At 43.7% G+C, this 60,199-nt stretch overlaps 2 protein-coding genes across 6 annotated transcripts; one reads left to right on the top strand and one right to left on the bottom strand.

Annotated features, from left to right (window-relative positions):
• Positions 1-8,481: 8,481 nt before the first annotated feature.
• TMEM205 (transmembrane protein 205) lies at positions 8,482-18,986 on the bottom strand. 2 transcript variants are annotated; one of them, XM_063449568.1, is made up of 4 exons: positions 18,913-18,986; positions 10,292-10,392; positions 9,123-9,286; positions 8,482-8,826 (listed from the first exon to the last, which is right to left on the bottom strand). In XM_063449568.1, the coding sequence occupies exons 2-4, from the start codon at positions 10,389-10,391 to the stop codon at positions 8,524-8,526; spliced, it is 567 nt and encodes a 188-aa protein (XP_063305638.1). In that variant the 5' UTR covers position 10,392; positions 18,913-18,986; the 3' UTR covers positions 8,482-8,523. The 2 variants fall into 2 exon arrangements, with proteins under 2 accessions (XP_063305638.1, XP_063305637.1); XM_063449567.1 differs by lacking the exon at positions 18,913-18,986 and adding an exon at positions 13,141-13,162.
• Positions 18,987-37,716: 18,730 nt separating this feature from the next.
• PLPPR2 (phospholipid phosphatase related 2) lies at positions 37,717-56,517 on the top strand. 4 transcript variants are annotated; one of them, XM_063449564.1, is made up of 9 exons: positions 37,718-37,909; positions 38,402-38,509; positions 47,136-47,230; positions 51,248-51,436; positions 53,474-53,597; positions 54,060-54,310; positions 54,588-54,764; positions 55,686-55,807; positions 56,301-56,517. In XM_063449564.1, exons 2-9 carry the CDS (start codon positions 38,500-38,502, stop codon positions 56,404-56,406), a joined length of 1,074 nt encoding a protein of 357 aa, XP_063305634.1. In that variant the 5' UTR covers positions 37,718-37,909; positions 38,402-38,499; the 3' UTR covers positions 56,407-56,517. The 4 variants fall into 4 exon arrangements, with proteins under 4 accessions (XP_063305635.1, XP_063305634.1, XP_063305633.1 ...); XM_063449563.1 differs by having other exon boundaries at positions 37,718-37,915; XM_063449565.1 differs by lacking the exon at positions 38,402-38,509 and having other exon boundaries at positions 37,717-37,915.
• Positions 56,518-60,199: the final 3,682 nt, after the last annotated feature.

Here is a 60,199-nt window from a genome sequence, read left to right as displayed (position 1 = left end):
CCTCTTGAGTTAAGCTGCATTGAGCTAACAACACCAAAAGTAACATTACTGGCAGTCTGTCTGAGAGCCAGGGGGGTGTAACAGGTTAATTAATATTGAAATCTGCACTTTATGTAAAACAAAAAAAAAAAGCTCACACTCTTCACACATAAAGCATGTCAGCAAGCTAAAGTGCTTTAGGGGTCCGGAGTGACCCTCAAACCTTGTTACTCGCAGGTTGTTCAGTCCCATGTCACATATATGTCACAATAGCTGTTTAATACTGCTTTAAAGGGACACTCCAGGCACCCAGACCACTTCTGCCCATTGGAGTGGTCTGGGTGCCAACTCCCACTACTCCTAACCCTGCAACTGTAATTATTGCAGTTTTTAATAAACTGCAATAATTACCTTGCAGAGGGGTAACTCCACCTCTAGTGGCTGTCTACTAGACAGCCACTAGAGGGAACTTCCTGATTTCTAGCAAAGATTTTCTTTGCTAGAGCGTCGCTGGACGTCCTCACGCTGTGTGAGGACCTCCAGCGTCGCTCAAATCCCCATAGGAAAGCATTGAAAATCTTTTTCAATGCTTTCCTATGGGGAGCGCTAATGCGCATGCGCAGCATTGCTGCGCATGCGCGGCATTGCTGCGCATGCGCACGAGGTCTCCTCGGCCGGTGGGCAGGATCAGTTTCGCCCACCGGTCGACGGAATCAGGAGGAGCGGCGCGGAGGAGGAGACAGCAACGAGGGACATCGTCGCTGCCTCAGGTAAGTTACTGAAGGGGTTTTCACCCCTTCAGTAACCGGGGATTGGGGGGTGGGAGTGAGAGGGTACCTCCAGTGCCAGGAAAACGGATTGTTTTTTTTCCGCCCTCCTGAAAGTGCCTCCCAATGCTTTGTTTGTTTAATGGAAGATACAGCCCTGCCCCATCGTGTTCCCTTAATGCTGGCCATTATAGAAAGGGGTCAGAACACACAGTGCATTGCAGTTTGCTGTGTATGGGGCTCCGTAGCCGCAGAATGGTCAGGTTCCGAGTGCCTTCAATGGGGACGTGAGTTTTAGAACTAGACCCTGGTGCAATTGAAGAAGTCTGTCTGGTCTGATGAATCATGTTTTTTTTTTAGATCAGGTGGATGGCCTGGAGCATGTGCAATGTTTACCTGGGAAAGAGATGGCAGCAGGATGCACTATGGGTAGAAAGCAGGCCGGTGGAGGCAGTGTTATGCTCTGGGCAATGTCCTACTGGGAAACCTTAGGTTCTGACATTCATGTGGATGTTACTGTGACACCACCTACCTACAGATTGTTGCAGACCACATACACCCCTTCATAGCAATGGTGTTCCATGGTAGCAGTGGCCTCTTTTAGCCATTTAATGCACCCTGCCACACTGCAAAAATTGTTCATGAATGGTTTGAGGAACATGACAAAGAGGTGTCGCCTTGCCCTCGAAATTCCCTAGATCCCAATCCGATTGATCAACTATAGGATTTGCTGGAACAAAAAATCAGATCCATGGAGGCACCACCTCACAACTTGAAGGGCTTAATGGATCTGCTGCCAATGTTTTTGTGCCAGATACCAGAGGACACATTAAGAGGTCTTGTGGAGTCGATGCCCCAACTCATCAGAGCTATTTTGGCAGCACGGGGGGACCTACATGAAATTAGGCATGTGGTTTTAATGTTGTGGCTAATTAGTGTGTGTGTGTGTGTGTGTAATACAACAAAGTGCCAATAGGAAGAAGACTTACCCACATCTCTGTGTCTATTGTGACCAAACACCGAAACCATAAGAGCTTTGGTTGCAATAATGATACAAACCAGCACATAGGATCTTGTACACCAAAATAGTGTCCCCACTGAGACACACCAGAAAGAAAAAAAAAAACATCCAAGCCCCCCATCATAGAATCAAGTGCTCCCATACTAATAGATAACTGAATGGTGCCTTTACATTGTGAAGGTACAGCAAAATCCCACTTAAAAAGAAAAACAAAACACACACACACACACACACAAACAGTAGGATATAAAAATAAACATTTACAAAATGTATATCCTTATTAGGAGTATCAACTTTTATAAAACATTAGAAAATAACCATTTATCTGTGGGCCGCATGAGCTACATTACCAAAGATACTACTTTGGCAACATATTTGCTAGGATCACTGAACAGAAAAGCGTTTTTCCATTATAGGTTTTGTCAGCTGCAACTTGTATTTTCCTTCTCATGGAAATGGAGCGAGAGGTCCTCGCCCATCTGACACGCACTAGAAACCTTGAAAAGTAGATTATCATATGTCCTTCAAGCAGAACACAAGGTGATCATCTGTTATGAGACTGGCAGGGCATTATTTATATTATCTGTTTACGAACAGTGAAGCCTGCGTGGGTTGAGATAATTTGGGGGCCATTTGAAGTGGCAACATTAAGTAACTGACGTTGCTCAAATGTAAAACTTTTTCAAGGTTTCCATCGTTTTTTCCATTCGATGTAACTTAACACAATATTTTAAAGCAATTTACTAGACAGGAAATTGTGGAAAATTGCTAATGTTATGCCAATGAAGATGCACTTGTACTATTCTACAAACCAGGTATTTTTCCTGGCCTATTCCTGGTTTACTGAACTGTATGTTCTAGGTTGGGGAAGTTTATCCTGGGATTAGATCAGGGTACATTTATTTTTCTATTTAAATTATGACTGTGTAGGACTGAACATGTGAGTTATATAGGACATACACAATTACGGACTTATTGGTCAAGGCATGAGGACCTCCTCTCCAGGAGAGGGCCACACGTCTCTAGATTTCCCATAGTTGCGGGTAACAGATAAGACCTTGTGGGCCCCTCTGCCCTCAAGAATCTTTCTATCCCCCCATGGACCCACCAGCCCGGTGCATGCGGAGGCTCACACAGTAAAGAGGCCCATCGTGTAGGCCATGCACTTTTGACCACCCGGTAGGCATGTATAAGCAGGTGCCCGGTCGGGCGCTGTGGCCCGTTTGACAGCACGACCGGGCCCCCTTGCTTCTCGGCAGTGCTGGGAGGAAGTGACAGCCGCAAGTCACTTCCTCCCAAAGAGAAAATAGCCGCACAGGAGGGAGGAGGAGGATGCAGTGAAGAGGGGGCTGCAGATACATCCCCCAACTCCCAACAGCCTCAGGCATCACACTGCCACCCTCCAGCAAAAGGTAGGAAACTGGAGGGTAGGTTTCCAAATGTAAATATTGTTTGTATGTCTGTGTGTGTGTGTGTGTCAGTATGTCCTTTGGTGTATGTGTCTGTGTGTGTCTGTGTGTGTCAGTGTATGTGTTTGTGTATGTGTCAGTATGTCTGACAGTGTATGTGTCTCTGTGTGTGTCAGTATGTCTGTGTTTGTGATATTATGTCTGTCAGTGTATGTGTGTGTGTGTCTCTCAGTATGTTGTCAGTGTATGAGTATGACTCAGTGTTTGTATCTGTGAGTTCGTATGTCTGACAGTATGTGTCTGTGTATCTGTATTTAGTCAGTGTGTGTGTACATGTGTATCTGTATGTAGTCAGTGTGTGTATCTGTACGTACTCAGTGTGTGTATCTGTGAATCTGCATGTGTGTCAGTGTGTGTATCTGTTTGTCTGTGTCTTTATTGGTATGTCTGTATGTGTATCTGTGCATGTGTGTCAGTGTGTATATCTGTGCATCTGCATGTGTTTCAGTGAGTGTGTGTGTGTGTGTGTATCACAGTGTGTGTGTGTGGTAGTGTATGTGTACATGTATCTACAGCTCAGCATTCAAACGCACACACTACACACAAATACCCCCCTGCATTCAAACGTCAACACTACATACAAACACACCTCTGTTAAACACCAAAATTATATATAAACAACTCTGTATTCAAAAACCAACACTACACATAAATGCATGCTTGCATTCAAACGCCAACACTGCACTCAAAAGTCAACACCACATACAAACACACCTCTACACTCAGAAAACATACTCCATAGAAAACATGCTTACATTCACACACACACAGACACTGCTCAGTGCTACATACAACCCTGAGAGCATGGGAAATTGGCATTGCACCAGGGCCCTTTCTACTTTAGTTCTGCCACTGCGTTGGGGTGGATGGTGTGATTGCATGCAGGGCAGAACTAAAGTAAAGGGCCCAGGGAAATGCTTGCCCGGGGTACGATTAATCTTAAAGACGGCCCTGTAGACACCCCTGCTCTAGCTCATTTAAAGGAATACTACAATATTAGGAATACAAAATTTACCTTAGACAACCCCCCAGTCTATCAAAGTTGCCAGTTGTAACTTTGAGCTTTTAAGGCATATTCCTTCCATCACACATCATTTAGTTACAGAACTAGGCAAGAACTAACTAAACTGTATGGTATAGGAACATTCCATCTCAATGGAAACATTTAAAGGGACACTCTTTGAATTGGTTATAGTGCTTGGAGTCTCCCGGCACTGCCCCTTCATTCATTGTTAAACTAATAACTGCAGGTTACTGTATTATTACAGCCTACTGTCGTGGTTATGGTGCTAGGAGGCTGTGAGTGCAGTTTGCTCGTTATATTGTTAACCGGTTTTCATGTATTTTCCCAAAAAGCTGAGGAAGCCCAACCCCTTATCAGGAAGTGTTATGAAGAGGAATTATGACTTCCTTCTTATCTGTCCAAGTTCATGTACAGTGTCAGCACACAGTGAAGCCACCTGGAATGTAGTAAAAAAAAAACTGATGTAAATAAACTATGCTTTAGGTTTTTTGGAATCATATACTCATTTACTTCCCTGATATTTCCCATACTGAACTGGTAAAATTACAGTAAATACGAATTTCCTTCACCCTCCATGAAAACAATATATAGCATTTCAGTAGAAATACTGTTATAGTAACTCCACGCTGCCCCCTCTTGGCAGCTTTAATGTATGACCCGGACTATCAGTTGGGAATGCTGGCCTATGTAATAAAATCCTCTCATATCGAGCAGATGTCTTCCTAATGTATTCCCACAGTGGCTGGGTCCATCAAGTCAACCCACTGGGAGTCACCTCAGGCCAAGAGCACAAAGCTTCTAAACGTTCCTACATTTACCTTTTATAGGGTGAAATATTCCCAGAAGAAACTGCAGTACTCTGTAAGGAAGGTTACATTAAACAAAGCTATATTTACGCAGTTGTTTGAAATAACCTTTAATTAAAGCTGTAATGTAAAAAAAGCTTAAAGCATTGAATAAATCCTATATCACAAAGATATACAATGTATTAAATGTAAAATATCAAGATTTATTGACGTTGCATTGTCGCCATCTTCTGATCTTGGTTGTTGGTACCCGTCATGTAACACCAACCTCCGATCTGTCCTTAGCTCCTCCTCTTCCATTCTTCTTCTTCTATTTGCCCTCTGTGCGGAAAATTCCCCCAGCAGGGCTTGCGTCCATCAAATTCAGCCTCTTACATTTCTTTCTGTCATGGCTCCAAAAGAAGGTAGACAACCCAGCTTAAAGCACTTTCTAACTTTTTAACAAACTAGGAAAAAAATATTTCTCGACCCCAGAATGGCAGTCGGATTACTCACTGAGTCAAAAAGTTGTTGCCCTGAGGTGCCTAACAGTCAGGTATGTTTTTTTGATTCACTAATCGCCCCAGTAAATACTTCCATAAGGTTTACTGGAGTGAGAGAATGAGGGACTCTTTTCCATTCCATCGACCATATTTCAAACGGAATTCTCACACATAGCTCTGCAGCTGTAAAATATCCTTCAGAAAACAAAAACGTCCTCCAGATAAAAATCTCTGAAATGATTGGCCTCTCCAGCCACACTTATAATAAGTGGCAAGGTTTCATTATTTGTTTTGCATGGTTTTTTTTTTAACTATACAACCTTGAACCTCTGTTGTTTTTACCCTCAGGATACACCATTAAACAAAAGAAATCTCACTGCATTCTTCCAGGTTAAACTCCTAAATAAATATACTGCGCCATTTCCTTAACAGGTAGGAGAGAATCATATTAGATGGATCAGATTTTATTTCAAACGAAGGACAGTGTTTCGTTGAGTTTCTGAAGGCCAAACCTAATTTCCAGGAGTTTTCTAATTCATTCTCATTCAGCTGAAAGAAGACACTACCCCAAATATCAACCATTTCCGGTTAAGAGCTGCCATGTCATCTTGCAGCAGTTATATTTTATCAGCTTATTACATTTTCTATAGGTCTTACACAGCTTCCAGAATGCTGGTAAAGCATTGCACATGTGTAGAGGGGCTCATTCTTTTCGTTTGCTGGTAAGTGTTTGTATCTCTAATTCACATTGTTTTCCAAGACATCATGACAGCGGTGATTTACATGATAGTAACTGTGCAGTGATTTAATTCTCTAGCTTTTGCAATATCCTATATTTCATTGGAGTTCACGCACTAAACGCAGATTTGTAGTGAATGGAAAACCAAATTGCAAAATTCAGACTATAATAGCCAATTGGTGACTATAACAAATTCTGGGAAATCCGCTCATGTTGCCTAGATTTTCCAATTGGGTTTTAAAGCTACTACAATTAAGTGTTTAGTTAAGCTCCTTTAATTATATGAGCATTAACAAACTTTTTCACTTTGTCTCCTTTCATCAATACATTGTTTAAAGAACACGGATTTGTTCACGTGCCTAGGTGGTAATGTACTCCCTAATTAACCCCTTAAGGACACATGACATGTGTGACATATCATGATTCCCTTTTATTCCAGACGTTTGGTCCTTAAGGGGTTAAACAGTGGTTTTATTTTTTTTTTTTTCATTTTTAGCTCTGTTGCATTTTGGATATTGCTTTCAGTGTGGAAATCAGAATACATATTGGGTGTTTTTTAAAACTGCCTTTTTATAATTATGGACAATAACACAACCAATGCAGAACACACAGCATGTTGGGAATATTTATAACAGTGTTGGTAACAAGAAATTGGACCATGTTTTAATGTGCATCAATCGCCATGGCAGCCAACTCAGTGCTTGTGTTGCTAATTCCATAGTGAGATTCTAATCAATGACTCCTGCAGATTTATAAAAGCAGGCTTTTACATCAGCGACAACTTTTTCAAAGCTCCAGAAGTCACTGACAGCAGATTCTTGCTGAGCATCCCTGCACTATGGCAGGGGCCAACATACTGACATTTTTATTTGTTGTTTGATAATTTGAGAAACGTGATTTTTAATTTTAAGTTTTTTTTTGCTAAGTGAGTGTATGTTCAGGTGGATGAATCAATCTTTTCTCACGGGAGAGATTCAAGTACTGCTGAATTTGAGATTTTCATTTAAAGTTGATCGGTAACCAGAACCAAACTTTAGAACCTATAAGGCTGCTTCTGCTTAGCTCAAATTTTCCTTATAACCAAATTCACACTACAACCCATTTCTATTAGCATTTTATATAAATGATTTTTAAAAATGCATCACATAATCATCACTGTACTGGACGTCGTTGAGTGGGTCAGATTGCCCAGCAGTTTTAGATCAATTATAAAAAAATTACAAAATAACAATCATGTTACACATGGTTATATATATGTCATTGTCTTTGCTATATGTTTGATATACGGTTGATTTCAGTCTTCCTCATCGAGTAAAAATGGTGAGTCAATGTCTACACCAGGGGTACCCATAAGGTAGATCCCCAGAGGTTTTAAAACTACATCTTCCATTGTCATTGTAAAGGCATGCAAAGCATCATGGGAGTTTTAGTTCTACAACATCTGAGAATCTACGTTTAGGGCAGCCAGATTTACACTTTTTTTTTTTTTTGGGGGCTGGCTAGAAGGCATGTTACAACTTCATTTGCAACAAGTTTGTTCTATCTCACCACCGTAGATGCTTTTGAAGCGGCTACAGGGGTAAGGGGTACAGTGGAGGGAACACTACAAACATCTACCTCTGTTGCACTACTGGATTTGCCTATAGATGTCAGAACAACAAAGCATTTGAATGAGAAGAAAAAAAAAACTCGTCAAATAGTTGACACTAATTTAGCTTTTACAATCCACAATTAACTTTAAAAACTTAAAGGCATGTAAAATGTTTAAGTAAAAAAAAAATCATTGGAGATTACAAGTCAGTGCAGCAACAGAGGACACCAGAGGTGAATTTCCCAGTCTCATGTTTACTCAATAGACAGGAGGTCAGAGAAAATGACTGATCTATACATAGTAATGTAAGGAAAGATCTGCAGCGATAGGATTCACATTGATACAATATCAGAGCAAGTATCAAGGATCTCTTCAAATGGAGATCAAGCCAACCTGTGCCAATAACGCAGCTATCTGCACTCAATAGTAAATATCAAACATCTGATTCGCTGGGATGAACTATGGGAATGTATGCATCAGATGAGTGTGGCCAACCTGAGCTACCCAGGTTCCTGATGGGCTACAGTCTTCAGTATTCTCTATCATAAACGGGGAGCAAAAGCTGGCTATGTTTAATTGCATTTCCTAGAATTATCTCCCAACATAAAAGGAATGGAAAGGTTGGCTTCCCCTGTTCCACATTGTCTAAATTGTGGGCAGCAGAAGGGCTGTGTACACCAGGTTTGCGCCATTACACAGCAAGCAGAGGAGATTGCAGAGCGAAGATATTCCATGATAGCGCAGAAAGCTTTTCCGCAAAGCTTGGTATTTGGGATCCTTTTCCCGGAGGAGCTTATAACCTTCGATGTTGGCAGACAGACCCACACCTCCTCCTAATCCATGCTCTTTCTCAATAGCCTGCATCTTAAACATGGTCTTCGTGGTGGATGGGGAGAACCAACGTGCGTTCAGTGCAGACAAAATGAGCGAGGCGAAAAATAGAGATATCTGTGAGATAAAGAAGAAGCAAAAAGGGACATTTAGAAAAAATAATACATTGTGTGAATTGGAGAGTGTGAAAAGCTTGGAAACAGATTGAAAGGTTGGACTGGGAATAGTGAAAGTGGATATAGAAAGGGACAAATAAGTTAGAACGTTAGAACCAGAAAAGCAGCTATATAGAATAAAACAACGAAGGTTTAGAAAAAAACAAAACAAATGAAAGTGCAGGAAATGGGAGGAATTTTTAAGGACTGAGAGAGTGATGACAGACTGGAAAGGTGTCCAGGTAAGTGTCCCCTCACCTGTACAGTCTCGCCAGGTGAAAGCAGGTCTCGGGGGTGGTATGTGGCGTACATGGCCAGGCTGAGAAATGAGAATGCCAAAACGATGTGGTTGTAAAAAGGGAACAGTTTACTTTGTACTAAGCCGAAAGTATGCCTGGGAACGCCTCTTATCAGAACAAACCCTGCAAGGAGAAAGAGACAAAATATATTCTTTATAGAACATTCAAAAATATATTACACAGATTAAAAAAATATATATATTACTTATATATATATAAAAAAACCTTTGATGGGATTTAATTGTGGAATCTAAAATATACTAAAGTTAAAAAATAGTGTATAGGGGACAAGCACTATACAAATAGACGTATAACTATTCTGCAGAGCTTGCACTCTAATACACAGATCAAGGTACAATATACAAGGAGAGGTGGGGAATGCATGCCTATATACAGAGAGGGCTATTCAGAAAAGTCAGTAACTCCCAAGTTAATTTCACATTTTAGGAAACAAAAGCTGAAATGGAAAAATTCACCAAGTTACATTTATAGCATTTATATTTGATATTGACACTTTAGAGAGAGTTCAGAGAAGGGCTAGTAAACTGGTTCATGGATTACAGGATAAAACTTACCAGGAAAGGTTAAAGGACCACTATAGTCTGGGTGCCAGGTCCCTCAGGTTTTAACCCTGCAGCTGTAAACATAGCAGTTTCAGAGAACTGCTATGTTTACATTAGGGTTAATCCAGCCTCTAGTGGCTGTCTCATTGACAGCCGCTAGAGGCGCTTGCGCAATTCTCACTGTGATTTTCACAGTGAGAAGACGCCAGCGTCCATAGGAAAGCATTGATAATGCTTTCCTATGAGACTGGCTGAATGTGCGTGCGCGCGCGCGGCTCTTGCCGCGCATGCGCATTCAGCCGATGACGGAAGAAGAGGGAGGAGAGTCCCAGCGCCGAGGGAGCCAGGAGCTGGAAAAAAGGTAAGGGATTAACCCCTTCCTCCCCCTTCAGTAGTGACTATATAAAAAGGGAAATCCTGGGCTTGCATTTTACAATATACATAGGGATAGATATAGGATAGATATAGCATAAGAGAGTGCAGAAATTGTTTGGTAAATGAATCCTATACTGACATTCTTACAATTAATGTGATAAATGCACTGACTAAGACCATCTAATGTCACCTGCTACAAATGTCACCCAGCACTGCATTCCCCAGGACGCAGATAGTATGAGAAGGTAGAACACCTTCACCAGGCTGCCCGGATCTCCCTCTGACACCATCCTAAAAGGGGGAAAAAAACTAATTATTATCCATGTGTAATAAAATATAACAGTCATCAAACAACACATCTAACATTTGCATTGACAATAACATTAGTAGTAATGTTATTTAGGGAAATTATCTGCTTTAAAAAATAAAAATAAAGGATATTCTCATTCTATAAGATATTCCTGACCCTATAGTGTTAACACCACCATCTAGCCCCCCTGGGCCCCTCATGCCTCTATAAATATAGTAAAATCTTACTGTATTCAAGCCTGAAGCTGTAGATCTGCATGCTGTAAAACAAGCAGTCTGCTGACATAATCAGAAGTGGTGGCCTGATCCAATCATAATGCTTCCCCATATGATTGGCTGAGACTGATAAAGAGGCAGATCAGGGGCAGAGCCAGCATGATTCAAACACAGCCTTTGCTAATCAGCATCTCCTCATAGCGATGAACTGAATCAATGAATCTCTATGAGGAAAGTTCAGTGTCTGCATGCAGAGGGAGGAGACACTGAATGTTTGGATGCATTTTAGGCAGCCACGACCCAGGAAGGATCTCTAACAGCTATCTGAGGAGTGGCCAGTGAAGTTATCACTAGGCTGTAATGTAAAGACTGCATTTTCTCTGAAAAGACAGTGTTTACAGCAAAATGCCTGAAGGTAATGATTCTACTCACCAGAACAAATTTAATAATCTGTAGTTTTTCTGGTGACTATAGTGTCCCTTTAATATTCTTGCTATCTCAAGCTGTGCTGAGTCACCCTCCTATTTTGAAACCCAACCAGTAGATAATCAGAGGTAAACAATGTCCGCCCAGATTTAGAAAGCAGTCTGATGTGTGTGCAGGAAAGCTGTGAGAGCTGCTCTGTATAACACACGGAAACTATGAATAAGCTCTCAAAGAATTGTTAAGGTGGCCAGATGTGGTACACTGCTCCTCCAAATGAAACTATATTAAACCCCCATCCCAGTAACAACTACAACACAGGGTGTATGAAGAAATGTAATGCTTCTCCTGGCCAACCATTTAAATCACTATTTCGTTTGAACAATCCTTTGTTGGCAATTTGTTCACAATACTGCAACATAATTACAGAGTCATTTTAAAAGTCACCACTAATCCTAGGGGATACTTGAAGTTAAAGGGACATTATAGTCAGCAAAACAACTTTAGCTTAATGAAGCAGTTTTGGTGTATAGATCATTCCCCTGCAGTCTCACTGCTCAATTCTCTGCCATTTAGGAGTTAAATCACTTTGTTTATATATTCTTAGCCGCACCTCCTCTGGCTGTGACTCACACAAACGTTATGGAAGAAAACATTTTTTTTACATCTCAATGTGTTTACTTTAGAATTTTTTTTATCTCCTGTTAATTTAATTTTCAACACTCACATGAGACAGTTGCAGGCTCTAGCAAGCATTAAAGGGCTTCTATATTGTTAGTAAATTAACACTATAGTGCCCTCTTTTGTCCCCTCCCTCGTGGCATCCCACCCCTGATGTCCCTCTGCACTGGGGGGAACCTAATGTGTATGCTCGGCATTAGGCCCTAACTGACACTGATGCAGAGCTTACGGACATCCTGCGTCATTTACATATTGGACAAATCAATGGATATATCTTTTTTTAGGAGATTAAGACTGCTTTTTTTTTTTTTTTTTATAAACCGGGAAATACTACAAAGGGCTTGAATTTCCAATCTTGGAATTATAAAAAAATAAATAAAAGACCCTGATGTTTGCTCAGCCCTACATCATACCTTGGAAGTCAACGTATTTCTAATAGACTCCTGGTTTCTGGATTGGAAAGGCTATTGTGTACCAATCACATTATAATCTAAACCAGCCCCGATCTGAACATCTCACGAGAATTTAAAGATACAATCATTCCATATCCAGATTTGGTAAAAACTAAATTTTTCCGCACAAGCTACCCTTACTTTCCTTAACGGTCGATTGACTGTTTTGACGTCACAGGTGCAAATGATGCTATCATGAACTGTGTGAATCTGTCTTAAAGGACCACTCTAGGCACCCAGACCACTTCAGCTTAATGAAGTGGTCTGGGTGCCAGGTCCAGCTAGGGTTAACCCATTTTTTTTTTTTATAAACATAGCAGTTTCAGCGAAACTGCTATGTTTATAAATGGGTTAATCCAGCCCTCAAATCCTCTAGTGGCTGTCTCATTGACAGCCGCTAGAGGCGCTTGCGTGATTCTCACTGTGAAAATCACAGTGAGAGCACGCAAGCGTCCATAGGAAAGCATTGATAATGCTTTCCTATGCGACCGGCTGAATGCGCGCGCAGCTCTTGCCGCGCGTGCGCATTCAGCCGAATGGGAGGCGAGTCAGAGGAGAAGAGCACCCCGCCCGGCGCTGGAGAAAGGTACGTTTTAACCCCTTTCCTCTCCCCAGAGCCCGGTGGGAGGGGGTCCCTGAGGGTGGGGGCACCCTCAGGGCACTATAGTGCCAGGAAAACGAGTATGTTTTCCTGGCACTATAGTGTTCCTTTAAGCATGAGTTACAGCATATATATTAAAGTCTGGTATATAACAGTATATAAGACATGAGGTATGTCAATGAGCAAAAAAATATAAAATAAAGCAGAATTCTGCCGATTGCAACATTATTTAACGTTATTATATCAATTCATAGGGATTAATTGTGTATAAGCAGAAGCTGATTAATGGAGCCAAGCCATAAAAGGAGGGTGAATGATCAATGTTGGATATACTCCTGATTACAAAGTGGCTCCTACTGTGAATGTAGAATTGACTCTTAACACGTTTAGTTTTCAGGATTGCAATATGGAGGGTTCCATTTTGTCATCTCCTTTCTCACACTGTAAAAGTAATATCTAAAAGCCGACTTATCGGAGCATTGTTTTCAAGAGCAGCATTGTAGGCTGGCAGGAGAGATTATGTGGCAGGGTAAGATAAGAATTGTAAAAGCTCTTACAAAGCAACATTCTTTCAAAGAAAAAACAACAAAGAAACTGCCATTTGTATGAAACCGCAACAGTGCAAATATAGGCTTTAAGGGAAGAAATTAATTTGAAAGATTTTCTATAAAAAAAATGTATAAAAAAATGGTATGTACTCTCACTTCAAGCACCATCACCACTTCAGTGATTTGACGTGGGCATGGTGCTTGGGTCTGTATTTGCATCATTTTTCGATCAAATGCTGCACATTCAGAGATTAACCCCTTGGCTGCTGGCAGCAAGACTGACTTCTGACACCAGTACACAAAGCATGCTGGCACCAGACAGCCAATGGCTGCACGCTCCCTTCCCCTCCATGCTGCCCGTGTCCTTCTCTAAGTCTGTCGCCCGACACTCTCTGTGGAGAGGGATGAATAACGTCAGCTAGAGGAACATTAGGCGGCAGGGAGAACGAGGCCTTGGTGCTGGGATGGAGGTACGTTTTGAGCTATTCTTTATTCTAAGTTTTTTTTTATGGGAAGGGGTCCATATAGGAAGAATTACTCTGACCAATAACTGCTTTTTGATTAGAGTAACCCTTTAAGTTAGTCCACCCATAGAACAGCGCTACAGAATCTGCTAAAATAATAAAATCTGCTGATAAAATAATAATAAGTGACAAAAAAAAAACAAAAAAAAAAAAACATTTTATCCATAATAAAAATTCTAAATTGGAAAAAATGAAGCAAATTTCAGATTTAATGCCAAAATAGCTGAATTTAAGACCGTTATGCTTCCAGCTTGGCTACTCTGGCCTTTAATTTGAAATGTTCCTTGAATCTAAATCAGCTATGCAGGACTGTGTGTCCACCAGGGGGCCCTGTTTCACCACAAATCTAATAAACCCATACTAATAAGAGATTATAAAATAAACATTACAAAAATATTTGGCCAATTGGCAAAGTAGATACCTGTCTATAAGTACCGTATATACTCGAGTATAAGTAGAGTTTTTCAGCACATTTTTTGTGCTGAAAAAACCCAACTCGAGTATTATGGCAACTTACATAATACAGACAAGGGGCTGTTGGGGGCTGGCAGGAAGCGTTTACTTACCTTTGCTGCAGCTCCTGTCAGCTCCCTCCTCCTCCGCGCCGGTCTAGTCAGCTCCCCTGTCAGCTCCCAGTGTAAGTATCGCGAGAGCCGCAGGGTCAGAGCGTTGCCACAGATTACCGTGGCAACGCTCCGCGCGGCCGCAAGACTTACAGTGGGAGTTGACAGGGGAGCTGACTAGACCGGCGCGGAGGAGGAGGGAGCTAACAGGAGCTGCAGGAAAGGTAAGTAAAATCTTCCTGCCAGCCCCCCTCCTACACAGCCCATCCACTGTACCACCAGGGAGTGAGAGCCCCCCTCTCTGGCCAGCTAACAAGCAGGGAGGGGGGATGAATAAAAAAAAAAAAAAAAATGTAAATAATAAAATAAAATATTAATAATCTTAAAAAATTAATAAAAAAATTACTAATAAAACAAAAAAATAATATTAAAATAATAATAATTAAAAAATAATAATAAAAATGCCCACCCCCCACCTCTGTATCACACACACACACACTGCATTCATACACACACTGCACTCATACACACACACTGCACTCATACACACACACTGCACTCATACACACACACTGCACTCATACACACACAGCATTCATTGTATACACACACTGTAAATAAATATTCAATTAATATAATTTTTTTGGGATATCATTTGTTTTAGAAATTTACCAGTAGCTGCTGCATTTCCCACCCTAGTCTTATACTCAAATCAATACGTTTTCCCAGTTTTTTGGGGTAAAATTAGGGGTCTCGACTTATATTCGGGTCGACCTATACTCGAGTATATACGGTACTTTAGTTAAGGAGTGGCTGTCCTGATTTGACCAACATATATTTCCTTTTCTTTATTGCTGCAGATGGTCACTGCTGCCTGGAGTAAAAATACTAAGGACTCCTAAAAGGATAACTTTTTCTCCAGTGGTCATTATACCCAACACACCTGCCCACTATCGGAGCCCCCAAAGTTGTATTCAGTCACCCTCCATGATGTTTTCAGGAGAGTGGGGTCAGGGAGATTCACGTTTACAATGGTTTTACGCTGATGGAGGGGAGAGGACTCTGGCTGTAGAAAGGAAAGCGGAGACCTCATAATACTGAATAAATGTAAGAGAGAGCAGGAGGGACTGATGAAATCATGAGTAAAAGGACACTCCAGACCCCTAAAGCACTTCAGATTGCTGAAGTGCTTTATGTGTGAAAAGTGTGTCCAATTGTTTTCATTTTACAAAAAGTGCGGATTTCTGCTGCATAAACCTAAACAAATTGATTTATCTCCTAAATGGCAGAAAATTGAGCAGTGAGACTGCAGGGATACGAACTATACACCAAAACCGCTTCATTAAGCTAAAGTTGTTTTGGTGACTATAGTGTCCCTTTAAAGCAGGGGTGGGGAATCTTCGGCTCTCTAGATGTTTTGGACTACATCTCCCTTGATGCTTTGCCAGCATTATGGGAGATGTAGTCCAAAACATCTGGAGGGCCGAAGGTTCCCCACCCCTGCTTTAAAGAGTAAACAGAAGTCTAGATAAACATACACACAAAGCCGTTCAATAGAATGTCATAAATGAGAAAATTAAATAATATTAAATCACAATAAAGGAATTCACAGCTATTTACATCTCCATTGGCAGAAACAAGACAATTTCTAGTTTAGTAAATAACTGACAGACTATTATTATTATTATTATTATTATTATTATTATTGCCATTTATATAGCGCCAACAGATTCCGTAGCGCTTTACAATATTATGAGAGGGGGGATGTAACAATAAATAGGACAATTACAAGAAAACTTACAGGAACAATAGGTTGAAGAGGACCCTGCTCAAACGAGCTTACAGACTATAGGAGGTGGGGTATTAGAAACATTAGGACAGGAAATCTCAAGTTGGAGTGAAGCAGAGCTGGAGGAGAGAGCAAAGCACTGTCCCATAGGAGAGAGCAAGAGACAGGTATGTAAGGTAGAGATTACTCTGGGATGCCATAAGCTTTCCTGAAGAGATGGGTTTTAAGGCCCTTCTTAAATGATTGAAGACTAGGGGAGAGTCTAATGGCAGTAGGCAAGCTATTCCATAGGAGAGGAGACGCCCGCGAGAGGTCCTGCAAGCGTGAGTTGGCCGTACGGGTGCGAGCAGCGGTCAGGAGGTGGTCGCGGGCAGAGCGGAGGGTACGAGGAGGGGCATACCTCTGGATCAGTGAAGAGATATAAGAGGGGCTGGAATTGTTCAGTGCTTTAAATGTATGGGTTAGCACTTTGAATTGACTCCGATAGGATACAGGGAGCCAATGTAAGGACTGGCAGAGGGGCGAGGTGTGAGAGGACCGACTAGAGAGGAAAATCAGTCTAGCTGCAGCATTCATTACAGACTGTAGCGGGGCAATACGGCTTTAGGGGAGACCAATCAGGAGAGGGTTACAGTAATCCATGTGGGAAATTACTAGAGCATGGACAAGCTCCTTGGTAGCATCTTGCGTAAGGGGCGGATGCGGGCTATGTTTTTGAGTTGGAACCTACTAGATCGTTTATATGCGATCGTATACATTAGCATTGAAATGGAGAGTAGGGTTACTCACTAAACTGGGAAAGGCCGATTTTAGATTGATTTATTTTGTAGTGTAACTATTTTGGTCTCAGAGTGCGTATGGCAAACAGTAAGTAAGTATTAATTGGTTATACATGTATGTAGTCTGCTGGATCCTGCAAGATGAGAGGAACCCCAAAATGTACACATGCTTATCCATTTTGACATTCAGGGTCTGTTTTCAATGCTCTACTAAAAAGGGCAACAATTTAAAGGGACACTATAGCATTAGGAACACAAATCTGAATTCCCATTGCTATAATATCCCTGTACATAACTAGTTGCAGACCCTCCCATGTGCACTGGAATATAAAAATAACATAATTTACTCACCTTTTCTCCAGCACAGTCTCTCAGGGTGCTGCCACCTTTGCCCTCAGGGTGGCGATCTAACCCAATGCTCCTCATAGATCATGCTGCCAATGATTCTCTTATCATAGAGAACCCTTGAATGTAATAATTCTCTATGACAAACCGTGACTTCCCTGTGCATGCCTGGTATGAAAGCAGAAAAGTCTCGGCTCTCCTATCCAAAAGGCTTAGAGGCATGGCTTGAAGCTAAGACAACGTGGGATCTACTGTAAGCACTATGACAACTTCAATTAGATGAAGTTGTTATGGTGAACACAGTGTTTAATTACTATTATTATTATCATCATCGTCATTTATTTATCGCTAGCCTGTTCCACAGAGCTTTACAATATTATAAAGGGGAACATTTTTATCATTTTACAATAGGTTACAGGAACAATAGGTTGATGAGGATTCTGCCCAAAAGAGCTTACAATGTAGAGGAGGTGGTGTATAAAAACACAACAGGAACAGCATCAAAGGGGATAGCAGCTAGGCAACAAGGTGGTAAAGTAGCAGAACTGGAAGGTGAGAGTGGAGTGTGGCCCTTTAAGAGAGAGAAAGACACATGTTTGTGAAATAGAAGTTACTCAAGGAGGCCATAACATTTACTGAAGAGATGGGTTTTGAGGGTCTTCTTAAATGTCTGAAGACTAGGGGAGAGTCTGATGGGGGTAGGCAGGCTGTCCCAAAGGAAAGTAGTCGCCCACGAGAATTCTTGCAAGCCCGAGTTAGCAATAAGGGTTCTGGAGAAAGTCACCGGCAGAGTTGAGAGTTTGAAAAGGGGCGTACTTACAAATTAGGGAAGAAAATTAACAGGGGCTAGAGTTGTTTATAGCATTATAGGTAAGGGTTAGTATTTTGAATTGCTGCTAAAACTCCACTCAAATTCTTAAACATTCTCCTGCCATCAATACTGTCGATCATGCTGGCAGACAAATTCTGTCTAAATTATATATATATATATATATATATATATATATATATATATATATATATATATATGTGTGTGTTAATAGAGCCACGTCACTATTTATTGTGTCTTGTTCTGCATATAAATGGTTAAAATTGCATTTGTGAATTTCTCCTGTTTTGTGCCAAAGGTTGAAAACAGAACGACATGGAATGAGGCGAGTTTGCACGCACAAGGCTAGCATAAATAACTGCAATATTTTAATAAGGACACACAAAGGTTATGTAATAATTTACAAAAGACAATTATACATAAATATTCAGCAAATATAGGTGTGCACTAATAAATACATATATAATAATATCACAACACAGCCAATAGCCAATCTAACTATATAATCTATAAAATATGATATTACATTTGCAGACACCAAGGTGTCTGTTACTAAATATTTTAAATGAAATTAAGAAGAATAAAACAGCCTGATTAGAAATAAGACATAGAACAGGATATAGAGGGTTTTGCCATGTAAAGTACATTGTCCCCAGACCTATTTTTCCCTTCTCCACAAATTTAGTGCTTCTTGGACAGACTTTTTGTACTTTTATACCAGCTGGGTGGATTAATAACACATCCCCCTGTACCTGACTCCTCTGAGCTTCCAGGCTGAGAGCAGAGCTGCAACTGTCAGCTACTTCCGGGTTCCCGCACAAGCCATTCCTCAGCCATGACTTAATCCGTCCAATCAGCGTCCAGCTTCTCACTTATCAAAAGAGCAAATAACTTGATAGTTCCCTAGCAACCGTTGCCATGGTTTCTAAGCTGCACCCCTTTTACAGCTGATCGTTGAGGCCAAAAATCTATGGAATGCAATTACAAATGTTTGGTAAATAGGTTTATGCTGTAATAAAGTTACTTTTTAATCCAGAATGATAATGAAAAGTGCATTCCATTATATTTATTTTACTTACTTCACATGCATTTGCAAATAGTACATACAACCTATCCTCTGTTTATTTAACCAGTCCCTCTACCTCCCAACATTTCATATTGATAAACATATTGAGGGACACTCATTTTAGGGGTGGGGGGGGGAAGAACGAGGCTCTTTCCTGAAACTTTTAGCGGATATATTAAAATACTAATGTATGAAACTAAAAGGTAACTTAGAACAAGAACAATGTATCTTATTTACACAGACTGATTTATAAACATATTTATTGTAGTTTAAAGACACATTACTGAGAGTATTATTGCTGTGGAGCTCTGTTATACACTCAGACACATTACTGGGAGTATTATTGCTGTGGAGCTCTGTTATACACTCAGACACATTACTGGGGGTATTATTGCTGTGGAGCTCTGTTATACACTCAGACACATTACTGAGAGTATTATTGCTGTGGAGCTCTGTTATACACTCAGACACATTACTGGGAGTATTATTGCTGTGGAGCTCTGTTATACACTCAGACACATTACTGGGAGTATTATTGCTGTGGAGCTCTGTTATACACTCAGACACATTACTGGGAGTATTATTACTGTGGAGCTCTGTTATACACTCAGACACATTACTGGGAGTATTATTGCTGTGGAGCTCTGTTATACACTCAGACACATTACTGGGAGTATTATTGCTGTGGAGCTCTGTTATACACTCAGACACATTACTGGGAGTATTATTACTGTGGATCTCTGTTATACACTCAGACACATTACTGGGAGTATTATTGCTGTGGAGCTCTGTTATACACTCAGACACATTACTGGGAGTATTATTGCTGTGGAGCTCTGTTATACACTCAGACACATTACTGGGAGTATTATTGCTGTGGAGCTCTGTTACACACTCAGACAAATTACTGGGAGTATTATTGCTGTGGAGCTCTGTTATACACTCAGACACATTAGTGGGAGTATTATTGCTGTGGAGCTCCGTTATACACTCAGTCACATTACTGGTAGTATTATTGCTGTGGAGCTCTGTTATACACTCAGACACATTACTGGGAGTATTATTGCTGTGGGGCTCTGTTATACACTCAGACACATTACTGGGAGAATTATTGCTGTGGAGCTCTGCTATACACTCAGACACATTACTGGGAGTATTATTGCTGTGGAGCTATGTTATACACTCAGACACATTACTGGGAGTATTATTGCTGTGGAGCTCTGTTATACACTCAGGCACATTACTGGGAGTATTATTACTGTGGATCTCTGTTATACACTCAGACACATTACTGGGAGTATTATTGCTTTGGAGCTCTGTTATACACTAAAGCACACTAACAATATGTAGCTCCTAGAAAAGAGGGACTTTAGGATAGAAAAGAGGGACAGGGAAATTTGGGCCCACAATAAGGACTGTCCCTCCTAAATAGGGACACTTGGGGGTTATGCAAGTCATTGTCCACAGGTTTAAAGGTGTGCAAGTTAGCCTGTTAGATTGTCTGTTTCATATTATTTTATTTTACTAGAGCCTTGTTTAGGATGACCATATCACCTAATCATAACTGTTAAAGCCGCTATGTCACCTTCTGGATTCTTTTCGTAGTTTCCAAAGACTATCGACGATGCCATTGCCCATCGGATGCAGTGAAGGAGAGTTGTATTTTTCTTGATACTGTCCAGCTTCTGATGCTTCATCTGCCTGGAGCCCATGTCAGTGCTGAACTATTGCGCGTGTGTGAGAGTGCAACACTGATAGAAGTCTGTGGAGGATCCTGTGAAACCGCTGGAGCCCCCATAAAAAATGATCTTGAGGTGAGCGATATAATGTCCTATACCTACAGTTGTAGCTAGTGATGGCTATGGAAAGTGACGAAACGTGATGGTGGTAGCTCGGCCTTTTGTCAGGGTTGGATTTTACCTTAATACAAAGTAGTCCATACGTTGTCTTGTGATATAATTTGACTGAATTGAAATTTGAATGAAATTTCAACGCAGCCTTTATGAGAATTTCATAAAGATTTTTACTTAGTTGGGCTGCCAGAGCTTCCTTATTAAAAATTATTCTCTTAGTTAATGTTTGTGACAAACCTCCCTGTCCCTAGATTTTATAGCTCTTTTGATCCTGTTCGCCTGTTAGTTCGGTGAAATACATCACCTGGACCTATTTCCGCTTTGCCCCGTTCGAATACCGACCATTCTACCGAAGACCGACAACCCAGGTGCGGAGTGTGCCACTTGTTGACCCCATGAACCTTTGTTAACACCTCTGAAAACCGCAAGCACCTCAACATTCTAAACGGTCGGCTGGGTGGTCGTCGTTCATATGTGCGAACATGTGGCGGCGGCCATCTTGGAACACCAACACAGCCAGCGGTGTTTGGTCGTCGAGTGTATGGAACTAAAATCGGCTACTCGATGGCACGAATACCGTTAGGACTTCCATACCCAAATATATTCGGCACTATTTACACGAACAAAGCGGCATTAGGTAGAAATATCTCTCGAACCATAGATACTCTGGGAACATATTCACTAACTGTTATTTGTATATAAAAAATGTGTATTTAATATTCCTGAAAGAGACCGACCACACAACCTGATTTCATGGAACTATTTTGGGCAGTCGCCTCGTGTGCGGTCGGTCTAAACTATACCCCGGTGGCGTTTCGGCTGCGTTTGTGGGATCTGAGTGATTTTGACACATGTTGGGCGCTCTGACCCAGGCTATCCGGGGACATAATATTTGTAGGGATATCTTATGGTTAACACTGTATTTTGATGTATTTTTATTATGCTTCTCCTTGACCTGAGAGGTAATGTAATTATGTGTGTGCTTATGTTGCTGTCCCCTCTCATGTCCAGAGGGGAATGCCCCTGGAACGTGTCACCAGAAACCCCTTGCATGGGGACTTGCATAAAAGGCCAGCGGTGGCTCCCATTAAAGCAGTTCTAGTTTTACCCTCAACACAGAGCCTCGTTTCGTGTCTGTAGGGAACAGCAATAACAGTTATTTTACTATGTTTTAGGATTCTCGCTTCCAGGATTATTGCAGCGCTACTCACACTGGGGGAACATAAAATTTCTGACGGTGAAACCTCTCTACCCATCGGGGTGTCGGCCACAGTATACAGAGAAGAGTGTGTAAAAAAATCACACTGTGAATGTGTATAAGATCATTTCACACGGGTAAAGGTGCTGGAACGTTTAATAAAGTTTCTGTGTAAAATGAAGTGTGCTTAAGACGGGCTCCTTAGAGCTGCAGCTTGAAGATGGGCTTCCTACGCATTTCAATTATTCAGGACAGTATAAGGACAGCCTTATGGTAAAAGGTTTATGTGGATTAGATCACATGTGCAACCCAGAAATAATAGGAACCAGCACTTGGATTACTTTATATTAAAATCAGGTGATTTGAGACTATGCTTTGCATGATACAGTTTCAAGCTTCTTGTTTATACTTAGCCTTAGTGTGATGAGATTTGTTTTTTTAAACTGATGTGCACTATTATTGGTTTACACAATTATTAGCTGGTGGCTTGCTAGTTGCTACTGATGACCATATGTCCTGCATAGGTACCAGTGTGAGGCTTCGTCCTGCGATTGATATATAGACCTTAGTGCTTTGTACATTTGTTCATAGTTTTTCTTTTTTATATGTTTAGTCATTTGTGATATATACTAGATTCACCCTTTATAAGTACATTCCTGTTATTTTAAAGTATTACTAAAGTCACCCAGACCACTTCGTCTCAATGAAGTGATATGGGTGTTGTGGTCCCATACAGACAAAGTTTATGATGAGCTTGTGTACGAGCCAAATTCCTTGAATCCATTTTTGACAGCACATTTGTATCTAAAGACGTTTGCATGAGAAGTAGGAGTGGGAGGTATTTTGGCTGTGCTAGGGGTGTGATTGTATAGCAGGAGAGGGGGGTATTTTGGCTGTGCTAGGGGTGTGATTGTATAGCAGGAGAGGGGGGTATTTTGGCTGTGCTAGGGGTGTGATTGTATAGTAGGAGAGGGGGGTATTTTGGCTGTGCTAGGGGTGTGATTGTATAGTAGGAGAGGGGGGTATTTTGGCTGTGCTAGGGGTGTGATTGTATAGTAGGAGAGGGGGTATTTTGGCTGTGCTAGGGGTGTGATTGTATACCAGGAGAGGGGGGTATTTTGGCTGTGCTAGGGGTGTGATTGTATAGTAGGAGAGGGGGGTATTTTGGCTGTGCTAGGGGTGTGATTGTATAGTAGGAGAGGGGGGTATTTTGGCTGTGCTAGGGGTGTGATTGTATAGTAGGAGTGGGGGATATTTTGGCTGTGTTAGGGGTGTGATTGTATAGTAGGAGTGGGAGGTATTTTGGCTGTGCTAGGGGTGTGATTGTATAGTAGGAGAGGGGGGTATTTTGGCTGTGCTAGGAGTGTGATTGTATAGCAGGAGAGGGGGGTATTTTGGCTGTGGTAGGGGTGTGATTGTATAGTAGGAGAGGGGGGTATTTTGGCTGTGCTAGGGGTGTGATTGTATAGTAGGAGAGGGAGGTATTTTGGCTGTGGTAGGGGTGTGATTGTATAGTAGGAGAGGGGGGTATTTTGGCTGTGGTAGGGGTGTGATTGTATAGTAGGAGAGGGGGGTATTTTGGCTGTGCTAGGGGTGTAATTGTATAGCAGGAGAGGGGGGTATTTTGGCTGTGCTAGGGGTGTGATTGTATAGCAGGAGAGGGGGGTATTTTGGCTGTGCTAGGGGTGTGATTGTATAGTAGGAGAGGGGGGTATTTTGGCTGTGCTAGGGGTGTGATTGTATAGCAGGAGAGGGGGTATTTTGGCTGTGCTAGGGGTGTGATTGTATAGTAGGAGAGGGGGGTATTTTGGCTGTGCTAGGGGTGTGATTGTATAGTAGGAGAGGGGGGTATTTTGGCTGTGCTAGGGGTGTGATTGTATAGTAGGAGAGGGGGGTATTTTGGCTGTGCTAGGGGTGTGATTGTATAGTAGGAGAGGGGGGTATTTTGGCTGTGCTAGGGTTGTGATTGTATAGTAGGAGAGGGGGGTATTTTGGCTGTGCTAGGGGTGTGATTGTATAGTAGGAGAGGGGGGTATTTTGGCTGTGCTAGGGGTGTGATTGTATAGCAGGAGAGGGGGGTATTTTGGCTGTGCTAGGGGTGTGATTGTATAGTAGGAGTGGGAGGTATTTTGGCTGTGCTAGGGGTGTGATTGTATAGCAGGAGAGGGGGGTATTTTGGCTGTGCTAGGGGTGTGATTGTATAGTAGAAGAGGGGGGTATTTTGGCTGTGCTAAGGGTGTGATTGTATAGCAGGAGAGGGGGTATTTTGGCTGTGCTAGGGGTGTGATTGTATAGCAGGAGAGGGGGTATTTTGGCTGTGCTAGGGGTGTGATTGTATAGTAGGAGAGGGGGGTATTTTGGCTGTGCTAGGGGTGTGATTGTATAGCAGGAGAGGGGGTATTTTGGCTGTGCTAGGGGTGTGATTGTATAGTAGGAGAGGTGGGTATTTTGGCTGTGCTAGGGGTGTGATTGTATAGCAGGAGAGGGGGTATTTTGGCTGTGCTAGGGGTGTGATTGTATAGTAGGAGTGGGAGGTATTTTGGCTGTGCTAGGGGTGTGATTGTATAGCAGGAGAGGGGGGTATTTTGGCTGTGCTAGGGGTGTGATTGTATAGTAGGAGAGGGGGGTATTTTGGCTGTGCTAAGGGTGTGATTGTATAGCAGGAGAGGGGGTATTTTGGCTGTGCTAGGGGTGTGATTGTATAGTAGGAGAGGGGGGCATTTTGGCTGTGCTAGGGGTGTGATTGTATAGCAGGAGAGGGGGTATTTTGGCTGTGCTAGGGGTGTGATTGTATAGTAGGAGAGGGGGGTATTTTGGCTGTGCTAGGGGTGTGATTGTATAGCAGGAGAGGGGGGTATTTTGGCTGTGCTAGGGGTGTGATTGTATAGTAGGAGAGGGGGGTATTTTGGCTGTGCTAAGGGTGTGATTGTATAGCAGGAGAGGGGGTATTTTGGCTGTGCTAGGGGTGTGATTGTATAGTAGGAGAGGGGGGTATTTTGGCTGTGCTAGGGGTGTGATTGTATAGCAGGAGAGGGGGTATTTTGGCTGTGCTAGGGGTGTGGTTGTATAGTAGGAGAGGGGGGTATTTTGGCTGTGCTAGGGGTGTGATTGTATAGTAGGAGAGGGGGTATTTTGGCTGTGCTAGGGGTGTGATTGTATAGTAGGAGTGGGGGTATTTTGGCTGTGCTAGGGGTGTGATTGTATAGTAGGAGAGGGGGGAATTTTGGCTGTGCTAGGGGTGTGATTGTATAGCAGGAGAGGGGGTATTTTGGCTGTGCTAGGGGTGTGATTGTATAGTAGGAGAGGGGGGTATTTTGGCTGTGCTAGGGGTGTGATTGTATAGCAGGAGAGGGGGTATTTTGGCTGTGCTAGGGGTGTGATTGTATAGCAGGAGAGGGGGGTATTTTGGCTGTGCTAGGGGTGTGATTGTATAGTAGGAGAGGGGGTATTTTGGCTGTGCTAGGGGTGTGGTTGTATAGTAGGAGAGGGGGGTATTTTGGCTGTGCTAGGGGTGTGATTGTATAGTAGGAGAGGGGGTATTTTGGCTGTGCTAGGAGTGTGATTGTATAGCAGGAGAGGGGGGTATTTTGGCTGTGCTAGGGGTGTGATTGTATAGTAGGAGAGGGGGTATTTTGGCTGTGCTAAGGGTGTGATTGTATAGCAGGAGAGGGGGTATTTTGGCTGTGCTAGGGGTGTGATTGTATAGTAGGAGAGGGGGGTATTTTGGCTGTGCTAGGGGTGTGATTGTATAGCAGGAGAGGGGGGTATTTTGGCTGTGCTAGGGGTGTGATTGTATAGCAGGAGAGGGGGGTATTTTGGCTGTGCTAGGGGTGTGATTGTATAGCAGGAGAGGGGGTATTTTGGCTGTGCTAGGGGTGTGATTGTATAGCAGGAGAGGGGGGTATTTTGGCTGTGCTAGGGGTGTGATTGTATAGTAGGAGTGGGAGGTATTTTGGCTGTGCTAGGGGTGTGATTGTATAGCAGGAGAGGGGGTATTTTGGCTGTGCTAGGGGTGTGATTGTATAGTAGGAGAGGGGGGTATTTTGGCTGTGTTAGGGGTGTGATTGTATAGTAGGAGAGGGGGGTATTTTGGCTGTGCTAGGGGTGTGATTGTATAGCAGGAGAGGGGGGTATTTTGGCTGTGCTAGGGGTGTGATTGTATAGCAGGAGAGGGGGGTATTTTGGCTGTGCTAGGGGTGTGATTGTATACCAGGAGAGGGGGGTATTTTGGCTGTGCTAGGGGTGTGATTGTATAGCAGGAGAGGGGGTATTTTGGCTGTGCTAGGGGTGTGATTGTATAGTAGGAGTGGGAGGTATTTTGGCTGTGCTAGGAGTGTGATTGTATAGCAGGAGAGGGGGGTATTTTGGCTGTGCTAGGGGTGTGATTGTATAGTAGGAGTGGGAGGTATTTTGGCTGTGTTAGGGGTGTGATTGTATAGTAGGAGAGGGGGTATTTTGGCTGTGCTAGGGGTGTGATTGTATAGTAGGAGTGGGGGGTATTTTGGCTGTGCTAGGGGTGTGATTGTATAGTAGGAGTGGGAGGTATTTTGGCTGTGCTAGGGGTGTGATTGTATAGCAGGAGAGGGGGTATTTTGGCTGTGCTAGGGGTGTGATTGTATAGTAGGAGTGGGAGGTATTTTGGCTGTGCTAGGAGTGTGATTGTATAGCAGGAGAGGGGGGTATTTTGGCTGTGCTAGGGGTGTGATTGTATAGTAGGAGTGGGAGGTATTTTGGCTGTGCTAGGGGTGTGATTGTATAGCAGGAGAGGGGGTATTTTGGCTGTGCTAGGGGTGTGATTGTATAGTAGGAGTGGGAGGTATTTTGGCTGTGCTAGGGGTGTGATTGTATAGCAGGAGAGGGGGGTATTTTGGCTGTGCTAGGGGTGTGATTGTATAGTAGGAGTGGGAGGTATTTTGGCTGTGTTAGGGGTGTGATTGTATAGTAGGAGAGGGGGGTATTTTGGCTGTGCTAGGAGTGTGATTGTATAGCAGGAGAGGGGGGTATTTTGGCTGTGCTAGGGGTGTGATTGTATAGCAGGAGAGGGGGGTATTTTGGCTGTGCTAGGGGTGTGATTGTATAGTAGGAGAGGGGGTATTTTGGCTGTGCTAGGGGTGTGATTGTATAGCAGGAGAGGGGGTATTTTGGCTGTGCTAGGGGTGTGATTGTATAGTAGGAGAGGGGGTATTTTGGCTGTGCTAGGGGTGTGATTGTATAGCAGGAGAGGGGGGTATTTTGGCTGTGCTAGGGGTGTGATTGTATAGCAGGAGAGGGGGGTATTTTGGCTGTGCTAGGGGTGTGATTGTATAGCAGGAGAGGGGGTATTTTGGCTGTGCTAAGGGTGTGATTGTATAGCAGGAGAGGGGGTATTTTGGCTGTGCTAGGGGTGTGATTGTATAGTAGGAGAGGGGGGTGTTTTGGCTGTGCTAGGGGTGTGATTGTATAGCAGGAGAGGGGGGTATTTTGGCTGTGCTAGGGGTGTGATTGTATAGCAGGAGAGGGGGTATTTTGGCTGTGCTAGGGGTGTGATTGTATAGTAGGAGTGGGAGGTATTTTGGCTGTGCTAGGGGTGTGATTGTATAGCAGGAGAGGGGGTATTTTGGCTGTGCTAGGGGTGTGATTGTATAGCAGGAAAGGGGGGTATTTTGGCTGTGCTAGGGGTGTGATTGTATAGCAGGAGAGGGGGGTATTTTGGCTGTGTTAGGGGTGTGATTGTATAGCAGGAGAGGGGGGTATTTTGGCTGTGCTAGGGGTGTGATTGTATAGTAGGAGAGGGGGGTATTTTGGCTGTGCTAGGGGTGTGATTGTATAGCAGGAGAGGGGGGTATTTTGGCTGTGCTAGGGGTGTGATTGTATAGCAGGAGAGGGGGGTATTTTGGCTGTGTTAGGGGTGTGATTGTATAGCAGGAGAGGGGGTATTTTGGCTATGTTAGGGGTGTGATTGTATAGCAGGAGAGGGGGGTATTTTGGCTGTGCTAGGGGTGTGATTGTATAGTAGGAGAGGGGGGTATTTTGGTTGTGCTAGGGGTGTGATTGTATAGTAGGAGAGGGGGGTATTTTGGCTGTGCTAGGGGTGTGATTGTATAGTAGGAGAGGGGGGTATTTTGGCTCTGCTAGGGGTGTGATTGTATAGCAGGAGAGGGGGGTATTTTGGCTGTGCTAGGGGTGTGATTGTATAGCAGGAGAGGGGGTATTTTGGCTGTGCTAGGGGTGTGATTGTATAGTAGGAGAGGGGGGTATTTTGGCTGTGCTAGGGGTGTGATTGTATAGCAGGAGAGGGGGGTATTTTGGCTGTGCTAGGGGTGTGATTGTATAGTAGGAGAGGGGGGTATTTTGGTTGTGCTAGGGGTGTGATTGTATAGTAGGAGAGGGGGGTATTTTGGCTGTGCTAGGGGTGTGATTGTATAGTAGGAGAGGGGGTATTTTGGCTGTGCTAGGGGTGTGATTGTATAGTAGGAGAGGGGGGTATTTTGGCTGTGCTAGGGGTGTGATTGTATAGCAGGAGAGAGGGGGGTATTTTGGCTGTGCTAGGGGTGTGATTGTATAGTAGGAGAGGGGGGTATTTTGGCTGTGCTAGGGGTGTGATTGTATAGCAGGAGAGGGGGGTATTTTGGCTGTGCTAGGGGTGTGATTGTATAGTAGGAGAGGGGGGTATTTTGGTTGTGCTAGGGGTGTGATTGTATAGTAGGAGAGGGGGGTATTTTGGCTGTGCTAGGGGTGTGATTATATAGTAGGAGAGGGGGTATTTTGGCTGTGCCAGGGGTGTGATTGTATAGTAGGAGAGGGGGTATTTTGGCTGTGCTAGGGGTGTGATTGTATAGTAGGAGTGGGAGGTATTTTGGCTGTGCTAGGGGTGTGATTGTATAGCAGGAGAGGGGGGTATTTTGGCTGTGCTAGGGGTGTGATTGTATAGCAGGAGAGGGGGTATTTTGGCTGTGTTAGGGGTGTGATTGTATAGCAGGAGAGGGGGTATTTTGGCTGTGCTAGGGGTGTGATTGTATAGCAGGAGAGGGGGGTATTTTGGCTGTGCTAGGGGTGTGATTGTATAGCAGGAGAGGGGGGTATTTTGGCTGTGCTAGGGGTGTGATTGTATAGCAGGAGAGGGGGGGTATTTTGGCTGTGCTAGGGGTGTGATTGTATAGCAGGAGAGGGGGGGTATTTTGGCTGTGCTAGGGGTGTGATTGTATAGTAGGAGAGGGGGGTATTTTGGCTGTGCTAGGGGTGTGATTGTATAGCAGGAGAGGGGGTATTTTGGCTGTGCTAGGGGTGTGATTGTATAGTAGGAGTGGGAGGTATTTTGGCTGTGCTAGGGGTGTGATTGTATAGTAGGAGAGGGGGGTATTTTGGTTGTGCTAGGGGTGTGATTGTATAGTAGGAGAGGGGGGTATTTTGGCTGTGCTAGGGGTGTGATTGTATAGTAGGAGAGGGGGTATTTTGGCTGTGCTAGGGGTGTGATTGTATAGTAGGAGAGGGGGTATTTTGGCTGTGCTAGGGGTGTGATTGTATAGTAGGAGAGGGGGGTATTTTGGCTGTGCTAGGGGTGTGATTGTATAGCAGGAGAGGGGGTATTTTGGCTGTGTTAGTGGTGTGATTGTATAGCAGGAGAGGAGGGTATTTTGGCTGTGCTTGGGGTGTGATTGTATAGCAGGAGAGGGGGGTATTTTGGCTGTGCTAGGGGTGTGATTGTATAGTAGGAGAGGGGGTATTTTGGCTGTGCTAGGGGTGTGATTGTATAGCAGGAGTGGGAGGTATTTTGGCTGTGCTAGGGGTGTGATTGTATAGCAGGAGAGGGGGGTATTTTGGCTGTGCTAGGGGTGTGATTGTATAGTAGGAGAGGGGGGTATTTTGGCTGTGCTAGGGGTGTGATTGTATAGCAGGAGAGGGGGGTATTTTGGCTGTGTTAGGGGTGTGATTGTATAGTAGGAGTGGGAGGTATTTTGGCTGTGCTAGGGGTGTGATTGTATAGCAGGAGAGGGGGTATTTTGGCTGTGCTAGGGGTGTGATTGTATAGCAGGAGAGGGGGTATTTTGGCTGTGCTAGGGGTGTGATTGTATAGTAGGAGAGGGGGGTATTTTGGCTGTGCTAGGGGTGTGATTGTATAGCAGGAGAGGGGGGTATTTTGGCTGTGCTAGGGGTGTGATTGTATAGTAGGAGAGGGGGGTATTTTGGCTGTGCTAGGGGTGTGATTGTATAGTAGGAGAGGGGGTATTTTGGCTGTGCTAGGGGTGTGATTGTATAGTAGGAGTGGGAGGTATTTTGGCTGTGCTAGGAGTGTGATTGTATAGTAGGAGAGGGGGGTATTTTGGCTGTGCTAGGGGTGTGATTGTATAGCAGGAGAGGGGGGTATTTTGGCTGTGCTAGGGGTGTGATTGTATAGTAGGAGAGGGGGGTATTTTGGCTGTTCTAGGGTTGTGATTGAATAGTAGGAGAGAGGGGGGTATTTTGGCTGTGCTAGGGGTGTGATTGCATAGCAGGAGAGGGGGGTATTTTGGCTGTGCTAGGGGTGCGATTGTATAGTAGGAGAGGGGGGTATTTTGGCTGTGCTAGGGGTGTGATTGTATAGCAGGAGAGGGGGGTATTTTGGCTGTGCTAGGGGTGTGATTGTATAGTAGGAGAGGGGGGTATTTTGGCTGTGCTAGGGGTGTGATTGTATAGCAGGAGAGGGGGGTATTTTGGCTGTGCTAGGGGTGTGATTGTATAGTAGGAGAGGGGGGTATTTTGGCTGTTCTAGGGTTGTGATTGAATAGTAGGAGAGAGGGGGGTATTTTGGCTGTGCTAGGGGTGTGATTGCATAGCAGGAGAGGGGGGTATTTTGGCTGTGCTAGGGGTGTGATTGTATAGTAGGAGATAGGGGGGTATTTTGGCTGTGCTAGGGGTGTGATTGTATAGTAGGAGAGGGGGGTATTTTGGCTGTGCTAGGGGTGTGATTGTATAGCAGGAGAGGGGGGGTATTTTGGCTGTGCTAGGGGTGTGATTGTATAGTAGGAGTGGGAGGTATTTTGGCTGTGCTAGGGGTGTGATTGTATAGTAGGAGAGGGGGTATTTTGGCTGTGCTAGGGGTGTGATTGTATAGCAGGAGAGGGAGGTATTTTGGCTGTGCTAGGGGTGTGATTGTATAGTAGGAGAGGGGGTATTTTGGCTGTGCTAGGGGTGTGATTGTATAGTAGGAGAGGGGGTATTTTGGCTGTGCTAGGGGTGTGATTGTATAGCAGGAGAGGGAGGTATTTTGGCTGTGCTAGGGGTGTGATTGTATAGTAGGAGAGGGGGTATTTTGGCTGTGCTAGGGGTGTGATTGTATAGTAGGATAGGGGGGTATTTTGGTTGTGGTAGGGGTGTGATTGTATAGTAGGAGAGGGGGGTATTTTGGCTGTGCTAGGGGTGTGATTGTATAGCAGGAGAGGGGGGTATTTTGGCTGTGCTAGGGGTGTGATTGTATAGTAGGAGAGGGGGGTATTTTGGCTGTTCTAGGGTTGTGATTGAATAGTAGGAGAGAGGGGGGTATTTTGGCTGTGCTAGGGGTGTGATTGCATAGCAGGAGAGGGGGGTATTTTGGCTGTGCTAGGGGTGTGATTGTATAGTAGGAGATAGGGGGGTATTTTGGCTGTGCTAGGGGTGTGATTGTATAGTAGGAGAGGGGGGTATTTTGGCTGTGCTAGGGGTGTGATTGTATAGCAGGAGAGGGGGGGTATTTTGGCTGTGCTAGGGGTGTGATTGTATAGTAGGAGTGGGAGGTATTTTGGCTGTGCTAGGGGTGTGATTGTATAGTAGGAGAGGGGGTATTTTGGCTGTGCTAGGGGTGTGATTGTATAGCAGGAGAGGGAGGTATTTTGGCTGTGCTAGGGGTGTGATTGTATAGTAGGAGAGGGGGTATTTTGGCTGTGCTAGGGGTGTGATTGTATAGTAGGAGAGGGGGTATTTTGGCTGTGCTAGGGGTGTGATTGTATAGCAGGAGAGGGAGGTATTTTGGCTGTGCTAGGGGTGTGATTGTATAGTAGGAGAGGGGGTATTTTGGCTGTGCTAGGGGTGTGATTGTATAGTAGGATAGGGGGGTATTTTGGTTGTGGTAGGGGTGTGATTGTATAGTAGGAGAGGGGGGTATTTTGGCTGTGCTAGGGGTGTGATTGTATAGTAGGAGAGGGGGGTATTTTGGCTGTGCTAGGGGTGTGATTGTATAGCAGGAGAGGGGGGTATTTTGGCTGTGCTAGGGGTGTGATTGTATAGCAGGAGAGGGGGTATTTCGGCTGTGCTAGGGGTGTGATTGTATAGCAGGAGAGTGGGGTATTTTGGCTGTGCTAGGGGTGTGATTGTATACCAGGAGAGGGGGGTATTTTGGCTGTGCTAGGGGTGTGATTGTATAGTAGGAGAGGGGGGGTATTTTGGCTGTGCTAGGGGTGTGATTGTATAGTAGGAGTGGGAGGTATTTTGGCTGTGCTAGGGGTGTGATTGTATAGCAGGAGAGTGGGGTATTTTGGCTGTGCTAGGGGTGTGATTGTATACCAGGAGAGGGGGGTATTTTGGCTGTGCTAGGGGTGTGATTGTATAGTAGGAGAGGGGGGGTATTTTGGCTGTGCTAGGGGTGTGATTGTATAGTAGGAGTGGGAGGTATTTTGGCTGTGCTAGGGGTGTGATTGTATAGCAGGAGAGGGGGTATTTTGGCTATGCTAGGGGTGTGATTGTATAGCAGGAGAGGGGGTATTTTGGCTGTGTTAGTGGTGTGATTGTATAGCAGGAGAGGAGGGTATTTTGGCTGTGCTTGGGGTGTGATTGTATAGCAGGAGAGGGGGTATTTTGGCTGTGCTAGGGGTGTGATTGTATAGTAGGAGAGGGGGGTATTTTGGCTGTGCTAGGGGTGTGATTGTATAGCAGGAGAGGGGGGTATTTTGGCTGTGCTAGGGGTGTGATTGTATAGTAGGAGAGGGGGGTATTTTGGCTGTTCTAGGGTTGTGATTGTATAGCAGGAGAGGGGGTATTTTGGCTGTGCTAGGGGTGTGATTGAATAGTAGGAGAGAGGGGGGTATTTTGGCTGTGCTAGGGGTGTGATTGCATAGCAGGAGAGGGGGGTATTTTGGCTGTGCTAGGGGTGTGATTGTATAGCAGGAGAGGGGGGTATTTTGGCTGTGCTAGGGGTGTGATTGTATAGTAGGAGAGGGGGGTATTTTGGCTGTTCTAGGGTTGTGATTGTATAGCAGGAGAGGGGGTATTTTGGCTGTGCTAGGGGTGTGATTGAATAGTAGGAGAGAGGGGGGTATTTTGGCTGTGCTAGGGGTGTGATTGCATAGCAGGAGAGGGGGGTATTTTGGCTGTGCTAGGGGTGTGATTGTATAGTAGGAGATAGGGGGGTATTTTGGCTGTGCTAGGGGTGTGATTGTATAGTAGGAGAGGGGGGTATTTTGGCTGTGCTAGGGGTGTGATTGTATAGCAGGAGAGGGGGGGTATTTTGGCTGTGCTAGGGGTGTGATTGTATAGTAGGAGTGGGAGGTATTTTGGCTGTGCTAGGGGTGTGATTGTATAGTAGGAGAGGGGGTATTTTGGCTGTGCTAGGGGTGTGATTGTATAGCAGGAGAGGGAGGTATTTTGGCTGTGCTAGGGGTGTGATTGTATAGTAGGAGAGGGGGTATTTTGGCTGTGCTAGGGGTGTGATTGTATAGTAGGAGAGGGGGTATTTTGGCTGTGCTAGGGGTGTGATTGTATAGCAGGAGAGGGAGGTATTTTGGCTGTGCTAGGGGTGTGATTGTATAGTAGGAGAGGGGGTATTTTGGCTGTGCTAGGGGTGTGATTGTATAGTAGGATAGGGGGGTATTTTGGTTGTGGTAGGGGTGTGATTGTATAGTAGGAGAGGGGGGTATTTTGGCTGTGCTAGGGGTGTGATTGTATAGTAGGAGAGGGGGTATTTTGGCTGTGCTAGGGGTGTGATTGTATAGTAGGAGAGGGGGGTATTTTGGCTGTGCTAGGGGTGTGATTGTATAGTAGGAGAGGGGGGTATTTTGGCTGTGCTAGGGGTGTGATTGTATAGCAGGAGAGGGGGGTATTTTGGCTGTGCTAGGGGTGTGATTGTATAGCAGGAGAGGGGGTATTTTGGCTGTGCTAGGGGTGTGATTGTATAGCAGGAGAGTGGGGTATTTTGGCTGTGCTAGGGGTGTGATTGTATACCAGGAGAGGGGGGTATTTTGGCTGTGCTAGGGGTGTGATTGTATAGTAGGAGAGGGGGGGTATTTTGGCTGTGCTAGGGGTGTGATTGTATAGTAGGAGTGGGAGGTATTTTGGCTGTGCTAGGGGTGTGATTGTATAGCAGGAGAGGGGGTATTTTGGCTATGCTAGGGGTGTGATTGTATAGCAGGAGAGGGGGTATTTTGGCTGTGCTAGGGGTGTGATTGCATAGCAGGAGAGGGGGGTATTTTGGCTGTGCTAGGGGTGTGATTGTATAGCAGGAGAGGGGGTATTTTGGCTGTGCTAGGGGTGTGATTGTATAGTAGGAGTGGGAGGTATTTTGGCTGTGCTAGGGGTGTGATTGTATAGCAGGAGAGGGGGTATTTTGGCTGTGCTAGGGGTGTGATTGTATAGTAGGAGAGGGAGGTATTTTGGCTGTGCTAGGGGCGTGATTGTATAGCAGGAGAGTGGGGTATTTTGGCTGTGCTAGGGGTGTGATTGTATAGCAGGAGAGGGGGGTATTTTGGCTGTGCTAGGGGTGTGATTGTATAGTAAGAGTGGGAGGTATTTTGGCTGTGCTAGGGGTGTGATTGTATAGTAGGAGAGGGAGGTATTTTGGCTGTGCTAGGGGTGTGATTGTATAGCAGGAGAGTGGGGTATTTTGGCTGTGCTAGGGGTGTGATTGTATAGCAGGAGAGGGGGTATTTTGGCTGTGTTAGGGGTGTGATTGTATAGCAGGAGAGGGGGGTATTTTGGCTGTGCTAGGGGTGTGATTGTATAGCAGGAGAGGGGGGTATTTTGGCTGTGCTAGGGGTGTGATTGTATAGCAGGAGAGGGGGTATTTTGGCTGTGCTAGGGGTGTGATTGTATAGCAGGAGATGGGGGTATTTTGGCTGTGCTAGGGGTGTGATTGTATAGCAGGAGAGGGGGTATTTTGGCTGTGCTAGGGGTGTGATTGTATAGCAGGAGAGTGGGGTATTTTGGCTGTGCTAGGGGTGTGATTGTATAGCAGGAGAGGGGGTATTTTGGCTGTGTTAGGGGTGTGATTGTATAGCAGGAGAGGGGGTATTTTGGCTGTGCTAGGGGTGTGATTGTATAGCAGGAGATGGGGGTATTTTGGCTGTGCTAGGGGTGTGATTGTATAGCAGGAGAGGGGGTATTTTGGCTGTGCTAGGGGTGTGATTGTATAGTAGGAGAGGGGGGTATTTTGGCTGTGCTAGGGGTGTGATTGTATAGTAGGAGTGGGAGGTATTTTGGCTGTGCTAGGGGTGTGATTGTATAGTAGGAGTGGGAGGTATTTTGGCTGTGCTAGGGGTGTGATTGTATAGTAGGAGTGGGAGGTATTTTGGCTGTGCTAAGGGTGTGATTGTATAGCAGGAGAGGGGGGTATTTTGGCTGTGCTAGGGGTGTGATTGTATAGTAGGAGAGGGGGGTATTTTGGCTGTGCTAGGGGTGTGATTGTATAGTAGGAGTGGGAGGTATTTTGGCTGTGCTAGGGGTGTGATTGTATAGTAGGAGAGGGGGGTATTTTGGCTGTGCTAGGGGTGTGATTGTATAGTAGGAGAGGGGGGTATTTTGGCTGTGCTAGGGGTGTGATTGTATAGCAGGAGAGGGGGATATTTTGGCTGTGCTAGGGGTGTGATTGTATAGCAGGAGAGGGGGGTATTTTGGCTGTGCTAAGGGTGTGATTGTATAGTAGGAGAGGGGGTATTTTGGCTGTGCTAGGGGTGTGATTGTATAGCAGGAGAGGGGGTATTTTGGCTGTGCTAGGGGTGTGATTGTATAGCAGGAGAGGGGGTATTTTGGCTGTGCTAAGGGTGTGATTGTATAGCAGGAGAGGGGGTATTTTGGCTGTGCTAGGGGTGTGATTGTATAGTAGGAGTGGGGGGTATTTTGGCTGTGCTAGGGGTGTGATTGTATAGCAGGAGAGGGGGGTATTTTGGCTGTGCTAGGGGTGTGATTGTATAGTAGGAGAGGGGGGTATTTTGGCTGTGCTAGGGGTGTGATTGTATAGCAGGAGAGGGGGTATTTTGGCTGTGCTAGGGGTGTGATTGTATAGTAGGAGAGGGGGGTATTTTGGCTGTGCTAGGGGTGTGATTGTATAGCAGGAGAGGGGGTATTTTGGCTGTGCTAGGGGTGTGATTGTATAGCAGGAGAGGGGGGTATTTTGGCTGTGCTAGGGGTGTGATTGTATAGTAGGAGAGGGGGTATTTTGGCTGTGCTAGGGGTGTGATTGTATAGCAGGAGAGGGGGTATTTTGGCTGTGCTAGGGGTGTGGTTGTATAGTAGGAGAGGGGGGTATTTTGGCTGTGCTAGGGGTGTGATTGTATAGCAGGAGAGGGGGGTATTTTGGCTGTGCTAGGGGTGTGATTGTATAGTAGGAGAGGGGGGTATTTTGGCTGTGCTAGGGGTGTGATTGTATAGTAGGAGTGGGAGGTATTTTGGCTGTGCTAGGGGTGTGATTGTATAGTAGGAGAGGGGGGTATTTTGGCTGTGCTAGGGGTGTGATTGTATAGTAGGAGAGGGGGGTATTTTGGCTGTGCTAGGGGTGTGATTGTATAGCAGGAGAGGGGGATATTTTGGCTGTGCTAGGGGTGTGATTGTATAGCAGGAGAGGGGGGTATTTTGGCTGTGCTAAGGGTGTGATTGTATAGTAGGAGAGGGGGTATTTTGGCTGTGCTAGGGGTGTGATTGTATAGCAGGAGAGGGGGTATTTTGGCTGTGCTAGGGGTGTGATTGTATAGCAGGAGAGGGGGTATTTTGGCTGTGCTAAGGGTGTGATTGTATAGCAGGAGAGGGGGTATTTTGGCTGTGCTAGGGGTGTGATTGTATAGTAGGAGTGGGGGGTATTTTGGCTGTGCTAGGGGTGTGATTGTATAGCAGGAGAGGGGGGTATTTTGGCTGTGCTAGGGGTGTGATTGTATAGTAGGAGAGGGGGGTATTTTGGCTGTGCTAGGGGTGTGATTGTATAGCAGGAGAGGGGGTATTTTGGCTGTGCTAGGGGTGTGATTGTATAGTAGGAGAGGGGGGTATTTTGGCTGTGCTAGGGGTGTGATTGTATAGCAGGAGAGGGGGTATTTTGGCTGTGCTAGGGGTGTGATTGTATAGCAGGAGAGGGGGGTATTTTGGCTGTGCTAGGGGTGTGATTGTATAGTAGGAGAGGGGGTATTTTGGCTGTGCTAGGGGTGTGATTGTATAGCAGGAGAGGGGGTATTTTGGCTGTGCTAGGGGTGTGGTTGTATAGTAGGAGAGGGGGGTATTTTGGCTGTGCTAGGGGTGTGATTGTATAGCAGGAGAGGGGGGTATTTTGGCTGTGCTAGGGGTGTGTGATTGTATAACACTGGAGGTGGGGGTTATTTAATATAACACACGGAAGGTTGTTGTTACAGTAACCATGATGTGAATGTTGCACACTGGCTGTATGAAGCTCCTGTAGCAGTATTCTGATTGCAGTGATCGGGCTGAGATTCCCGTATCGAAGATCGCAGGTATAGGTGGGTGTTCACATCAGACAGCATATGCCGTCAGCCTACTAATGAGATGCCTACAGCTGCCTCCCTCCTCTTCCAGACCTCCATCTCCCCGTTCGCTTTCATTAAGGCATTCTTTGTTTATCCATCATCCTTCCAGCAAATTTCCCACCATTTGGCTCCATTTCTCATTTATATTTTTTCTTCCCTGCCGTTTTACTCTCTGGAGCCCATTTACTCTCTTTATTGTCTTTGTATCCGTTCGAACATTCTACCTATTCTCTATTCTTCTCTTTTCACGATTTTCATTCCCACTGCGTATCTATACCAATCTCTCCATCTTTTACTTTCCATAATCATTCTTCCCTCTATCGCTTAGAATCCACCAATTTCCTTCCCCAAATCTTTTATCTGTTACCATCTATTTTTTGCAATTTCTCATCCCTTTTCATTCTGCTTCTCCCCCTCCCACCATCCTGCTTTTTCCTTTCTCCCTCCTGTCCTTTGCAGGCTGTGATTCAGGGAGGGTACCGAAATGTCTGCCAGCTGTGTCTCCTCCCTCTGAGCTGAACCCCTGGACCGTGATTGGGAGGGAGAATATCTAGACGATGCCCACAGGTCTGTGAAAAGCTGGGGAAATGGACGGGGATAACTTTATTAACTGAAAATAAATATGATGCATTCTGCCTTTAAAATATATTTCACATATTCAATTGTATTACAGTAACCCGGCTCCTGAGTGCCTTATTACCCTGTAACATCTTATTACAGTAAACCGGCTCCTGAGTGCCTTATTACCCTGTAACATCTTATTACAGTAATCCGGCTCCGGAGTGCCTTATTACCCTGTAACATCTTATTACAGTAACCCGGCTCCTGAGTGCCTTATTACCCTGTAACATCTTATTACAGTAACCCAGCTCCTGAGTGCCTTATTACCCTGTAACATCTTATTACAGTAACCCGGCTCCTGAGTGCCTTGTTACCCTGTAACATCTTATTACAGTAACCCGGCTCCTGATTGCGATACTCCTCTAACATCTTATTACAGTAACCCGGCTCCTGGGTGCCTTATTACCCTGTAACATCTTATTACAGTAACCCGGCTCCTGAGTGCCTTGTTACCATGTAACATCTTATTACAGTGACCCGGCTCCTGAATGCGATACTCCTCTAACATCTTATTACAGTAACCCGGCTCCTGAGTGCCTTATTACCCTGTAACATCTTATTACAGTAACCCGGCTCCTGAGTGCCTTATTACCCTGTAACATCTTATTACAGTAACCAGGCTCCTGAGTGCCTTATTACCCTGTAACATCTTATTACAGTAACCCGGCTCCTGAGTGCCTTATTACCCTGTAACATCTTATTACAGTAACCAGGCTCCTGAGTGCCTTATTACATGTAACATCTTATTACAGTAACCCGGCTCCTGAGTGCCTTATTACCCTGTAACATCTTATTACAGTAACCCGGCTCCTGAGTGCCTTATTACCCCTGTAACATCTTATTACAGTAACCCGGCTCCTGAGTGCCTTATTACCCTGTAACATCTTATTACAGTAACCTGGCTCCTGAGTGCCTTATTACCCCTGTAACATCTTATTACAGTAACCCGGCTCCTGAGTGCCTTATTACCCCTGTAACATCTTATTACAGTAACCCGGCTCCTGAGTGCCTTATTACCCTGTAACATCTTATTACAGTAACACGGCTCCTGAGTGCCTTATTACCCTGTAACATCTTATTACAGTAACGCGGCTCCTGAGTGCCTTATTACCCGGTAGCATCTTATTACAGTAACGCGGCTCCTGAGCGCCTTATTACCCTGTAACATCTTATTACAGTAACCGGCTCCAGAGTGCCTTATTACCCCGTACCATTTTATTACAGTAGCCCGGCTCCTGAGCGCCTTATTACCCTGTAACATCTTATTACAGTAACCCAGGTCCTGAGCGCCTTATTACCCTGTAACATCTTATTACAGTAACCCGGCTCCTGAGTGTCTTATTACCTCGTAACATCTTATTACAGTAACCCGGCTCCTGAGTGCCTTATTACCCTGTAACATCTTATTACAGTAACCCGGCTCCTGAGTGCCTTGTTACCCTGTAACATCTTATTACAGTAACCTGGCTCCTGAGTGTCTTATTAACCTGTAACATCTTATTACAGTAACCCGGCTCCTGAGTGCCTTATTACCCTGTAACATCTTATTACAGTGACCCGGCTCCTGAGTGCCTTATTACACCTGTAACATCTTATTACAGTAACCCGGCTCCTGAGTGTCTTATTAACCTGTAACATCTTATTACAGTAACCCGGCTCCTGAGTGCCTTATTACCCTGTAACATCTTATTACAGTAACCCGGCTCCTGATTGCCTTATTACCCCGTAACATCTTATTACAGTAACCCGGCTCCTGAGTGTCTTATTACCCCTGTAACATCTTATTACAGTAACCCGGCTCCTGAGTGCCTTATTACCCTGTAACATCTTATTACAGTAACCCAGCTCCTGATTGCCTTATTATCCCGTAACATCTTATTACAGTAACCCGGCTCCTGAGTGCCTTATTACCCTGTAACATCTTATTACAGTAACCCGGCTCCTGAGTGCCTTATTACCCCTGTAACATCTTATTACAGTAACCCGGCTCCTGAGTGTCTTATTAACCTGTAACATCTTATTACAGTAACCTGGCTCTTGAGTGCCTTATTACCCTGTAAATTCTTCTAACAGTAACCCGGCTCCTGAGTCCCTTATTACCCTGTAACATCTTATTACAGTAACCCGGCCCCTGAGCGCCTTATTACCCCAGTAAGATCTTATTACAGTAACCTGGCTCCTGAGTGCCTTATTACCCCTGTAACATCTTATTACAGTAACCTGGCTCCTGAGTGACTTATTACCCTGTAACATCTTATTACAGTAACCCGGCTTCTGAGTGCCTTATTACCCTGTAACATCTTATTACAGTAACCCGGCTCCTGAGTGCCTTATTACGCTGTAACATCTTATTACAGTAACCCGGCTCCTGAGTGCCTTATTACCCTGTAACATCTTATTACAGTAACCCGGCTCCTGAGTGCCTTATTACACTGTAACATCTTATTACAGTAACCCGGCCCCTGAGCGCCTTATTACCCTGTAACATCTTATTACAGTAACCCGGCTCCTGAGTGCCTTATTACCCTGTAACATCTTATTACAGTAACCCGGCTCCTGAGTGCCTTATTACCCTGTAACATCTTATTACAGTAACCCGGCTCCTGATTGCCTTATTACCCCGTAACATCTTATTACAGTAACCCGGCTCCTTATTGCCTTATTAGCCCTACAGCATCTTATTACAGTAACCCGGCTCCTGAGTGCCTTATTACCCTGTAACATCTTATTACAGTAACCCGGCTCCTGAGTGCCTTATTACCCTGTAACATCTTATTACAGTAACCCGGCCCCTGAGCGCCTTATTACCCTGTAACATCTTATTACAGTAACCCGGCTCCTGAGTGCCTTATTACCCTGTAACATCTTATTACAGTAACTCGGCTCCTGAGTGCCTTATTACCCAGTAACATCTTATTACAGTAACCCGGCTCCTTATTGCCTTATTAGCCCTACAGCATCTTATTACAGTAACCCGGCTCCTGAGTGCCTTATTACCCTGTAACATCTTATTACAGTAACCCGGCCCCTGAGCGCCTTATTACCCCAGTAAGATCTTATTACAGTAACCTGGCTTCTGAGTGCCTTATTACCCCTGTAACATCTTATTACAGTAACCCGGCTTCTGAGTGCCTTATTACCCTGTAACATCTTATTACAGTAACCCGGCTCCTGAGTGCCTTATTACCCTGTAACATCTTATTACAGTAACCCGGCTCCTGAGTGCCTTATTACCCTGTAACATCTTATTACAGTAACCCAGTTCCTGAGTGCCTTATTACACTGTAACATCTTATTACAGTAACCCGGCCCCTGAGCGTCTTATTACCCTGTAACATCTTATTACAGTAACCCGGCTCCTGAGTGCCTTATTACCCTGTAACATCTTATTACAGTAACTCGGCTCCTGAGTGCCTTATTACCCAGTAACATCTTATTACAGTAACCCGGCTCCTTATTGCCTTATTAGCCCTACAGCATCTTATTACAGTAACCCGGCTCCTGAGTGCCTTATTACACTGTAACATCTTATTACAGTAACCCGGCTCCTGAGTGCCTTATTACCCTGTAACATCTTATTACAGTAACTCGGCTCCTGAGCGTCTTATTACCCCAGTAACATCTTATTACAGTAACCCGGCTCCTGAGTGCCTTATTACCCCTGTAACATCTTATTACAGTAACCCGGCTCCTGAGTGCCTTATTACCCCGTAACATCTTATTACAGTAACCCAGCTCCTGAGTGCCTTATTACCCTGTAACATCTTATTACAGTAACCCAGCCCCTGAGCGCCTTATTACCCTGTAACATCTTATTACAGTAACCCAGCGCCTTATTACCCTGTAACATCTTATTACAGTAACCCCGCTCCTGAGTGCCTTATTACCCTGTAACATCTTATTACAGTAACCCGGCTCCTGAGTGCCTTATTACCCTGTAACATCTTACAGTAACTCGGCTCCTGAGTGCCTTATTACCCAGTAACATCTTATTACAGTAACCCGGCTCCTTATTGCCTTATTAGCCCTACAGCATCTTATTACAGTAACCCGGCTCCTGAGTGCCGTATTACCCTGTAACATCTTATTACAGTAACCCGGCTCCTGAGCGTCTTATTACCCCAGTAACATCTTATCACAGTAACCTGAGTGCCTTATTACACTGTAACATCTTATTACAGAAACCCGGCTCCTGAGTGCCTTATTACCCTGTAACATCTTATTACAGTAACTCGGCTCCTGAGTGCCTTATTACCCAGTAACATCTTATTACAGTAACCCGGCTCCTTATTGCCTTATTAGCCCTACAGCATCTTATTACAGTAACCCGGCTCCTGAGTGCCTTATTACCCTGTAACATCTTATTACAGTAACTCGGCTCCTGAGCGTCTTATTACCCTGTAACATCATATTACAGTAACCCGGCTTCTGAGTGCCTTATTACCCTGTAACATCTTATTACAGTAATCCGGCTCCTGAGTGCCTTATTACACTGTAACATCTTATTACAGTAACCCGGTTCCTGAGTGCCTTATTACCCTGTAACATCTTATTACAGTAACCCGGCTCCTGAGTGCCTTATTACCCTGTAACATCTTATTACAGTAACCCGGCTCCTGAGTGCCTTATTACCCGGTAACATCTTATTACAGTAATCCGGCTCCTGAGTGCCTTATTACCCTGTAACATCTTATTACAGTAACCCGCCTCCTGAGTGCCTTATTACCCCGTAACATCTTATTACAGTAACCCGGCTCCTGAGTGCCTTATTACCCCGTAACATCTTATTACAGTAACCCGGCTCCTGAGTGCCTTATTACCCCCTGTAACATCTTATTACAGTAACCCGGCTCCTGAGTGCCTTATTACCCTGTAACATCTTATTACAGTAACCCGGCTCCTGAGTACCTTATTACCCTGTAACATCTTATTACAGTAACCCGGCTCCTGAATGCCTTATTACCCTGTAACATCTTATTACAGTAACCCGGCTCCTGAGTGCCTTATTACCCCGTAACATCTTATTACAGTAACCTGGCTCCTGAGTGCCTTATTGCCCCGTAACGTCTTATTACAGTAACCCGGCTCCTGAGTGCCTTATTACCCCTGTAACATCTTATTACAGTAACCTGGCTCCTGAGTACCTTATTACCCTGTAACATCTTATTACAGTAACCCGGCTCCTGAGTGCCTTATTACCCTGTAACATCTTATTACAGTAACCCGGCTCCTGAGTGCCTTATTACCCCGTAACATCTTATTACAGTAACCGGGCTCCTGAGTGCCTTATTACCCCGTAACATCTTATTACAGTAACCCGGCTCCTGAGCGCCTTATTACCATGTAACATCTTATTACAGTAACCCGGCTCCTGAGTGCCTTATTACCCTGTAACATCTTATTACAGTAACCCGGCCCCTGAGTGCCTTATTACCCTGTAACATCTTATTACAGTAGCACGGCTCCTGAGTGCCTTATTACCCTGTAACATCTTATTACAGTAACCCGGCTCCTGAGTGCCTTATTACCCTGTAACATCTTATTACAGTAACCCGGCTCCTGAGCGCCTTATTACCCTGTAACATCTTATTACAGTAACCCGGCCCCTGAGTGCCTTATTACCCTGTAACATCTTATTACAGTAACACGGCTCCTGAGTGCCTTATTACCCTGTAACATCTTATTACAGTAACCGGGCTCCTGAGTGCCTTATTACCCCGTAACATCTTATTACAGTAACCCGGCTCCTGAGCGCCTTATTACCATGTAACATCTTATTACAGTAACCCGGCTCCTGAGTGCCTTATTACCCTGTAACATCTTATTACAGTAACCCGGCCCCTGAGTGCCTTATTACCCTGTAACATCTTATTACAGTAGCACGGCTCCTGAGTGCCTTATTACCCTGTAACATCTTATTACAGTAACCCGGCTCCTGAGTGCCTTATTACCCTGTAACATCTTATTACAGTAACCCGGCTCCTGAGCGCCTTATTACCCTGTAACATCTTATTACAGTAACCCGGCCCCTGAGTGCCTTATTACCCTGTAACATCTTATTACAGTAACCCGGCTCCTGAGTGCCTTATTACCCTGTAACATCTTATTACAGTAACCCGGCTCCTGAGTGCCTTATTACCCTGTAACATCTTATTACAGTAACCCGGCTCCTGAGCGCCTTATTACCCTGTAACATCTTATTACAGTAACCCGGCCCCTGAGTGCCTTATTACCCTGTAACATCTTATTACAGTAACACGGCTCCTGAGTGCCTTATTACCCCTGTACCATCTTATTACAGTAACCCGGCTCCTGAGTGCCTTATTACCCTGTAACATCTTATTACAGTAACCCTGCTCCTGAGTGCCTTATTACCCTGTAACATCTTATTACAGTAACCCTGCTCCTGAGTGCCTTATTACCCCTGTAACATCTTATTATAGTAACCCGGCTCCTGAGTGCCTTATTACCCTGTAACATCTTATTACAGTAACCCGGCTCCTGAGTGCCTTATTACCCTGTAACATCTTATTACAGTAACCCGGCTCCTGAGTGCCTTATTACCCTGTAACATCTTATTACAGTAACCCGGCTCCTGAGTGCCTTATTACCCTGTAACATCTTATTACAGTAACCCGGCTCCTGAGTGCCTTATTACCCTGTAACATCTTATTACAGTAACCCGGCTCCTGAGTGCCTTATTACCCTGTAACATCTTATTACAGTAACCCAGCTCCTGAGTGCCTTATTACCCGGTAACATCTTATTACAGTAACCCGGCTCCTGAGTGCCTTATTACCCCTGTACCATCTTATTACAGTAACCCGGCTCCTGAGTGCCTTATTACCCTGTAACATCTTATTACAGTAACCCTGCTCCTGAGTGCCTTATTACCCTGTAACATCTTATTACAGTAACCCGGCTCCTGAGTGCCTTATTACCCCTGTAACATCTTATTACAGTAACCCGGCTCCTGAGTGCCTTATTACCCTGTAACATCTTATTACAGTAACCCGGCTCCTGAGTGCCTTATTACCCTGTAACATCTTATTACAGTAACCCGGCTCCTGAGTGCCTTATTACCCTGTAACATCTTATTACAGTAACCCGGCCCCTGAGTGCCTTATTACCCTGTAACATCTTATTACAGTAACACGGCTCCTGAGTGCCTTATTACCCTGTAACATCTTATTACAGTAACCCGGTTCCTGAGTGCCTTATTACCCTGTAACATCTTATTACAGTAACCCGGCTCCTGAGCGCCTTATTACCCTGTAACATCTTATTACAGTAACCCAGCTCCTGAGTGCCTTATTACCCGGTAACATCTTATTACAGTAACCCGGCTCCTGAGTGCCTTATTACCCCTGTACCATCTTATTACAGTAACCCGGCTCCTGAGTGCCTTATTACCCTGTAACATCTTATTACAGTAACCCTGCTCCTGAGTGCCTTATTACCCTGTAACATCTTATTACAGTAACCCTGCTCCTGAGTGCCTTATTACCCCTGTAACATCTTATTACAGTAACCCGGCTCCTGAGTGCCTTATTACCCTGTAACATCTTATTACAGTAACCCGGCTCCTGAGTGCCTTATTACCCTGTAACATCTTATTACAGTAACCCGGCTCCTGAGTGCCTTATTACCCTGTAACATCTTATTACAGTAACCCGGCTCCTGAGTGCCTTATTACCCTGTAACATCTTATTACAGTAACCCGGCTCCTGAGTGCCTTATTACCCTGTAACATCTTATTACAGTAACCCGGCTCCTGAGTGCCTTATTACCCTGTAACATCTTATTACAGTAACCCAGCTCCTGAGTGCCTTATTACCCGGTAACATCTTATTACAGTAACCCGGCTCCTGAGTGCCTTATTACCCCTGTACCATCTTATTACAGTAACCCGGCTCCTGAGTGCCTTATTACCCTGTAACATCTTATTACAGTAACCCTGCTCCTGAGTGCCTTATTACCCTGTAACATCTTATTACAGTAACCCGGCTCCTGAGTGCCTTATTACCCCTGTAACATCTTATTACAGTAACCCGGCTCCTGAGTGCCTTATTACCCTGTAACATCTTATTACAGTAACCCGGCTCCTGAGTGCCTTATTACACTGTAACATCTTATTACAGTAACCCGGCTCCTGAGTGCCTTATTACCCTGTAACATCTTATTACAGTAACCCGGCCCCTGAGTGCCTTATTACCCTGTAACATCTTATTACAGTAACCCGGCTCCTGAGCGCCTTATTACCCTGTAACATCTTATTACAGTAACCCAGCTCCTGAGCGCCTTATTACCCTGTAACATCTTATTACAGTAACCCAGCTCCTGAGTGCCTTATTACCCTGTAACATCTTATTACAGTAACCCGGCTCCTGAGTGCCTTATTACCCTGTAACATCTTATTACAGTAACCCGGCTCCTGAGTGCCTTATTACCCTGTAACATCTTATTACAGTAACCCGGCTCCTGAGTGCCTTATTACCCTGTAACATCTTATTACAGTAACCCGGCTCCTGAGTTAGTTACTGAATAAAGAGACTGTTTTGTTGTGTTACAGGTACTGTTGTTGCAAGTCGTGCCTTCCCCATGGCACCTGGAGAGCCCGAGATAAAGAGCAGTACATCTATCATCCCATGCTTCCTGTTTGTAGAGGTATTTAATTGCCCCTTACTTATACCCCATGTTATTTAATTTTCCCATCTTTCTTTTAGTGCTCTACTCCTGACTCCTCTTTCTGCTCTCTCGCTCCTTTACACTCTCTTTGCAATAATTCATGCCATCTCCGCACTCCCCCCTTCTCCCTTCATAACCCAGATTAAGTGTTTGCTACTATAATTTGTGAATTAGAGTGTAAGTAGTGGAAAGGGGAAGTGGACCGCGATGTGTACTGGTGGAGAAGCTAGAGAGAACGTGTTATACGCCAGTTTTAATGTAAAAGTGTTGGGAATAAGTGAAATGTGGTAAATTGAATTACCCATGTTTGCGTTACAGATAGCAGACCGAGACTGGATTAGAATGATGGGAGTTACAGTCTACTGTGTCTAGCCTGGTCAGAAAAGGTTGGGGAAAGTATCAACTGGGGTTAAAGGGTACATGTCTGGCAGAGATGCTCTGTTCTTCAACCACAGACCTGTATGGCCAGCAGTGGCTGCACCAGACATACCTCTTTTTAATACTCCACGCCTTTGGCCCAACACAGTTTACAACCTTTTCAAGTTTTTTTAAGATATAGACCCAATAAATTCATGCATGTAATTCATTGGAGGCATATCTACTAAACAGTAATTTCTTTGGGGGTGGGTTTGCCTATTTGGGCAGAGGGTTCCTTTAAATAATTATTGTTACTGAAGTGCTTCAGTATATTTAACTTTTTATTGGTGTGAAAAGAAACACTTAGGAGTGAAACGCAGCTTATTGAATGAATTTTTTTACTTTTACTTTATATATTTTTATTTTTTGGGAGGGATGGTGTGTGTGGAGGGTGCAGGGACGGAGTGGGGTCTGTGAAGGGAGGGGGACCGTGCAGGGGAGAAGGTATCTGCGCAGGGGAGGGAGGGGGACTGTCAGGGTGCTGAGGAGGCAGGGGTAGAGGGGATCTGTGAAAGTGCAGGGGAGGCAGGGGGAGAGGGGATCTGTGCAGGGAGTTGATCAGGGAGGCAGGAGGATCTGTGCATGGGAGGTAGGGGGAGAGGGGATCTGTGCAGAGTGCAGGGGAGGCAGGGAGAGAGGGGATCTGTGCAGGGGGAGAGTGGCGTCAGGGGGAGAGGGGAGCTGTGCAGGGAGAGGGGGGTGTCAGGGGGAGAGGAGAGCTATGCAGGGAGAGGGGGGTGTCAGGGGGAGAGGAGAGCTGTGAGGGGGGGTGTCAGGGGGAGAGGGGAGCTGTGCAGGGAGGAGGGGTGTCAGGGGGAGAGGGGAGCTATGCAGGGAGAGGGGGGTGTCAGGGGGAGAGGGGAGCTATGCAGGGAGAGGGGGGTGTCAGGGGGAGAGGAGAGCTGTGGGGGGGGGGTGTCAGGGGGAGAGGGGAGCTGTGCAGGGAGGGGGGAGAGGGGAGCTGTATAGGGAGGAGGGGGGCTGTCAGGGAGGCAGGGGGATCTATGCAGGGAAGAGCTTACCTAATGTCTCTGCCAGGCTGCTCTTCCTCTTCACTCCGCAGGACAGGAGAGCACAGGAAGTGACCTCTCTTCCCATCCTCCTGCCCCCTCTCCCTCTCTCTGTACCACATGGAGACCTGGCAAGCAGAGCAGGGTGCTGCCAGGTCTCACTCAGAAGGTGGGAGCAGGGACCTTGCCACCCCCACAAATGTGCCGCCCAGGGCGGACCCACCCCCCTTGCTACGCCACTGATGACCATTGCTGGTGTTATCACTCTTCGTAAATATATATATATATAAATCAAGCATTACATCACAGCATGAACGTTTCAGAACACGATCGAGTTAGGAATAGAGACGCGCTATAGTGCTAACCTACCTATTTTGATTCAGGCTCCCCTCACCCCCAGATTTATTTAAACAGGTACCTTTAATGCCTCGCCGTACCATTGTCGCCGCCCTGACTTCCTGATCATTAACCTTCATGATTTCTGCTAATCAAATGTTTCCCCATGGGGAAGCAAATGGCAGCACCTCTATGGGTAGCTTTTAGTGTTTCCATGCAGAGCTGAACATCAGTAATGCAATCTTTGCAGGACTAAACCTAAGGAAGTCCCTCTAGTGGCTGTGCAAGTGACAGACAATAAAGGTGGGGCTATGGAGCAGTGTAAACACTGAGTTTTCTCAGAAAAGGCAATGTTTACACACTCATCAGACTGCAGGCGACAACAAGCTAAATGCCCCAGAACAACAGCATTAAGCTGTAGTGGTTCTGATGATTATAGTATCCTTTTAAAATAACAGGTACCCCAACAGAATGAGAGAGAAACATAAACTGCTAAATAATGAATAAAGGAATGTGTGTATGAGAAAAAGGTAAGAATGTTGGAGTAAAAAAAAAAAAAAAAAAAGGATTAGCTGGGAATGGAAGATCTACCAATCAAGTGATATCCAGTACCTTGGGAAGTAGATAGGGTGTGAATGAACCAGGTGGGAGGAAATGGTACATGAATGAAGGAGAGCAGAGATCAAGCAATGTGAATGACAATGAATAGAAAAATACATACTTTAGTAGCAGAAAGTGTTTGAACAATAAATTGTATAAATATTGAGTAACCAATTATTTAGTATGAACTAACACAAAAATGGCCAGAAAACGTCCAAATTTATGAATGAGAAGTATGATAGAGGGCAAAATAAATTAAATTGAATGAGAGAGGTGCGGCAATGGCATTTCATTTACAGTAAAAGTTTGGTGCGATTTATTCAGTCTGTTGAGCTTTTTCATCTATTGCTTTTAATGGTGCCCTAACTGCAATTTCTTTCACTGATACAGCGGTTTTATTATTATAGTTATAAGGAAGGTCTCCTAGGCTGCATTCTAAGCAGTGAGTTGAGAAATTGTAGATAATTGAAGGTGAGAATTATAATATTTAAAGAAGAACTGAATGACAGAGAGAGAGAAGAAAATGATATTATTAGAAGAAAGGGAAGGTTAGATCTGATAGAAAAAAAAAGGTTTCTAAAGAGAAAGGAAAAGTGGAGTGGGAGAAAGTTCGAGGGGAATTAGAGAACAAGAAAGAGAAGAATGAGTAAATGTAACGAAAAAAAACGAACGAGTAAAGAATTAAGTAGGGCAGAATATAAAAACGTCAATAAAGGAGGAAAGTGGGCAGTTGACGGGATTATGCATAAACACAGGGGAATAAAGAAAGGGAACGGATATGGTAGCGAAATTTATGCTAAAAAAATAATATTGAGATTCAGGTGAAATATGGATAAAAAATGGATCAAGAAGAGATGTACATCACGTGGAATGAGGGTGCTGAGATGGAGGTAGGGCAGAAGGAGAGGAATTAGAAAGGAGAACTGAATCTGGGAACAATGATGAGGCATTGGAATGAAAGTGACAGACGAATGACAGAGCAAATCCACCGTGTTGGGTGGAAAGACTCGAGAAAAAGCCGAGCAGGCGGGAGAGCAGAGAAGATGACATGATGAGGAGTGACCTGTGATTGCTCCAGGCAACTCTCACTTGTTCTTCTCCAACCCCACTGCTCACATTCCTCCTCGGCATCATTTGCGTTCTCTCGCATCGAACAAAACTCTTTTGCTTTTCTTTGTTTTCCTTTCACCTTAATTATTCTCATTTGACTATTCTCTTTCACCATCTGCTCTTTTCATTAAGACTCTGTCTTTATTTTTCCACATCACCTACATAAACCCTCTTTTTCTCAATTTTCCCCCATTCCTTTTCCATTTACGTATATCTACTCTCTACTACTTATTACGCTTTATTTTATTTATTTTATTTATTTTTTCTACATGTTAATCAACTCTTTTTAATTTTTTACCATCTGTCCCATTTCTTAAAACTATCTCTTATCCTGTTTCCTCTGTCCCCATAAGCTCTCCCCCTCTTTAACCCCCAAACTCTTTACCCTTAATAATCGTCTTCTTTTACACAATCTTTCCACCCCACAATTATTTCTTATTCCACGTCTCACATTCATCTTCTCCTTTTTTACCATTTGTTAATCGTATTTCATTCCCAAACTCACACGATGCTTTACTTTCAGTTGGTTCTCATGGCTGGGACCGTCATCCTCTCATACCACTTTGAATACACGGACACCTTCCCTGTTCACACGCAAGGATTTTTCTGCTATGATTCGTCTTTATCCATGCCATACCCAGGTCCTGAGAGTGCCAGCCGGGCACCACCACGCCTCTTATACCCGCTGATCACTGTCCTACCCATCCTTACGGTAAAATATTGACACAGGGTTATTATGTATAATAGGATTAGGGAAGGGTTAAGAGTATTATTGAATTGGGTATATTATATTGCATATGTCACTTCCATCGCTTTAAGGAGGCTGTGTTTGGGGACAAATCATGTTCACCATCTGTTATATCCGCGGATTACCGTCTCACTCATCCTTACAGTAAAAGATTGGCACAGGCGTATTATGTTTAATAGGTTTAGAGTGGGATATTATAATATTGGATATGTCTCTTTTATCACTCTTAAGAGGTAGTTTTAAGGAATAAAATGTGATTACAGCTGGACCCAAGATTACCGAACATTGTTTTCTCAAGGTTCTAAAAATATTACTGCTGTGCCATGTGTAGCCAGGTTGAGGATTGGTTTGGAATGTTTTATGTCCAAAAAATGAAAACACAAGAACATTAAATAATGCTATGTAATAATAATCAACGACCTGACAATATAATGTAGCACTCAGAGGTACAGTTACCAGAAACAGAGATTTACACTCTATTCGCACAGTATGCTCTCTCGTTTCACCTTCATTTTGGTTAATTAGTTATCCCTATGGCCCAGTGTACTTTATAGGGAATAAGGTTGGAACAGTGAATCGCCTGTCTTCTTGAACTCTGAGACATTACTCTGTCTCTAAAACTAAGTAAGCAGAACGAAGTACAGCCAAGTCTGGAATAGAGGGCAGTAAGATGAACGTCGAATGACAGGTTACATATGTGGAATCTAAATAGAAAACATTAGGAATACAGCACAGTAGGATGGACGTCCAATGATAGATTAGAGATATGGAGTCAAAATGGAGAATGAAGAGTGTATAGGGTGGTAGGATGGATGTCCAATGACAGGTTAGAGATATGGAGTCAAAATGGAGAATGAAGAGTGTATAGGGTGGTAGGATGGATGTCCGATGACAGATTAGAGATATGGAGAATGAAGAGTGTATAGGGTGGTAGGATGGACGTCCGATGACAGATTAGAGATATGGAGTCAAAATGGAGAATGAAGAGTGTATAGGGTGGTAGGATGGATGTCCGATGACAGGTTGGAGATATGGAGTCAAAATGGCAAATGAAGAGTGTATAGGGTGGTAGGATGGATGTCCAATGACAGATTAGAGATATGGAGTCAAAATGGCGAATGAAGAGTGTATAGGGTGGTAGGATGGATGTCCGATGACAGGTTAGCGATATGGAGTCAAAATGAAAAATGAAGAGTGTATAGGGTGGTAGGATGGATGTCCGATGACAGGTTAGCGATATGGAGTCAAAATGGAGAATGGAGAGTGTATAGGGTGGTAGGATGGATGTCCGATGACAAGTTAGAGATATGGAGAATGAAGAGTGTATAGGGTGGTAGGATGGATATCCGATGACAGGTTAGAGATGTGAAATCAAAATAGAATACGCTGAGAATATAGGGTGTTAGGGGCAGGTCCAATGACAGGTCAAAGAAATAGAATCAAAAGAGACAACAGTACCGTGTGGTAGAATGTATGTTCAGTGACAGAATAGAGTTGGGGTGATGCTGGGTAGGGTGAAGGGGTCATAGTAATACTCACATAGAATTAATATTGGAAGCTGAAAATGGCAGAGTGGAAATGATGCAATATAGCGATTTTGTACACTAAGCCGTACTATATAGATACATACACTTTACCAACACTAATTTGTTAAGTTTGTTATGCTTTTTTCTCTGTTCGTGCGTTCTATTCGTGACAGGTAGTTCGTGGCAGGTAGTATGCTCCTCTTATACAGTAATTTAGGTTGGCTGTATTCCTTTGGCCCACAGTGTAATTCAGGGAGTCACGTGAGACCATGAGTTTATCAAAACCAATTCCCAGTTATTTTATTTAGTATTGTACATTGTCAGACCAGGGGGTTTGGTGGGAGTGGTAGGTAGGAGATAAACTGACAGCTGGTTAGCTTTATATTAGAAATAATGTTAGATGCTAATCATGGTTAGCATGGTGGAGACGTAGCGGAGCTGTATGTTTACAGAGCTCTCTTTCTGCTTGCTCCAGATCTTAATAGGAGAGGTTTCCTCTGTCCTGATCAATCCTCAATGGCGAAACAAAGAAAGGGTGATCACATGTGGTGACTGCTGCTTCTTCAACCCCCTACTGCGCCGTGTGGTCAGAATCCTGGGTGAGAACACAGCTAATTAATAATGTTAAAGAGGAACCATCACTTCCTAGGATTTTTAATATGTGGTTTACTTATCCCCTTATCCCCCACAAATATGTGTTTGTGAAGTGTGAAAAATAAAATGAAATAAATAAATCTACATTTCTGTATTAACACTAGTCCTGGATGTCCGCTCGCTTTGCATCTGTCAGTTAGCACAGAGATGGGTTATATAACAGAGAGGGCCTTTCTCCTTCCACGCATTGCGCCTGAACTGAACTGGATTGTGATTGAGTTGGTAAATGCTAAATACGCATTTCAAAGAATAGAGAACATTGTATGTAAATATTCAACACAATATTTTACTTAATTGTGTCTTGCCAGAGAAGTAATGGTTCCTCTTTGATTTAACAAATGTTGCATTCTAAAGTAGGTGAGAATAATAACTTTGTTTGTTTTCCTCCTTCCTCCTCTCTCTCCCAGGCCTGTTCTCCTTTGGTCTGTTCTGCACGGTAATCTTTGCTGGGGCCGTGCAGACTGTCACTGGTAACCAGACCCCGCACTTCCTGTCTGTGTGTCGCCCTAACTACACCGCTCTGGGCTGCGTATCGCACATCCAGTATGTGTCATCAGTATATGCTTGCACAGGAGACCCTGACCTTATCACTGAAGCCCGCAAAGCTTTTCCCTCAAAACCTGCAGCACTGGGAGCCTATGCGGCTGTTTACACCACGGTGAGATATAGGGTCACTGTCCACCATATCCACCAGTTGAGATAAAATACCAAAACTAGCTATTTCCACCTCTCATAGAACATAACTCAAGGATAAGTTGACGGCATTTCTGCAAATGATGAATAGACGTGTTTCAATAATTCTGTACTTGGATACGTAGACTAAGGGTGCAGTATTTAACCAACTGACATTTGGCCAATGAGTTGTCTACTATAGTAGAAGACCATGCACAGCACACAGTATCGGTACTTACTTACATACTCATTTGTCATCACAGATGTATGTCACTCTTGTTCTGCGGGTGAAGGGATCCCGACTGGTGAAACCCTCCCTTTGTCTGGCTTTGCTCTCCCCGTCCTGGCTTCTCTGCCTCTTACGTGTGGCTGAATATCGAAACCACTGGAGGGATGTACTTGCCGGAACTATCACTGGATCAGCCATAGCAGTTTTCCTGGTGAGAATGGTGACCACTGAGGGCTGTGTTAGACTTCCAGAGACAGTGGGGGTTATGTTTTAAAAAGTAATCTATGGTACTCAAAGTGGGGCGGTAACCATAGAAACCAGTGGAACAAGCAGGCACATTGCAGTTTGCAGAATAGACACTTATTATACATATTCCGTAGTATATACAAAACAAAATACCACCACCTTAAAACAATAAAGTGCAAGTGCAGACCTTACAGTATATTGACCTTACCCTTATATAAAGACTTAGGGTAGAATGTTCTTATATACAAATAAAAAGAAAGAAGAAAACACAATAAATGTACGGTAGGTATATGCTCACAATGTATTGATATTATATATAGATATTGTTTTGTATAAGTTAGTGGATTTTCTTTGGAAGTTCCCACAGAGTGCCACAGCTGCTGACTTTTCATTAAACCACTGAAATTTAGAATAAGGGCCACTATATACACTTATTCCATTCCATAATCCCTAGTATGTCTACGTTCAAATAAGGAAGAGCTATAGAGAATCGAGCCTGTTAGCAAAATCTGCACAGTACTTAATTCAATCACTAAACTGAACTCAGAAGCGATAAGGGTCAACATGAAATTCTATTCTTCTGCTTATTGTATAGTTGTACCTGTATCTGACCGTGCCTTATATAGAATTCTCAGTGTTCATATTTAAGACCAGTCTGTATTTGTTGTTTTGAGTATTTCTGAACTTGATAGCAAGTTAACTGCCCAATGAATGCCGCCCATGGGGACTCGGAGACTAGACAATATCCTTGCACAGTTATAGCTCTCTATTCAATCACCCTTAGGGTTTGTGGGGTACAGATTAGACTGCAAAAAGGTGATAACGTTGTAATAGCTCTCAGTGTGTATTGTTTGGAACTTGTCCTAATTTGCGTATTCAATGGCAGGTAACCTGCGTGTTGAATAACTTTGGAAGCTCCGATTCAAGACCTGAGGAAGATGAATTACCCCTGCAGGAGCCAGACGAAACCATTGATCCTGTACTGCACCATATTTCAACACATGAAAAGTTAAGTGTGGTAAAGGTAAGGGGGGGGGGGGGGGGGGGGATACCAGGAATCTAAACTAGTTATGTCTGGTATCGATAATGTTTTAAAGGTGACATGTTTCCTCGAAAAAATGATCAGTCCCACTGGGGAGAACAGAGAACAATAGCCTAATGACAGTGACATGTTTAATAGGTTAATAGGTCAGTCCCACTAAGGAGAGCAGTGACCTAATGATAGTGACATCTTAATGGGTTAAAGGGTCAGTCCACAGTGCAGAGACGTCTCATAAGATAAACTGTCTCACAACATGATGACTTACCCCACATGCATTAATCAGACATTCATGTCAGGTCTGAAAGGAATTTACAATACAAGTGAGATCCAAAGAATTTACCAAGGACCAACCTGGGCTGTAAAATCGCACAAACAGAGCATCATCTATTTAATGCAATTTGTCTGTATATATTCAATGGGTCTAATAGCTGAGCAATCTTTTCTTCCAACCTTCCACAGAGGCTTAAAGCTGCACCCGCAGATGTCACTCGATCCGCCACCTTGCCTCATTCCTGTTACTCCAGATGTCCTAATACCCTCCAACTGTATGACCAGCCAAGTGTAAAACCCTCTCACAGTCAGCGGAGGGAGATGGCTGGGGCAGGGGTTTTTCCCAATTCACCATCACACTCCTAGGGTTCTAGAAGACTCTCCGGAGCAGTGTAACGTATGCTGATCAGAATCACAGAGAAAGAACTCTATTGTACAAGTCCTATCCCGGACACATACCTGTTCTATAAAATGTGATCAGTTTAAAGGTCTGTTTCTAATTTTTAAAGGAAAAGTAATGTAATTCTCACGGTGGAACTGGAACAAGATTTACTATTGTACAAGCTCAGTTTTTTAGCTCATCACAATGGCAAAGTCACTGCTGATGCACCATGCAGATGACTTTAGTGAATAATTAGAACTCACAAATTCCCTAAAAAGAAATCTAAACCAACCGTCCATAACCCTTCCAGCCTTAACCTAACATCCAACCCTAAATCTGATGATTCCAATTAAACCCCCATATCCCCTGCTTTATCTCTTATCTGTAACTCTAACGCCCATAATTATTTGCAGAGCTGCCTAGTGCTTCCGAATTTACAGATTAAAATTATAAACAATCTATTAAGTAAACTTTAGTAAAGAACTAGATTCTGAAAGTATCTGAATGAGATCATTTTCAAAATTTTAATGTCCCTTTTGGTTGTAGCATTACCCAGGATTTATTGCCAACCAATGGCTACATAAGGATCCTAAGGCAAAATTATCTGGGTTGAGGTTGGGGCGAAATGTTTTGACTGTAGCATTAAACCCTGCTTGTTCTGACTATTCAGTAGCATTTAAAAGACAATAATCTTCCCTTTATACTTCTGGCTTCTCTTCCTGACTGACTACTTATTTTGTGTCTCTTTATATCCCTGTGACGTACGCAGGAGTCAGGACAGAGGAGGGACGTTAGGTGTTAATTATCCTTTGCATAAAATTCAGGCAGGTTGAAATATATTGTTTAAAGTTAAAAGTGCTGAAATGTTTTTAATATGTTGACATACAACATGTTTGTTAAAGCTTATTTATCTTGTTTTTTAAATTGTTTTTTTTTTTAAATTAAAACCTGTCTGTTTCTTAACTTTTTGGGATGTGTCCCATTTTCATTGTGGTGCTTCTAGTAACAGACCTGGTTATGCATACACCATATGGGATGCACAGGATTTTCCCACCCTGCACTGGGGCTAAGGCATCCAATCATTGTGAGCTCCTAGGGTATCCTCACATGGGGTATTGTTACCGGACTGCCATAGCTCAGTCATGCTGGCACCTCACTCGCGAAACACTAGAATAGTCTGGTTTCACCAAGCTCAGTAAAATCTGCTTCTTATTTTTATCTTTAATTGACGCATGAAGTGCTTTGTACGTTGACTGTCACAAATGGTTCAAAAGCTCAGTACATACATGACATACATAAAATCATGGCCTCCAGACTCTGGTAGCACTTGTAGAACTAATTCCTCTGCTGTGTAACTTGATTGATGGCTAAAGTCAGTCAATGCTCAAAGTACACATTGCAGAGAATTATCAAGGTAAATACGGTGTCATTCTGGGTGCAATGTGTTAAATGTTGAGAGACATTCAATTGGTTTCCACGGTAATTTGTCTTTATTTAGCAAAAAGTTTAGATTAGGAGAAAAAACTATTTGAAAATTGGTCCCTCCCTACCTGTCAATCAAGCCAATGAAGAACGGACTCACAGGGAGAGCAGAAGAACCCTCCTAGATTTGGCTCTATGGCATAGCAACCACAGTGTATGTGCTCCCTAGCTAGCACTTTTAGTACTAACTAGAGGAGTATATCAACAGAGGTTTGCCCTGCTTGGAGACATTTCCCCATTTGGGGTAAATTAAACCACAGCAAAAGCAGGAATAATACAGTATTGTAACATGCGCAGAGATGCAGTCGTTGAGCCAAAGCAGATAATATCTAGAAACATTTCTTTTTACGATAAATTATGTATTCATGGCGTATACTGGGGATTTCAGTCAAAGTGAACTGACTTTTTAATTTTAATTTCGAATTAACATTCTGAGTGAGCCTTTCTGGGTCTGCCACAAGAAGGCCCATCGGGTGAAATGGCTACTACCATAAACTTCAAAAGAGACAACGGTTGAAAACAAAAACACAAAAAGAAACAGTTAGATTTTTCTATTTAATTCACTTTTAATAAAAACAAAAACATGACAGGTGAGCTTTTTTTTTAGCATGTTTATTTGTATCTGCATTGCAGTATTAAAACTATGTATTTATATTTCACAATGAGCTCTATATTACACACATATATATCAAGATGGGGTAGTTTTATATAGAGACTTCAATCTGGTCTTTGCCTCAAACTTGTACCACTGTCTTATTTTATAAATTTCACCGCAATGGCTTTAAATAAAATGATGTATTATAAAATAAAATTGTTGGGTTATCTTTATGTTGTTTTGGTGGTGTCCTGTGGTTCATCTGACTAATCTCTCAAAGTCTAAAACATAACTTTATATCTACAACAACTCAAATAGCTTGCCCTTCGTTGGGTCCTTGCCCAGTTCTCAAGTTAGTTTTAGTTCATCTTAAGCCATTACAGAGAGAACCTAAACCATTTGCATATCAGACCGATACCATCCAAAATGGCGGTCCAGATCTGAAATGCCAGGAAGTTCTATCTGCACTAGAGATAAAACAACCCCAGACGATCATTTTGGCCCCTGTGGTCCTCGTCAGTGAGGTCTAGCTGATACCACTCTAGGTACCGTCGGCAAGGAGTCGACGTTTGGAATACAATTTACCTTAGGGAGACCGTAGGCAATTTGTAAACAAACCAACACAGAGTGCAAGAAAATATTAAGAATGGACAACATCTCATATAGCTGGCCCTCTGATGTCATTTAATCTTCTTCACTGCAGAATAATTTTATTATTATTAAAGCACGCTCCTCAGCATGTTCAGATTAAATTTTTTAATTCAAATCCATATATATGTTATTGGGCCCACACACTTTCACTCTCACTTTTAAAAATGATGGTGGACGTTATAGGAGGGGTTTGTCTAATCCTGCAACTATAAGAGTTGAGTCACCAGGAACATTCAATCGGCATTCTTGGTGATTACTCCACATCTAGAGCATTTCACCACAATTTATATAGAACCTTCTCATAATTGTGTTAACCTGTAAAGGAGGTCACTGAAATGCTTAATCTATGAACAACCACTGTACAAATAATTACCACTGATAGAAGTATAGCTCGCTCAAAAACAACATTAAAAGTAATTTTTTCAAGATTTCATCATAGATTACCTTCGATGTCACCAGACCATAAAAGAATGATCATTTAAAAAAAAAAAAAAAAAAAAAATTTTTTTTGTTTTAAAATGTGTTCCTTATTCATTTTAGAATACTGCCACCCTTGGTTTAAAAAAAAAAAATAGAAATTAGAAAAAAAAAAGCCAGTAAAACGTACCAGCGATACAGCACCGTAACAGACTCCCTGATCTTAATCAAGAGTGATGACTTTTATCCAATCAGATGCTTCTCATAGATAGACTTTGAGAACAAATGGTGAATGCATGCAATCGCCAATAACTGCCAGTCAAATTCTTCAATATATGAAGCATTGAATGCAATGCTTTTCATGGAGACGCATTGAATGTACACCGCATCTCCTGTTAGCCTGCCATGCACACAAATTCTGAACGTCACATTGATTCCAGAATTGAATCTGTTTTTTCATGACATGCGCACAGTCGTTATTCGGCAGGTGCGATATTTACCCCAACACCCCAATAACTTACAGACACCGTATTTCTGTTGGAAATATAAAAGTCCACAGCT

The sequence above is a fragment of the Pelobates fuscus genome, chromosome 3 (genome assembly GCF_036172605.1).
Source record: "Pelobates fuscus isolate aPelFus1 chromosome 3, aPelFus1.pri, whole genome shotgun sequence".
Lineage (NCBI taxonomy): Eukaryota > Metazoa > Chordata > Amphibia > Anura > Pelobatidae > Pelobates > Pelobates fuscus.
The sequence above is the reverse complement of the archived record's forward strand: the minus strand, read 5'-3'. Positions and strand labels throughout refer to the sequence as shown.

Bases quoted from the DNA above. Each gene is read 5' to 3' on its own strand.
- TMEM205 (XM_063449568.1), bottom strand. From the start codon at position 10,391: ATGGTGTCAGAGGGAGATCCGGGCAGCCTGGTGAAGGTGTTCTACCTT. The intron at 9,287-10,291 runs GTGACATTAGAT...TTCTCCTTGCAG, and splicing joins CTGGGTGACATTTGTAGCAG to GGTTTGTTCTGATAAGAGGC. The intron at 8,827-9,122 runs GTGAGGGGACAC...TTTATCTCACAG, and splicing joins CACCTGGCGAGACTGTACAG to ATATCTCTATTTTTCGCCTC.
- PLPPR2 (XM_063449564.1), top strand. The intron at 53,598-54,059 runs GTGAGAACACAG...TCTCTCTCCCAG, and splicing joins CCGTGTGGTCAGAATCCTGG to GCCTGTTCTCCTTTGGTCTG. The intron at 54,765-55,685 runs GTGAGAATGGTG...ATTCAATGGCAG, and splicing joins CAGCCATAGCAGTTTTCCTG to GTAACCTGCGTGTTGAATAA.